Here is a 72,089-nt window from a genome sequence, read left to right as displayed (position 1 = left end):
CAGCTTTTGTGGAAGGGTCATCTTCATGGCCTAGGAAATGGGAATAAAGGAAATGCCACCCACTTTCTTCTAGTTATTTTCTCTTAAAGCAATTTGCAACTGTCCTTACAAGACAAATCTCATCTCCTTGTCTCTCATTTGTAGCCGTTCAACAATTCTATGTCACCACAGTGGTTTGAATTAATACCAACAATGCATCCTTTTATACCTTAGGCAGTCTAATACTTGAAATGACGGATCCATTTTCCTTCCTTTATGACGAACTGAACATAGTCCAAAAATAAACCCCCTGTTGTGCAGTTGATCAAGAGGTGATCGGAATGAAGTGTTTGGATTTTAAAATTATTATTATTGCAAAGACAATTATAGCATCTGCCTTCTACACCACCTGTAATATTTCCTTGTTCTTTCTGAGTTTAGAAACATAGAAACATAGAAGACTGATGGCAGAAAAAGACCTCATGGTCCATCTAGTCTGCCCTTATACTATTTCCTGTATTTTATCTTACAATGGATATATGTTTATCCCAGGCATGTTTAAATTCAGTTACTGTGGATTTACCAACCACGTCTGCTGGAAGTTTGTTCCAAGGATCTACTACTCTTTCAGTGAAATAATATTTTCTCACGTTGCTTTTGATCTTTCCCCCAACTAACTTCAGATTGTGTCCCCTTGTTCTTGTGTTCACTTTCCTATTAAAAACACTTCCCTCCTGAACCTTATTTAACCCTTTAACATATTTAAATGTTTTGATCATGTCTTCCCTTTTCCTTCTGTCCTCCAGACTATACAGATTGAGTTCATGAAGTCTTTCCTGAAACGTTTTATGCTTAAGACCTTCCACCATTCTTGTAGCCCGTCTTTGGACCCGTTCAATTTTGTCAATATCTTTTTGTAGGTGAGGTCTCCAGAACTGAACACAGTATTCCAAATGTGGTCTCACCAGCGCTCTATATAAGGGGATCACAATCTCCCTCTTCCTGCTTGTTATACCTCTAGCTATGCAGCCAAGCATCCTACTAGCTTTTCCTTTAGTTTAACACCAATCCTCCCCTCCCTCTTTCTTGGATTCCCCCACCCCCCCAATGTTCATAGAAATCAAAAAGTCTCCATTATGGTTCTGAAAAGAAAGAAACCTAAAATATATGAGACCTCTTTTTTTTTGGTCTACTACCAGTGATGGGCTCCTACGGGTACGGTCTGGTACAGTACCAGTAGTGCCTCATGCTTTACTAACAACCTCACTAAACTCCATCTAGACATTTGGATTGTGTGGTAGGCCAAGCTATTGTCTTAAGGCCAGACAGTATTTTCAAAAACAAGCAACAATCCACAGTGGACATAATTGGGCCAATAGTGGGCACCGAAACCCATTGCTACTGGGTTTTAGCAGAAGCGTCCTGGGTGGGTGGGCGGAGCTTTTTGCCACTGCTGCTACTGCTACTGGTTCACAGAACAGGGTCAAACCATGAGCAACCCACCACTGAATTGGGCTCTGGATGACAGGTATGCAGAACCGGTAGAAAAAAAATGATTTTTTTTTCTTTTTTTCCCTTCTGGGCTCTGGGTGTTTTTCCTATCGCAGTAAATGAGGTTGAATGTGTATAATTCTAGAAGAGCTGTGCGTGCGTGTGTGTACATACACTTTATATAGTAGATAAGGGGTGTGCTATCGCCCGGACAGGGGGTGGAACACAATGGGGTAGCGAAAATGGAGCTCTACCCCAGAGCACTCAAATTGCACTGAGAGATGTTGAAACAAAATGCATAAGCCACGCCTACAGTGTGGTAGTAAAAATGTTGGTAGCCCATCACTGTCTACTACTAACCTGTTTCCAAGTCTATGTGCTAGTTTCACACCACTAGCCCATTAATTTCATTGTTTCATGACCATTCAGGGAGGTTTAAGACATAGCCAGCTTCTATTATTTCTGTTTTTTTATACTATCAGTATATTAGATGTTAATTTAACAGTGACCTAACTTATAACACCACTCATATATTAGAACCAGTAGAAAGAAAGAGCTTTTCTCTGCAGCTTTGTACTCGTGGCCTTCGGTCATTGGATGGCCCTCCCAACACAGAGACATGGACATGTGTAATCAGAAATGAACTTAATATGGAAGAATGGACAAAATGGCAGAGCGCATGAAAAACACTCTAATACAGCTAGTCCTCGACAATTGAATAGCAATACCACTTCACATGCTTTTACAGCCCTCTCTAAGCGATTTACAGAAACAACCTATTGCCCCCAACAAAGCTCCTCATTTTACCTGCCTTGGAAGGATGGAAGTCTGACTCAACCTTGAGCCTGGTGAGATTCAAACTGCCTAATTGCAGTCAGACGGCAGTCGGCAGAAGTGTCCTGCAGAACTGCGTTCTAACCACTGTGCTACATTTGCTGAACCTGACATTTCCATTGCAAGGAGAGATGGTTAAGTGAGTTTTGCTCCCACTTTATGACCTTTCTAGCCACAGTTGTTAAATGAATTAAGTGCTAATTTAGTATTACAGTTGTTAGGTGAATCTGGCTCCCCCATTGATTTTGCTTGTCAAAGGGTTGCAAAAGGTGGTCGCACGACACTGGGACACTGCAACCATCATAAATATGAGCCCAGTTGGCCAGCATCTAGAACCGGGGTGGTGCAATGGTTAGAGTACAGCACAGCAGACTATTTCAGCTAGCTACAGTTCAGCAGTTCAAATCTCACCACTGGCTCAAGGTTGACTTAACCTTCCATCCTTCCAAGGTCGGTAAAATGAGGACCAAGATTGTTGGGGCAATATGCCGATTCTTTAAATCGCTTAGAGAGGGCTGCAAAAGCACTATGAAGTAGTCTATAAATGCTATTGCTATCTGAATTTGTATCATGTGATCATGGGGATGCTATCATAAGCATGAAAAACAGTCATAAGTCACTTTTTTCTATGCTGTCATAACTTTGAATAGTCACTAAGCGAAAGGTTGTAAGTAGAGGACTATCCGTATGCCACTTTTAAAAAGTCATAGGTTGCCTAATTGCAGAGCAAATGATGTTCAAGAGTGTGCTGTGGTATTCAAGGCTCTAAAAAGAATATCCTATGCTTTGTGGTCTTTGGAAAGACATGTGGTGGTGGGAAGACTTCTCCGATTTCAGTCTGAGATGTAGATTAGCACCAACTATTTTTTGTTTCCTATCCTTTTGAAAATCCTCCCCGGGGCTGTTATTCAGTTAACTGAAAATGAATGGCCACAGCATGCTTCCACAGGACATAAATTTTGTTTTCCGCAATGCTTGGTTGTATGGATGTCTTGTTCTGACAACTGCTTCTCTTCACCAAACGCTTTGAACGGTCCTGCAATCTACAAAGCAATTGAACAAATCCTTTCAGTCACAGTGAACCCGGAGGTGCAATCCAAAGGTTAGTCCACACTCTAAAACCACGGTCAAAGACTGAGGAAGCACAGTTTTTGTTAAGACTGGTATTATTCAAGAAACAGCAGTTAACAGAGACACATACCTAGCGCACTGCAGTAGCTCCCTCTGCTGGCCAAATGAAATGAAACAACCTCCTGCAGGAAAATGAGCAAGCCTGTCTGGATTTAAAATGAGGTTCCATCTCATTTCATGGAGTTGATTTGGCTATTTTTAAGATCTCTCTGCTTTTTATGTTCCGTGAAAATTTAATCTGTCGTGTGTGTCCAATCAGCCGGTGGGTGTGTGTGTTGCGGGTGGGAGGGAATCTCTTACCTCAAACAAAACAGCATCGGTATACCTTGGCATGAAGGGACTGCCATATGAGGATTTATTTAAATTGAACAGAAGTGCCTTGTAAATGGAGGAAAAATGGCTTCAGGTTTACTTTCCTATTCTTAAATTTTGAGAGGCTATTTGACAGTAAAATGTTTCTATTTAATGATGGTAAAAATATTTATATTTCAACAAGGAAGGATGCAATAATCATAAACAAGAGCTGGAAGGGATCACTTATTTTAGTCTAGGCTGGAGCTGAAATCCACACATCCTGAAGTTTCTGAGGTTAAGAAGCACTGAATTTTAGGTTCCTGAGTCCAATTCCCTGCTCAGTGTAAAAATCCAAAAATGGGCCAGGTACATAGTTGGTCAGCTTTGGCTTAAATAGAAGCTGAATCAATGAGTCTATGGCTGACTTGCTGTTCTGGAACCTCTGAACTAGAAACAAGTTTTGCAACTAGAAACTACTTTTGCAACTAGAAACACTTTTTGCAACTAGACACTTTTGCAAGTTTTGCCGTGGTAGGATTCAGACGGTTCGCACTGGTTCAGGCAAACTGGTTGTTAAATTATATTCTCTCCCTCCCGCTATTAAAGTCTATCCTGGGCGCTGCACTGCAATGGACAAATGGCCAGTGTGAGGGAAGGAGAAGACCGCTTTCCCTCTTTCTTCTCCCTGCTCCTCCTCCTCCCCTCATGCAGAGCCACTCCATTTCCCATTTCTCCATTGCAGTGCAGCACCCAGGGTCAATTGATGGGGTGTGTATGTAATTTAACAACTGGTTCACCCAGTGTCAGGTTGGCCATTGCAGGAGGCTCTTCCCACATGTGCAGCAGAGTTGAAGGATGGGGATGGGCCATGCCTCCCACACAGTCAACCTGACCCTGGGCAAACCAGTTGTTAAATTATTTGAATCTCACCACTGAATAAGGTCACCCTGAAACAGCAGAAAATAGGTCCTCTATGTTTTTCCTCTATGTGACACTCATTCAGGTATTTATTTGATTGGTCTTTTTTAAAAGGGGTTTCAAATCCACTTCATTTTAGTCTTAGCTTACATTTCAGCTTCCAGTCCTGTGAATTGATCACCTTCTCTTCATCACTTCCAATTTCTCCAAATGTTCCTTAAAACATGTATTTGCCATTTTTTAAACCAGCAGAGTGTGCAGTAGCATAGAGAACTAATGCAATGCCAGAATCAATGATTGACTTGTAAACAACCCAAAGCCGGGAATATAAAGCAAGACTCAAAATGTTATTTGAGATATGTATATATGTCTTTGTCTACCTGAGAGAGAGAAGAAGAGAGTGAGACAGCCAGAAAGAGTATAAATCTGATCGTGTAGTAAAAAGCTAAAATAATTAACAGGTCCTTGCCACCATGAACCAAATTATTCTTAGGTTCTTCATGTTAAAGAAAGGTGGTAGCCAACAATCTTCTGGTGTTAAAAGCCAGTGCTATTTTATGATCCAGGCCTTTATTTTAAAGAACCTATATCAAAAAGAATGAAATGAATAAAATAGGTTGGGGGTGTGGAGCAAGGAGTGGGAGGATGTAGAAAAAAAAGTCCAGTGTTGTTACCAAGGAGACAAGTGCATTTAGTCCCAGATTACAAAATCTATCCTGCTGTTTCCTTGTTTCCAAATATTGTTTCATTCGCAGAGTACTATGATTAGCATGTTACTCTCTGTATGCATGTCTTCATTAAACTACAGAAATTAGAAAATGTCATGACATTTTTCCTGTGGGAATAGTTCACCAAGCCTTCACTCACAAGACTTACTGTATATTAACTAGGTTGCATCCTGCATTGGGCATACAATAATTTAAAGATTAGTTTTTTTCCAAAGTCCAAATAGCAAAAAAGCTACAAATGTTATTATACCTGCAGGTACATGCACTTTTGAACTCTGAATCTAGAATTGAGCCCAATAATTCATTGATTAAATATATCAATTGTCTTGATTCTACATGTGATTTGGTTACATTTTCAGAAGATATTCAGTCAACACTGTAAGTGTAAAGAAGGATAATAAGGTGATAAAGACTAAAAACTCATATAAGAGATTAAAGGAACTTAATATATTTGGCCTTGATAAGGATGGAATAAGGATAGGGGGGAAAGCCTCAACTAGCTGAAGATTTTACTGAATCCTGAAAAGTTTTGAGGCTAAGATGATATCTCAGATTCCTTAAAGATATACTGTCTTTTCTGACAAAAGTGGTTTGGTAGTAATCCAATTGAAATTTCTTTGAGTTGTTTTCACTATACTGTTGTACATCCAAAACAACTTTCTATTTTGATGTGAGGATAATATCAATTCAAGCAAGATCCCAGATTTATGAAATTAATTATGGTTTCAAGTCAATCTTTCCTCAGGAATTGCTCGAGCAATGATGGCGAACCTATGGCACGGGTGCCACAAGTGGCACATGGAGCCATATATACTGGCACATGAGTTGTTGCCCTAGCTCAGCTCCAATGTGCCTGTGTGTGCTGACCAGCTTATTTTTGGCTCACAGAGAGGCTCTGGGAGGGCATTTATGGCTTCCAGAAAGCCCCGGGAAGTGTTTTTACCCTTCCCCAGCTCCAGGGAAGCCTTTGGAGCCTGGAGAGTATGAAGCACAAGCATACTGGGCCAACGAAAAGTTGGGAAACGGCCATTTCCAGCGTCCAAAGGGCCTCCAGGAGGCAGGGGAAGCTGTTTTTGCCCTCCACAGGCATTGAATTATGGGTGTGGGCACTCAGCCTTGTGTGATAGTGCATGCCCATGCTCTCACCATCACTGTGCTAGAGCATTTACCTCTTCTCAATAACTTACAGAAATTTCTAGATGAAAATAATTTAGTTTAATGTAGGTTTTCTTCTCAGCCCTTTCTTATTTGGATTGATAGTCCCAAATCCTGCTTGTGCAGTGATTTAGAGCTACAAAAAGATTAAAGTCTGGCTCTTGTTCTCCCTATCTGTCTTTAACGTTACTCAAATTATTGAGTAGCACAATATTTATCTTTAGCCACCTTGTTTCTAAAATGTATTTGGGTTGTTGCTGCTTATAGTTTTAAATTTTTCTTCTTTAGGATGAACTTAATCAAATGTTATTTTATCGATGAATCTTTGACAATCCTAAGTGGGATAGGAAGCAAAAGTATTATAGGGAGGCAGATTCTGACTCACTGTTAAGAAAACTTCCTAATGTTCAACAATGGAACCAATTATTAAAGAAGGGGATCAGTTCCTTTGATGAAGCTGTCCAGATCAGTGGTTCCCAACCTTTTTCTTGGCCATACCCCATCTAAGCATCTCTAAAATCCTGATGCCCCCACCTCCCGGGACATATAATTCTTACAATTCAAAAAATGAACTCCTTCTCACATGGAGGAATCCTAAAAGGCCATTAACTTGATTTAAACAAGGTACCAATTGCTCTAATTAAAAAACATATTGGCCCTCTGTGGGCGTGGGCCCCATGTTGGGAACCGCTGGTCCAAGTAAAAGCTGAACAGTCTTTTAAATCCATCAGAAATGCTTCAATCTGGATTCCTGAACTGAGAAAAGAATAGCATAATTAGCCTCTTCTTACCGGTTTTATGATAAATACACCCCAACACATTAAACATAAACTTTGACTTCATTTCATTGCTCTGTGACATGACATTGGGCTAGCTGAAACTTCGCAAAATGGATCATACCAGAGATTGTAATACTAATAAGGTTTCTGTTGTTTTCTTAACGACTATCTGCCGAATGTAATCAGACATTATTTTGAAGTTTAGTTTTACAATTATTATGGATGTTTGTTTATCACCTTGAAGGGTGGGGATTTAAATGAATGCAAATCTTTCCATCTGACCTTGAGTGCAAAATTATCTTTTTTTCCAGATCAGCAGTGCAGGAGCGCTGCTCATTTATTGCAATTAAAATATACAATAAAATTGTGAGAGATTAGAATTAATAGCGTATATCAGTAGCAAGCTGAGAGTTGGATTATGTTTTCAGATTTTCAAAAACATAAAGAATTGGGGAAAATGTCCATTAATATAATGAAATAGACTATAAAACCCCAGTATTGAGTTGAATGTTTAAGTGCAATGGCAGGTGGCTGGCAATTAATCTTGAGATCATACACCTGAACCTAATTGATAAACTCATCATATTATATGAGTCAATCCAACCTAACAAATTAAATCTCAAAGTCAGCATTAATGAAACATCAATGGGAAGAAACATGCAATTGATAGAATCTTTTAACATAGATTACAGTAAGATATGAATGAGAAAGTTATTTATTTAAAAAAACCATAAAACAATCCTGTTGTGTTGGAAGAAAATTTAAGGTTTAAGGTGCTCACATCTGTAAAAATAATGGAACGAAATCTAATATTTACTAAAACAAAACCAAATGTTACAAAAGTCTTCCAAAAGCTCTCAACTAGAATGTTTTCACATAAAAAAGCAAAATATATATTCGTGGTAAATCAATAAATATTAATAATTTTCATTGTTGACTGTGATTCAATTGACCCCTATAGTTGTTAAATAGCTCGAGAAAGTGCCCTTTGGAATTGATGCCATGATTTGTAAATATTTATAGTACTTATTTAATGTACTCTTAAGCTTAATAAAATTGTCCTAAGATTGTCTTCACTGACCCTCTATCAGTGGAAAGGATGTCTTTGAGAGAATGGATTCCATTGACTGATGCTCCGGGTATGTATCATGATGGATATGATGTCTACAAAGGAAAGCAAGCAAGAGTAAAATCTATTCTGTTTTTTAGTCATCCAGTCATGGTTGTCCCAAAGGTGTTTTTTTCAGGAGGCAACTGGACTTTCTTTCTTTTTTCCTTTTTAATCTGAAGACATTTTGCTTCTCATCCAAGAAGCTTCTTCAGCTCTGACAGGATAGTGGGGAACCTGAAGAAGCTTTTTGGATGAGAAGTGAAACATTGTCAAAGAAAAAACAGAAAAACAGAAAAAAAGCACCTCTGGGACTGTTCTTGAGGGTTACCTCTAACAATATTTCATGGGGCTAATGCCACAAGAATCCTTAATAGAAAGCTGTAATTGGCAGATAAAATATTTGATGAAATGGAGTTTAGTCAATTAACATTTATGACAATACAAACTTGTTCTTAGGATGTGGCAGTATCTCTTACCCTGCTGCGATTTTATGGGAACTGAAAACATTGGGTAATTTCCTTCTATTTATTGCTACTTCATATTTCCTCTCTTCTTGTCCCATGTGTCGACTTCTGCTTGAAGGCTCCTCGGGCCATCTGCCAATCCTTTTGTACTCTGTAAAATTCTGCATGCATGGAGGGTACCATTAAGAACAATACAACAGTGCTTAAGAGAGAAGAAAAGCCTTGGCCTCCCAACTCCTAGTATGGTAGTTTAACAACTAAACCATGCTGCCTCTTATATAGATATATATGTGTACACATCCACATAAACACTTCTCCACGAAATGTACATGATGTGTGTGTATGAGTGAGTGAATGTGTGTCTGCCTGCCTGTGCTTATCTGTCTCCCTCTCCTGTATCTCTAAGCATCCTTTAGTTTAGTAGTTATGATCAGTCTCTAATAATTTGGGATAGATATCATTGGTTTAGGGAAGAGAGTGAGAAACTGGCCCAAAATCACTTAGACACTTCTGTGTCTAAGGAAGGATTAGAACTTGGGTCTCTCACTCCTAGTCTAGGACTTTTAACCACCATATATTAATGGTTCATACTTCTAATATATAAACTTTAGGTATATCAATCTCATGGTTCCAAGTCGGTAAAAGACAAGGAATCTTCTCTTTTTAGGCTAATAGTAAAAAGTTGACATTTGATCATCTTTTAAATACATATCTAAACTTTAGTACTTTGTTTTTGTTCATTAAAAAGGGGCATGCATAAGCACACCAGGGTGCCTACCATCCCGGTCCTACTGCCTCATTTATTTACTTTGTTCATGTTTATGTTTATACCAATACCTGCTATCTTGTATATGTTCTGACAAAATAAAAAAATAAATTATTTTAAAGAGTATATTTGCAGATCGTTGTTCAGAACAGAACTTCCTATTTTATCTTTATAATTTAAAGAATTACTGGCAGCAGGAGCCAAGGAGGGAGGTCAAAATCAGTAAAGTGATGGATGGAATGTCACAATGCAAGTCCTGATTTTTGTATATGTGAATTAATATCATATGAATATTCAGATGGGCAAGCATGCATCACAGGGTTCTGTCTGCTCTTTTGCAGATTTTGATCCTCTCCTCAAGGACACTACTGATTATTGATTGGTAATTATATTTCCTAAATGAATTTATTACCGCGTTGGAGAAAATTTAAATTATCTTCAATTAAATTATTTCCCAAGATATGTGGGTCAGGAAATATAGCTCCAGAACCCTCAAGATCGCTAAGCTATACCTCTCAACTCTTGTAGTCTAATTTTTTTAGAAGCACAATCTATCTTAAATTTACCTTGTTAATGTTTTGCTAAATTACAAAATAATGAAAAAAAACCCTCCTTCCCCATTTTCACCTAGAGCAATGTTTCTCAACCCTGGCCATTTTAAGAGGTGTGGACTTCATTTCCCAGCATTCCTCAGCCAAAAAGAGCAGAGGTTTTGGGAGTTGAAATCCACACACCTTAAAATTGCCAAGGTTGAGAAATACCAATCTAGAGATATGGAATGTTAATTTCATGACGCACATCAATTTCAGTGCAAATTGAGCTCTTCTAAAGGCTTTTTTCAGTTGGGCTGGGGTTCTTGGATAAGAGAAAATTGAGTGAACTTCAAGAGTTTGCCAGAAATGTTGACTCCAGTTGACATAAACAGTATACAAACTGAGGCTAAATATGCTTCAAGATCTTCAATTATAGATGCTTCAAATGTGGTGTACCACAATGCACTATGAATTATTTGAGGAAGTATATGAACAATGTCTGTTAAAAGTGTTATGCAATCGTTTCCCAGTTTCAAGATATTTGCTTCTAGTGAATGGAGAAATAAGAGCTTGAAATGAGATGGCATTAAGCATTCAAGACATTTTTGTATGAAAACACAAACGAATCAGTTATGAAATTATGGGCCCAATTTGTTCCTGTAACAAATAGCTCCCAATATTATGAAGCTAAATGTTGAGGTTAATATTTGACCTAGAAGGCTAAGATATAAACATTCCTTTCCTTCTAAAAAGTTTAGAAGAAATACACCAGGTGCAGATCCATATTATTTAACATTATGTTCAGTTATAAATGTACTGTATCTATTACTACAGCATTTCTACAGATTGATTCCAGGGTGGTAAGGTTTAGGGCTCTTTCCTGATGCCTGCCTTTAGCCTATCCTGCAGAGGCCAGTTCCCTGATCCAGCTTCTACATAGCCAGAGTGGGATGGAAAATGAAATGCCAAGTCTCCTTCAATTGCCCCAGGTTTCTTTTCAAATTAATTAATCTACTTATTCCCAAATCAAAGTACAAGCATAAATACTCTCTCTTCCTACAGACAGACAGACAGATGGATGATGGATGGAGACAGATAGACAAAGCTAGATAGATATAACGTATTGCCCATAATGGACATAGTATTTGAAGTATGATAGAATTAAAACAAAGTTGAATGATTCTGTGATCAGTGAATTTATGACTAGACAGACAGTCAAGATCCCCCATCAGCAGTGGCATTGTGCCATGATTGCGCAATGAAACAAAGAAAGGAAATTGCAGAGAAAGCACAATACCTTATACCAGTGTGCCGTGGTCAGGTGTGCCGCGAAACTCAGAGAAAGAAAACAAGAGAGAGAGAAAGAAAGAGAGAGAGAGAGAGAAAACAAGAGAGAAAGAAAGCAAGAGAGAGAGAAAGCAAGAGAGAGAAAGAGAACAAGAGAGAAAGAAAGCAAGAGAGAGAGCAAGAGAGAGAAAGAAAGTAAGAAAGAAAGAGAAAGAGAGGGAGGGAAGGTGGGAGAAAGAAAGACATAGAAGGAGGTAGGGAGGGAGAGAGAGAGAGCAAAAAAGAGGAAAGAAGGAAGAGAGAAAGAAAGAGGGATGGAGAGAGAGAGAGAAAAAAAAGGAAGGGAGTGAAAGAGAGAGAAAGAGAGAAATAGAGCGAAAGGGAGGAAGAGAGTGAGAGAATTTTTTGTCCAAACTTTTTTAGCCCCACCCCCTCAATGTGCCCCATGGTTTTGTAAATGTAAAAAATGTGCCACAGCTCAAAAAAGGTTGAAAATCACTGCCTTATACTATTATGTGAAGAAATGGAGCAAGATGGTTAGTTTTAGAATTGTGTGGTGTTTGCGTAAACAAGCTGCCTGCTTTAGTCTACATGCAATTGCTATTAATCCTATTGATGATCTGTTTAAAATTGAAAGTAGATATAGTCTAGAGCTGCAGGAGGGAGGGGCTCTTTCTCAGGGAGGAGAGTGACAAAGCAGCTTGGAATCTTTGGTCTGCAGGAAGAGCAAAGGTGGACTCCCTCCTGGTAGTTCACAAAGTATATCTAACAGTTATGCAAATAAGTGCTTAAGTCTGTCTATAGACAGGTACCTCTGTCTACAGGCAAGCAGCAATAAAGAAACTATTCTGAAGTAACTCATGTCATTCTTGGCATCAAAGGAACTTGGGATCTGCTCTCCACAGCCAAAAGGGGATGAAGGGATGGGGGGAAAGTGTCCATGATCAGAGAGAAAGGAACAATCCACAGACCCAACTGTAGCCACATTATTGACATGGAACACGTCCTTTCAAGTCATTTCCCCCCCCAATTACTATACCTTCAGGGAGAATCTTGAGGCATGACAATAGGGAAAATTGTATTTGTATTTATTAGATTTGTATGCCGCCCTTCTCCGAAGACTCGGGGCAGCTAACAACAATATAAAAAGACAATGTAAACAAATCTAATATTAAAAATAATCTAAAAACCCCCAATTTAAATAACCACTCATACATACAAGCATACCATGTATAAATTCTATAAGCCTAGGGGGAAGGAAAATTTCAATTGCCCCATGCCTGACGACAGAGGTGGGTTTTAAGGAAATTCCTGTCAGATGCACAAGAAACTGTCTTTGAACTGCTCAATATGGATTGCTTTTGAAACCCAGATAGGGCCCTGGAATCAGTGGGTGGGTCACGCGTGCAGGGGCTAAGTGGAGTTTGTCTGAGTACAGGTTGAGCAAATTCATCTTTCTCAAGCAATTTAATCGTTTTATTGGGGGGGAAAATCTGTGCCTGTGAATGGCTGCAGTGTTATCAAGAGCCAATTATAATCAGTTTGAAAGGAATCGAAGGCACAGAAGCACTCGCCATGAACCTTCTGTCAGGTTTTTTTACACAAAGTAACACCTGTCTATTTCTTTTTAAAACTTGTGTTTGAAATCTGGGAAAAAAACACCAGTATGAGTTAAGACACATACACACACACACACACACACACACACACACGTATACTGTATATTGATTCTGAAAAATAATTGAAATAGATAAAATAAAATACAATCAAAAGGCTTCTTGAATTAACCTCTGGTTTTGGTTTATGCCCAAATGTTCCACTATATGCATTATCAGTCTCCATCTCAAATGTTTTTCCAATAAAGCCATTGGCTTTGATCCAAAAATACCTAGAAGAATAATTCTATTCATAGGAGGATTCCACTGGCAAAAGAATGGGCTAATTTTAGATTTCCCCCTTTACCTTAAAATATGTCTAGTACAATTGCAGAAAGTTTTGGTGCTCCCCCTTCAACCACTTGACTTGGACTCTCACTTTTTTCTTCACACTGTGGTCACATGAAGCCATCACTTAATTATCTAAACAGTCTTTAGGCTACAACGGCATCTTGGACAGGCAGGTTTGTTGTCATTAAGCAATGCAATTTTGTGGCATCACAACAGATGACTGCATCATTACCATTGGAAATTCTGGTTCCAACTGCCATCATAACTCGAGGTCATTACCTGTTTGGGGTTTTGTTGTTGTTAAACTGTTTCCTAAAAGTAATAAATCTGATTTACAAACGGGCTGGTAAATTCAAAATGTTTCTATCATTAAGTCATGGCATCTTGAAATATCCAATGTGCAAAAAGAATCAATATGCAGGAACCTGGTTCTAGATTTGACCTCTTTGCATTGAATCACACAATTTCAAGGCATAAATCATTAGCCCATATCCCCCGATGTAAACGGATCTATTTTATGGGCCATGGTGGTGCAGTGGTACTACTACAGGCTACTTCTGCTGACTGCAATTTGGCAGTTCAATTCTCAACAGGCTCAAGGTTGACCGAACCTTGTAGCCCTCCAAGGTGGATAAAATAAGGACCCAGACTGTTGGGGGCAATATGCTGACACTGTAAACCGCTTAGGGAGTGCATATACGTTTAAATGCTATTGCTATTTTGCATTCTAATTTAATAATTATACTTAAATACTTTATTAGACTTCTATGCCTCCCAATTCCATGGGACTCAGGGCAGCTAATCCCATGAGACTCAGGGCATTCTACCCAAAAATCTGTTGTTTTCAATGGAATACAGAATGATTTAATTTGAAAATGTGTAAAAAGCCTATGAAGCGAATAGTAATATATTATGAAATTTTATCTACAAAAGTGAGACTGTACTTGTAACTATCTTTGTACATTATTTTTTTAAATCTTGAATTTATTATGACATAATAGATATCACAAGGCACCCAAATGATTACCAACGCTTTCATATATATGAAGATATGTATAGTATTTGAAATCCACAATAACTTCTACAATAATAAAGTTATTCAATATTTTTTTCATTATTCAAGTAGAGTTTATACATCACAAAGTGATAATTCGTACCTATTACAGGTAAACTGGTGTTTTATCTTTTCATTTGAAAATTTTTACAAAATTATGACTTTTTACAGAAGATGAAAAGTATTTGTAAAAATATCCAGCACTCAACAAAAATATGAATGTTTTCTTTTTTTAAAAGAAAATCATTAGAACAGCATTCTCTTTGATTTGTCAAGTAATTTCACCAGCTGAGTTCTATAAGGCAAGCTGGTTTCGTAAAGGATTGGCATTTCCTCTAACTGGTTAAATACTGGAAACTGAAAAAGAATCGGTATATTTTTAAGTTTCAAAAGAACTGAAACATTTAAAGATTCAGAAGAGGTACTGAAACATGATTCCATAAGGACTTTCCAAGTGATTGTCTCTTCGCTGAGTTTCCATGACATCTTATGCTATTAAAAAAATAGGAAAATATAGCATTAATGCTCTTATATCACAGTGTACTTTTCTTTGATGTTAATCTATATTAATTAAACTTCTTACTGACGATTACATGATTCCAAGCATACAATCATCTACCATCTTTCTCAGTATTTTAGCCCATAAAGAGAACTATGGATTATGAAAATGAGAGGCACTTTTTCCTCATCTGATTTTACCTGTACCATGGGGATTAACATATTTGGCATGCTTACTTAGCACTGTAATGAGCAATTATTTCCATTTATTTGTATTTAATTATCAAATTATTTTGTAATAAGATTCTCACCAAGGTTAAAGATATTGTTTATGAGTTCTCTAAAATGGAGCTGAGGAATACTGTCCTTCAGCTAGGCTTGAATTAATGGGAGAGCCTTATTCCAGTTCTATATATTAGTGTGTTTATCTATAAGCACCAGATGAAGTTAATTTACAATTACATACCTGTTGCCTAAGAACAACCACATTCTCCATCTTCTTGGGAAACATTATGAACTGCAATGAGACTTTCACATTGCTCACTTTCTTCAGATGTTCTATAAGACATTACAGACTTATAAGGCTTTTAAAAATTATTCATATTATGTTATAAAGAACATAACGATAGCAATGGGATGAATATTACTTTACATATAGCCTGTAAAAAATTGTTAAGGTCAACAATACTGGATTAAAAGTTCTCTAGCAACTGGAGTAATATTGAATTTCAGTTATTCAAGCAAGTTCTTTTGAGCAACTAAAATCGGAACTCTGCAGAATGATGTCAAGTAAAGAATGTTTTTTATAACAACACATAAAAAATACTACTGAAAATAAACTATGATAATAGGATATTCAGTGTTCAAATATTTAGGTCAAAGTAGAAGGAAAGCATATCATTCAGACTGTTAAAACCAGATCCTGCAAAGTTCTCTACAAGTTTCATTCAATTAAGGGAAGAAAGATGAAGTGGATAGGAAAGAAGCAAATAAATAACCCTACCTCTGAATACGATGTTTTCGGCAGATGAATACAAAAACTCTTCTAATTCCCACCATCACTGGATCCCAGTTGTTGTAGTGACATAAAAGTGTTGCAATGAAAAAGGAAAAAAATACAGGGATTGCCCCTGCAAAAAATAACCAAGAAAACTGGACCTGAAATTAAAAGAAAAATTTGATATTTTATCAAGAGTAAAAGTAGGTTAGTGGAAAGACACATGTCCCATAAGTTTGGATCAGAAAAGAAATATCTGGAGGGCAGTAAGGAACTGCAGAAAAAGAAAAGGGAATATGAGAGGAACATTTAGCCAGAATCTTAAGTAAATCTTGGTTATAGTAATATCTACCAAATCTGGACTCTTAAACTCTATGACATCAACCTTGGCTATGGTTGATGCTTGTTAGTCACATGCGTCCCACTCCTCATGCCCCATTGTATTGAATTCACCAAATAATGTTTTTTCTCTACTTTTCGCAGTTGTATCAGAAAAGGTGAAAGAAAGAGTATAGAAGTATATGGTTCCCTGGGGTGTTTCTCTAATGTTGAAATACGGTGTTCGTTCAAATGAAATCAAATGCAGAAAAGGATGAGGCTACTTTCCACAAAGGGGGTTATACTACTTTGATGGTTTTTCTGAATTAGTGACAAATTTCAAGTTCCTGAAGCAGCTACACGGATCTTTAGAGTTAGAAATGTTTGATCTGTTTTGGCAACGGGTGAACTTTGGAAGGGAAAAGAAAAGTGGAAGAAGAGAATAAAGCCCACAAGATAAAATGATCTCATATTTGGGATGAAGAAATTTCAGAAATGGACACCAGATAAAGTGTGAATGCTTTAATTTAAGAGGCAGAACTGTGTGAGTAACATAGACATCAATCAATGCTACAGCTGACAGTTAAAAACTGACAGCTGCATTAAATGCTAATTTCACACTATCTATGAAATATCTCACTTTACAATGAAAGTGTCACACTGAGGGCAAATTTTACGAAGCTTAGAAATAAATATGTAGAACAGATGATATTTCTACTGTAGCTAGTAAGATATTTCAGTGATCTGAAGACTGAGACTTTGCTTCTTTAGTTTTCCTGGAACAATGATACAGAATTGTTCTTCTTGAAAAATACATTCCTATCTAATCATAACTTTTATATGAAAAGTACAATCTAAATTCAGTAAATTCCCACATACTCTATACTGTACGTATGTTTTAAATTTGGGTTCATGATGTAACAATTACTGCTTAAATGAAACCTAACTGGGTGACTTTGGGCCAGTCATTCACTCTCAGCCCAAAGCACCTCATAGGGTTGTTATGGGGGAAATAGGAGGAGGAAGGTGTGTCTTCGCTACCATGAGTTATTTATATAAATAATAGACAGGATAAAAATAATTGCAGGCCTTCCAAAAGGTCTGTGAAGACCTGGCTTTACTGGCTGACCTGGCAGGTGTGAATATTTACATCTGTCACTGACAAATTGTGTTTGAGTGGTATGCATGTGTGTTGATTGGATTATTTGTGCTGTGGGTTTTATACCAGGGATTGTATAGTTTTAATATTTATATTTTACTTATTTTATTATTGTAATTGTATTTTTTATATTGTTGTAAGCCGCCCTAAGTCCCATTGGGATTGGGCGGCATAGAAGACAGACAGACAGACAAACAAACAAATACTGTAAATGAATGAATGGCAGTTCATATTAGCACACAATAGACTGCAGCTACCATTACATCCTGCCTTGTTCTGATTCTTGAAGCAAAACACCACAAGAGGGAGATAATACTCTATTTAGAAAAAAATATTTCACTTGGAAAACTTACAATGAACACCAAGGACATCTATTTGAGGGTTTTTTTTGAAACAGTGGATTTGTTTGCACTGCTTTTGTTACTGGTAAACAAACCCTTGTACTTTATGAAGGGAAAGCCAGTTTATTGTAATGGTTGATATGCTAGCCTGGAAAATGGGAGACTGTGAGTTCTAGGCCTCTTTTAAATATGAAAACTGATTGAATCACTTTTGGCCAACAACTCACTCATAACCCAAATCACTTTACAAGGCTGTTATGGGGAAAACAGGAGGCAGGATTATTGAATACGTTCACTGCCTCAAATTATATATGAAAAGATAGGATAAATTAATAGCAAGAACAGCAAGAAGAATATTAAAAGCCATTCATGGACAAGCAAATCCTATTACCTACAATTAAATACATTTATTTTTGCAATAGCATTAGAACTGTTTTTTGTTCATGAAGATTCCATTAGGAATTTTTAACATTTTCTAAAATTTAAAATATGAGAAGGTGAACTTGGTTTTTAGTTTTAAAAAATTGAATTTAAACATTTCTCTTGGAATTTTCTGTAGTATTTGCCACTGGCTTCAATGTAATTTACATTACCTTTTGCATGCATATGTCAGCAATTATGGACAGAGGTATTGTAAGGCTCAGGGCAAGCGTTCCTATTAGTGATGAGGTAAGAAAGCAGCCCCTGGAAAAACATTAAAATATTTTTTTTAAAAATTAATTTTTTTTTAAATTTTTCTTTAAAAAAAATTAGAGGCACAGGAACTAATGTCACAATTGTATACCAGAGTTTTGCAGAATTTGTAGATACCGGTACTTTGACCTAGTTATATTGATTAACCCAAGATACTTAGGAAACTCATAATTTTCCTCTTAATTTATTGATCAGATCTTTCTAATGCTACCATATATTTCTGTTATACACCTTTATTTGCGTATCATGTATGCTAATTTGCATATCAGAATTTAGTGTAACCTATCAAAAAAGTAAAAAGATAACTACCTCCTTCACTAAGCCTCAAGATTTTCAGGTACAGTTAATGAAATCTAATGTTACACATCTAGAAAAACTGATTCCAAAAAGTGTACAGTATTTGCTTTCTATAACTGCTACTAACATACACTGCCATGTTTCAACAGAAGACCTTCTTGTTTAGGAACCACGATTGGAACTAGCAACTTAGTTCTTAAGTAAAATGGTTGCTAAGCGAAACCATAACTGTGCTTATGACCTTATTTCAGCCTTCCTTTGATTTACAGATCTGCAAGGGTCATAAATGAAAGGATTGGCTGCAAAGTTATCCATTATCTCTCTATCTATGTCTCTATGTCTCTATGTCTCTATCTATCTATCTATCTATCTATCTATCTATCTATCTATCTACCTACCTACCTACCTACCTACCTACCTACCTCTCATTTGACTCTGAAAAATTTATTCAGACTCAATCTAAAATATTATGCCAAAGATATATTGCTCTTGTCTTTATAACAATTCATATATGAATATTTTCACCATTTACTGATAAAAGAAAAAACTAAGTCATCTACATGCACAGATAGCAATACTTACACAGCCTTATCCCTCAAGCATGAATATCCATAATTTGATTATAAGGAATCAATTCAAACTAATTAGAAAATGTTTGTAAGATACAGTATGTCTAGACATAATGGTTCTGATTAAAAACCATGCACATGAAGACAGAACTTTGCTCTTTCAATTATAGATAAAGTTCTCCTCTTCTATTGCCATTCATTTATGACCAGCTATCTTCTCCAAGCAAAGAATTGGCAATAAAGTTGCATCTGCTATTAAGTTGATGTAAGTTGACTTCAATAAATCTAGAGCCTTATGTTTATTGGGAAATGCACAAATTTCATAATTGTACACTAGCATTTTAGGGTCAAGCCCAAACAATCACCTGATATTAATATCCACTATGTCTAGACAAGCAGCCATATGCCATATAATGTCATATGTTGTGATGGCTACTAAAAGCATTACAATACACACGGGTTTAAGCAGTACATTAATACAGTTTGATGTGTGAACTTAGCCTTATGGCTTGTTAACCAAATTATGGCCGTAATTTGTGGGTCCAACTTTAAAGGCTTTTTAAAATATCATTTATGTACAATGAGATGTAAAACCACACTCTAGCTTTTAATATTTAATAAGCAACATTTGTCTGAGAAGATGACAACAGAGGACGAAGGAAATGATGCTTTTCAATGCATGGTATTGTATCAAAATCAATACTTGGTAAAGACAGCAATTTCCAAAACATACATTATGGAAAAGCAATTTCATTTGTTGTTAAGAAACCTAATAATCGAAGCAACAAACATACCACAACCAGAGGAATTCAGACAGAACAGTTCCAACAAGGCCATTAATGACTATGCACATTAGGGTTAATTTATTGGGAAATTCAAAGACCTCAAATCCAGTATAATGAAGTAGGAAGAAACCTGGCCAAAGCAACAGCAAGTTAAACAAGCCAACAAAACCTGCAGGAACAGAATAAACAAACAGAACACATAACAAAGAGTTAGTCTTACTTCACAAAGTATACTTTGCAGAACTTAAATCAAGTTCAAGATTCAGTCCTAAATTGAAAAACAATGTCTTAAAACGTATTCTTACCAAAAAACATTGGAATATCGAGTTTATCTTCTCTGTCAACTTTTCGTTTTATCATAACTATATAGATTGCATACAGCATAGCTCCCATCAGAGACCACAGAGACCCTGTGAATAAGAAAACAAAGTGTTGCCACTGGATTAATTAAATGTAATCTTTTTGTTTAACAGACTATTAAAGGTGTTCTATTTTTTAAAACATAGAAAATTTATGGCAGAAAAAGACCTCATGGTCCATCTAGTCTGCCCTTATACTATTTCCTATATTTTATCTTAGGATGGATATGTTTATCCCAGGCATGTTTAAATTCAGTTACTGTGGATTTACCAACTACATAGGGATATCGACCTTATTGCACACTTGAGAGTCATCAGCAAATAGGCAAACCTTCTCTACCAAATCTTCCCCTATGTCACTCACAAACATATTAAAAAGATTAGGACCCAGAACAGGCCCTTGTGGCACACTGCTTGTAATCAGTCTCTGCTCAGAATACTCGCCACTAACAACAACCCTCTGATATCTACGCTTCAGCCAGCTGCAAATCCAATGAATTATCCAGGGATTAAGTCCAATCTTCACTAATTTATCTATGTGGAACCATATCAAAGCCTTTCCTGAAGTCAAGATAGGCAATATCTAGGGCATCACCTTCATCCAACAAACTTTTTTGACATAGTCAAATAAATCAATGAGATTAGTCTGACATGTTTTGCCTTTAGTAAAGCCATGCTGGTTTGGGTCCAATAAGTTATTGGTTTTTAGGTGCTGATTTATCCTCTTTTTGATGTCAAAGCTAACTGGCCTGTAGTTACCAGCTTCTTCTCTACTGCCCTTCTTATGGATAGGCACAACACTGGCCATTCTCCAATCAAATTTATTCAAATAAATAATTTATGCAAAATTAGAAAATTGGTAGGATCCTGTAAATTATTTCACATTTTTTTCAAAAAACCCCCGATTCCTTCAAAATGAATACTTTTCTATAATACATTTATTTGTTCAGAGGCATGCTGCTTCTTACTCCTCATAATTTATTTATTTATTTATTTATTACTTGGATTTGTATGCCGCCCCTCTCCGAAGACTCGGGGTGGCTCACAGCATGTAAAACAAACCATAGTAATCAGACAGATTTAAGATATTTAAATATTTAAAAAAAACCAGATACTAACAGACACACACACATAATGGCATACAAATACTACTACAAATTCAGCTATTAAAATGGACTTTCCACCCTCTATATATTTTTGTCACTTTTTAAATAAAAAAATATAAAGCAATATAAAACACTTCAATTTATTGTGAAGAATTAAAAAAAAATACCTATTGTATCTCTTCCTGCGGATTTCTCAGATCCAGACAAATTCACCATAACAACACCTCCAATGCTATTTTAGAAATAAAGCATTATATTCCAGTTAATTTAGTCAAACAGTTTGTATTGAAAGAGTTAACAATAGTGCTTACATTTGCCTTAATACCACGCATTGATATATTTCAATGGTCCTCAAAATTATATATAATTTATAAAGACTAAATAATAGCAAATTTTCTTAAAATTACAGGAAAAAGGGAATTTTAAAGGAAAATGAACATTTCTTTGTAAGTATAATCACCTGGAGAACTAGAAAGAAATGATTATAGATTAGCAGAAGCCATTCCCAAGATCATCACGTCAGGAGAAGAAGAAGGGTGGGGATTTGAGATGAATATTTCTCTATAAATAAGAAATAGGCTTTTCATGGGGTAAATTCATACACCATGTGAAACTAGTTGTGGTTTATTTGAATAGACCCTTAATCCACATACTATAAGTGATAAACCATGGGTTTGCAAACCAAAATAACTATAAATTTAAGAGTTGAAGTCTGAGCTTGGCTGCTTTGGTTCTGCTTCCATGTGCCACAGAGGACACAGGACTAGTATTTATATTGGGACAGGGTCTCCCCCCTCCTTTTGAGAGAAAATAAAGTAGAAAATATAAATCTTACAGAAGCACAATGGGTGCACCTCATTAGTAAGGCTATCACTTTTCCCATAGCTGCTCTATCGGAGAGATCAAACACACACAAAGCAAGCTGTAAACTTTTGAAAAAGTGTCTCCCTTCCATGAAGGTCTAAAGACCACAGTAGCAACTGGAACCTGCTTTGCACATGAATGTGGTCCTCTGCATTTTAAAACATAGAAACATAGAAGTCTGACGGCAGAAAAAGACCTCATGGTCCATCTAGTCTGCCCTTATACTATTTTCTGTGTTTTATCTTAGGATGGATATATGTTTATCCCAGGCATGTTTAAATTCAGTTACTGTGGATTTATCTACCACGTCTGCTGGAAGTTTGTTCCAAGGATCTACTACTCTTTCAGTAAAATAATATTTTCTCATGTTGCTTTTGATCTTTCCCCCAACTAACTTCAGATTGTGTCCCCTTGTTCTTGTGTTCACTTTCCTATTAAAAACACTTCCCTCCTGGACCTTATTTAACCCTTTAACATATTTAAATGTTAATCATGTCCCCCCCCCCCCTTTTCCTTTTGTCCTCCAGACTATACAGATTGAGTTCATTAAGTCTTTCCTGATACGTTTTATGCTTAAGACCTTCCACCATTCTTGTAGCCCGTCTTTGGCTGGTTTTAAAAACCAATTTAAAAAACCCCCTACTATATTGCTTCCCCCTGCTCTGCTTTATGGATTTGTCTCACTGCAGTATTTGCAGAGGTGATTTCTCCAGCTTTGAACAGCCTTTTCAAAGCTGGAAGAGTCATACAGCAAAGAAGAAAACACCACGTCACACACCAAGAACCTCACAGAAGGAAACTGCAGAGTCATTTTGCTTCCATGAATAGAATCGCATCATCTGTATGGCAGGAAGTTCTCCACGGAACTTTGCCCATCTTAATCTAGAATAAAGTATAACAAACATATCTTTTCCCTCATCACTTCTGATAGGCGTCTATCAGGAGACTTAGTGCAAATATGAGTGAAACAGAGGAAGGTGGAAGATTCATGCTCACAAAGTTTCAAATTCCTGCATGATTTCAACTCCTTTGTTTTGATTGTGATTACTGTCCACAATAAATGAATGCCCGGGATGATTTGTAGGAGGGGATAACACTGAACTATGTGAATGTGTATGCTGCACAAACAAGCCTAGGATTATGCACTCTGCTCTTCTACATTCCTTTTCTGATGAGATCACGTCACTTTTGCTCCCTGGTTCTGGATTTGCACCTCATTTTAAATAATTTTAAATCAATTCAATGGGGAGTAGATCGATGTTTCACCGGGAGGCCCCTGACTTCCGGCCACAACTGAGTCAAAAATTTCCACTCCTAAGCAAGGCAATTGTTAAGTGCGCTTTGACCCATTTGATGACCTTCTTTACTACAGTTGTTAAGCGAATAGCTGCAGTTGGTAACTGAACCATGCGGTTACTAACCGAACCTGGCTTCCCTCATTGACTTTGCTTGTCAGAAGCCCGTTGGGAAAGTTACAAAGGGTGATTACATGACCCTGGGTATTGGAACTATTTTAAATGCTTGCTGGCTGCCAAGTGCCTGAATTTGGATCATGAGGGCATTGAGGACAGTTATATGTGTGAAAACCACTCATAAGTCACTATTTCAGTGCCACTGTAACTTCGAGCAATCACTAAGTGAATGGTTATAAGTCAAAGACTACCTGTACAGTTTAGCATTGTTGAAATTAGGTCGCTCTTGCTTGTCCAACAAGTTTTTCATGTTAAATCAACACTGACAAGCAAGGTGTGAGTTCCTAGCCATTATAGTTTGCTTAAAACAAACCACAATAAGGGTGATGTGTATGAATATGATACTGAACACTTCCAACTATCAAAAATTCACATAGATATCCAAATCATGGCCTTGTTTGCACATAATACCAAGCCATATTGTGGTTTACAGATAATCCTTGCTTATTGTCTTCTCATTCAACAACTGTTCAAATTTATGATGGTACTAAATAAGTTTTACAAGAGTTCCTTGAAATTGTGGCCATATAGTGTCCCCATAATTCTCAATTGAAATTCGGGCACTTGGCAATTGGTGTGCATTTACAACTATCAGATCTCCATGGTCATATAATGGCTGTTTGTAACCTTCAAGGGCAGCATCTGAAAAGCAAAATCATTGGGGAAGCTGCCAGGAACTCATGGTCATGTGACATCATTCTTAACAACTGTGGGTGACTTGCTTAAAAGTCATAGCTGGAACTGACATAAATTGGCATGATTATGTGATTTTTCACTTTACATCCCAATCACTTAGCAATGGAGTTGCCACTCCCAACTTTGGTCAGTAAGTGAAGATTACTTGTACAGTGGTACCTCGTGATACGAACCCCTCGTGCTACGGGGTTTGGAAATTTTTTGCCTCTTCTTACAAACTTTTTTCGGCTTACGAACCCACCGCAGATTGCAAGATGGTGCTCCGCTGGGCGCCGCCGCCCGGCTGTCACCTTTTAAAACAGCCGGGGGGCTTCTCGGCGTTCTCCCGAACCCGAACTTTTCAGGTTCGGGTTCGGGAGGTCGCGGAGAAGCGCTGGCGGCAGCTGTCACCTTCTGAAACTGCCGGGGGGCTTCTTGGCATTCTCCCGAATGCCGAACCCGTAAGTTTGGGTCTGGGTTCCGGAGGCCGCCGAGAAGCGCCCGGCTGTTTCAGAAGGTTACAGCTGGGCGCCGCCACCCAGCGGAGCACCGTTTTTGCAATCGGCGGCGTCATTTTCGGCCAATCTGGAAGCTGGAAAGGAGGTGGAGAATCCCAATAGGGAATTCCATGGGCAGAGCTTTGACGTCACAAAGACGTCCTTTTTGGAGGCCATGTTAATCACTTTTACATTGTTTCCTATGGGAAACAATGTTTCATCTTACGAACTTTTCGCCTTATGAACTTACTTCCAGAACCAATTAAGTTCGTAAGACAAGGTATTACTGTATTTGGTTTTAATTTATGTATTGTATGAATCCAGCCATCATTATTTATTCCATAAATCATGGTTAGTAAACGTTTAATATCACATGTGAATTTAATCTTCAATGATGCCACAGAGTTAGCTGATTTAAAAAGGTTCACTTGGTGATATTAATCTAACAAAACCCAGATGGATCATAATGCAGCTGAGAAATGGCCCCATTAGTAGGGCAGTGGCAATAGAGAAGCAGTACTTCTAGCACACATTCCGTAAAGTACTTTGAATGATTTTTTCATGTAGCTGTATATAACTTGCTGCATCTAAAAATAGTAATGAAATCTCCACTACTAAATCCAACTATCTAGAAGAACATAAGAAAACTCAAGCCTGTTGGGGAGAAGAAAATGGAAGATTAAGGAGTCTATATTCCTACCTTAAAATGACAGCTAACAATTTTGAGAGGGTAAATCTATCTCCACTATTACTTGGAAACACTGCAGCAAGGATTAAGGTAAATAATCCTGTGAAAAGAACAAAAGAATATGCTATGCATGATCAAATAAAAAAATGAAAGACTGAAAACATAATAATCAAAATATAATGGTTTTCATTAATCTTGGGACTAAAGTAAATTAATATGCAAACATATTTTATTGGATTTCTTAGACTTTAAAAACATTGCACTATATATAACTTTATTGATTAAAAATACTAACAGAAATTATTTAAACAAACTTAAAATATTATCAGAATCCTGTTTTAAAAATGGAATTTCAGATTCATATATACATTGGTTTCAAAAAGAAATGAAATGAGGTTAATTTTTATTTAACAAAGCTTTTATTATTTTTATTTATTTATTCACATCATTTACAAATGAATGATGCTGGCTTTTGGAAAAGTATGAAAACTATACTCCTTAAGAATACCTTTTGGCAACTGAGTGACACCTGGAATAGGATTTTATTAATTAATCAAATAAATGATTTGATTTGTTAATTTGACTTTATTTTGATCTGCTGTTATTGTACTACTTTGACTTTATTTTGTTGTATATCACCAGATTATGCTTTGGGAAGATGGGTGGCCAATAATACTGCAGAAATTGTAACAATCATACACATGCTATTTTACTATTACTGCTATCACAATATGGTAGTCAATGCTCAGTAATCAGTGTAGTTTTTAAACAATTCCACTGATGAGGCTGCTGAATAAACCTCTACAGGTCTGCTTGTTGAACCTGAACTCTTAATGACATGTGATACCTCACTCCATAGCTGCCTGTTGTTGTTGTTTTAAAAAGAAACACTTCAATGTCACACGCTCTCTCATTAGAAGTAATACAAAATAGATAACTGTATTTTTCTTAAATATGCAAAGAGGCCATTTGAATGAAGAGGGACAACAGTTTTAGAATATATCTTCATTTCTTACCAGAGGTTGATGACAGAATGTTAACTATTGCCACTTGAGTGTCTGAAAGTGCTTCTTGATAAGAAAAATTTGCCAAGAACCACTAGAACATGAAACAGTAGATATTAGCATAACATGAAATTTCTTGTTTGAGTAACAACTGCTTTGAAAGTCAGAAAAAAGTCTTGTAAAACATTTAAAAAATTGTTTAAACGATCTATATTTAGAGCATAGCACAATAAAATTGACCTGTGTTAAGAAAAATGAGAAGTTGAATTTACTGTAAACTACTGTTCTGATCCCAGAAAGGAAGTCTATAGAAAGATTAACTCTATCTAATATGATAAGACTTCTTCCTGTTCCAAGAAGAACACTCTCCTTCTGTCACTTCAGAGTAGGGGTATCAAACTTGCAGCATCATGTAATGTATCATATTTTTTTCCTCTTCGCTAAACTGGGCATGGGCGTGGCCAGTGCAATGCATGAGTTTGGGCCACGAGTTTGACAGTCCTGCTTTCGAGCATTGGCCTCAACTGTTTACAATAAACCTTTTTTTTTTACTACATAATTCCTGCATTGGCAGAATTGTTTGCAACTAACAATAGGAATGTAAAATGTAGGAAAAAGTAATATCCATCATTATCACATCCTGATAGTAAACACTGAGGAATCTGACTTTTGGTTGCTTGTACTGATTCCTACTAATGATTGAAAAGTGGGAAGGCTGAATCCATTTTTTAGGGCTCAGAAGAATAATTTGCAATTAAGCTCCACAACACTTTCAGCCCTCCCAAAACAGAGTGGAGACCAAAAGAATATTCTGCAGTAGTATTCTTATGGAGGGACAGTAAAAATTAAAGCACTTTCTGTAGAAGCATGTGACCAAAAGTAGTATCTGCTGAGGCAAACTGGTGTATCAGGTAATATTGAATGAATGTAGACAATTTCATGCATGCAGTATGCTTACACAAGTCTATTAGCAGGAGTACTTTGATGGTATAGTTGCAATGCTAGAAGTAAGCTGTTTCTTGCTGGCAGAATATTTTGACATAATGTATTCAACTAACCCTCTCAGGTGACAGTCAATTGTGTAATTCTCATATTATATGTTTTGTGAGAAATGAAAAGATTACTGGCCTCTTGAACTCCAAGGTAGTATTTGAAATATATTATTAACACTCTTGATTGATACAATGCCATCACGTTGGTGTCAATTCATGACTATACTGGTTGGTGACTAAGTTTTCTCCAAGAACTGTTCCCAGCTTTTGGGACTCCCAATGGTGTACTCAATGCTGTCATAATCAACTCCACACACTTTGCTGCTGTCATCTTCTCTTTCTCTCCCCAGCATTATACCCTTATCAAACAAAACAATGACAATTCCTATCAATATCCCAATAAAGGATAAACACAGGGTAGGCTTAGGTAGGCTTGCATCTCTGAAGAATGTGGCAAGACAGAGATGCATTTGCTGATCAGAACATGAGGCAAATGCTTGTCTATACAATACATTGGTATTTTTCTGTATAAACTCCAGAATCTCATCATTCAAGAATGCCCCAAATCACTTGGTCGATGTAGATGGAGCCTGAGCATCTGATTATTAAGATGGATTCCACTGCGAAAGTTGAAAAACTGGAACTCAGATCTTCCCACTCAATTTCTAGGTGTAAATCCAGATAATGAATTGGGACTTGACACATTTGGTGTCCTTTGTATTTCAAGTAAAATATCTGGCACCCATAGACACAGTCCTTTGCTTTGCTTTAGTGTTTTGTACTTTCTGTGTTCCATTGGATCCATCAGTGCTTCATTTTCCTCTTCTTGGGAAAGAATAGAAAACATTTGATGACCTTGTAGAATTCAGGTTGCCAGGCCACTCTTGCTTCCAGATTCTCTGAAGAGATGTCATAAGCATATTTGGTGCTGTGTAAAATCACCCATGAGAATGTTGGCATTGGCCACTTCTGCATGGATATATTGAACCCAATAGAAATCTGTCTTCATCTGACTCTAAAAACTGGTTTGTTTCTCCTTTGATCTATCAGGGTTCATGTCATATTCCCCTGACATACTGTCTAAAGATTCTCAACTCTTCTATCATTATTGTTAGTATTATGTACAAACAGTTGAGTTGGCAATATATAAACAAGCTTACAATTAATGTTTGTATGTACTGAAATACTATAGTTTTAAGAGGTGGTGTGGCAAATTGCCATGAGAGGGCGCCAGAAAGAATGATTCTCTCTCTCTACTCTTTCTGTTCTTTTGCTGATTCACTGTGACTGATGTTGTAAACTCTGTGTGTTCAATGGTAGTTTAATGTATTTGTAAGCTGTAATGTACAGCTTGAAAAATTAGAATACAGTGAACCCTCGATCATCGCGAGGGTTCCGTTCCAGGACCCCACGCGATGATCGATTTTTAGCGAAGTAGCGGTGCGGAAGTAAAAACACCATCTGCGCTTGCGCAGATGGTGTTTTTGCTTCCACTGCCGCCCGCCCTTCGCCCGCCCACCCCGTTGCTCGCGCCCGCCCACCCCATTGCTCACGCTGTTGCTGGGGCCGCTTCCCAGCTGGGGAGCCGAGCTAGGGAGTCCCGACCGCGCCGCGCGTTGCTGGGGAAAGCGCGCGCGCGCTTGGGGAATCCCTAGCTCCGCTCCCCAGCTGGGGAGCCGAGCTAGGGAGTCCGGACCGCGCGCGCGTTGCTGGGGAAAGCGCGCGCGCTTGGGGAATCCCTAGCTCCGCTCCCCAGCTGGGGAGCCGAGCTAGGGATTCCCCAAGCGCGCGCGCTTTCCCCAGCAACGCGCGCGCGGTCCGGACTCCCTAGCTCGGCTCCCCAGCTGGGGAGCGAGCTGCGATGTCCCCAAGCGCGCGGGCACCGCCCCGCCCGCCCTCGCTGTTGCTGGGGCCGCTTCCCAGCTGGGGAGCCGAGCTAGGGAGTCCGGACCGCGCGCGGGCGTTGCTGGGGAAAGCGCGCCGCGCTTGGGGAATCCCTAGCTCCGCTCCCCAGCTGGGGAGCCGAGCTAGGGATTCCCCAAGCCAGCGCGCGCTTTCCCCAGCAACGCGCGGCGCGCGGTCCGGACTCCCTAGCTCGGCTCCCCAGCTGGGGAGCGAGCTGCGATGTCCCCAAGCGCGCGGGCACCGCCCCGCCCGCCCACGCTGTTGCTGGGGCCGCTTCCCAGCTGGGGAGCCGAGCTGGGGTGTCCCCGCGCGTGCCGCCCGCCCGCCCACGCCGTTGCTCGCGCCGCCGCTGGGGTCTTACGGGGGCAAGAGGGGGAAGACCCAGGGAAGCCTCTGCCCGGCGGGGAAACTCCACCATCTACGCATGCGTGGAAGGGCACGCATGCGTAGATGGTGGAGTTTACTTCCGGGTTGAAAACTCGCGAAATAGCCCTTTCGCGATCCTTGAGGACGCGAAACTCGAGGGTTCACTGTATTGTGAAAAAGTTCATTTATTTCAGTAATGCAACTTAAAAGATGAAAACTAATATATGAGAGGGACTCATTACATGCAAAGCAAGATAGTTCAAGCCATGATTTGTTATAATTGTGATGATTATGAAGTACAGCTCATGAAAACCACAAATCCACAATCTCAGAAAATTAGAATATTGTGTAAAGGTGCAATATTTCAGGCTCAAAGTGTCTCAGTCTAATCAGTTAATGAAGCCATAACACCTGCAAAGAATTCCTTTAAATGGTCTCTCAGTCTGGTTCAGTAGGAATCACAATTATGGGAAAGACTGCTGACCTGACAGTTATGCAGAAAACCATCATTGACACCCTTCATAAGGAGGGAAAGCCTCAAATGTTAATTGCAAACAAAGTTGGATGTTCCCAAAGTGCTGTATCAAAGCACACTAATAGAAAGTTATGTGGAAGAAAAAGGTGCACAAGCAGCAGGGACGATCGCAGCCTAGAGAGCATTGTCAGGAAAAGGCCATTCAAAAGTGTTGGGGGACTGTCACAAGGAGTGGACTGAGGCTGGAGTCAGTGCAAGAGGCAGAAAATCATAAAATACATATGTATATCTTTTCTCACAATGACTAGAAGGTTTTGCTCATTAAAATTGTCAGTTCCATTAAATTGGAAATTTAAACCAATTAGGGAATAAACTGAAATTATGTGATTCCCTAAATGATACAAACGAGGTTAAACAGCTGATACCCTAAATCATTTGTCTTCTATTAAGCAAATATACCAGAGTTAAAAGACTCAATTTATACCCTGCAACAATTAAAAACATATGACGTACCACAAAGCAAAAGAAAAAACTGATTTTGGCTACTTGAGGTGCAGTCAGCTTCCCTACAGCTTTTAATATGGAATCCTGCTCTTTAACTGTTGGGTAAGACATACGAGACAGCTTTGCTTCCAGTGCATGACTTGCTGGGAGTTGTCGAATCTCCATAATGTTACTGAATCTTACACGAGGTTTTTTGGGAGCTTTAGGTGGAGAAAAAAATGATGCAGGTCATTTTGCGTATTAGACTGGAACATAAAAACAATCAGCAAAATAAATTTCCTCTCCATGCTTGAACTGTTTATATCAGCAGCATGAATTAGCTAGTATAGAGAAAATTTAAGCTGGGACTGCAGATTTTACTCCAAGAGGTTTTGATTAGTACTGATTGCATTAAAGAACAAGCTAGAATTCCTTAATTTTTAGAGTAATTGATTTGCTTTCCAACAGGAATGTATTTTTCATGAATTTGGTCTTTAAAACCTGATTCATGCATTTAACATTATACCTTTGATTTTACGTATGGCATGACTTTCACACCATCTTGTGGTTAATTCAACCAAAGGCCTACATAACTAAGTGTACCAAATAGGAGTAGGACACAAAACATCTCTTACCTTGATGTATATATTCAAATTTATTTTTTCTAAGACAGATAAATAAAAATAAGCATCAAAGGTGTCTAATCCCTAGTGCAAATGTATTGTTATTTAATGGCGCTAATGTGTTTGTATTATTTTCTCAAGCACTTTGTAATAAATAGAAATTGAATTAAAGTACATAAATGATTATTTTGAATGGCTAGCATTGTAAGATACACTACACTATGGTATTCTCAGTATTAAGTAATTTTATTGTAGTCCAAAACAGTCTGTCAATGAAAATAGCTCATTTGAATTTAAACCTTTATTTCAACTCATCATGTTTGATTTCGAATATTTTACATACTCTAGTCTTAAACGACTTCTGAATTTACTGTTTTTTTATGATTTCATTGAAACTTGAGAAGTTCAATTTAGGAATTATTTTGAATAGTTCCTATTTAATGAATGGGATTATCAATCACAATTTCATTATCTGCCTTGTGCAAAACTAATGTGGTTTGACTATTTGATTAACACGTCTATTTCTTTATTAAAACCATCAATTTATTTTTGAATTTATAAAAGATATATATACATATATCTATATACTTACTTTTTTCAGCATCATTGTTAATGCTGCTACTTTTTTCACTTGGCAAATCATGAAACTTTACAGGAACATACAAAGGTTCACTCTGAAATGCAACATAACGATTTCCCAGTCATGTAACACAGTTACCAAAATCAAGAGGTTTGAGCAATGTGATAAACAAAAAGATACTCAACACTACAGAATTAAATAGAATTGAAATCCCACTGCTTAGATCAGCTGTTTATTTGGCATACCCAGAATTTCAAGTGTAACTTTCTCATTTCTATAGGAAGCCCTTAGGTGATCCACCGCCAAGTACAAACTACAGTGGTCCCTCGATTATCGCGAGGGTTCCGTTCCAGGACCCCTCGCGATAATCGATTTTTCGCGAAGTAGCGGCGCGGAAGTAAAAACATCATTTGCGCATGCGCGCCATTTTTTTTCATGCAGATGGTGGGGTTTGCGTGTGGGAGGTGGGGAAGACCCTGGGAAGGTTCCTTCGGCCGCCTAGCAGCTGATCTGCTCGGTAGCGCAGCAGCAGCGAGGAGCCGAAGATTGGAGTTTCCCAGCCGCCCACGCAAAGGGGAAACCCCATCTTCGGCTCCTTGCGCTACGGAGCAGATCAGCTGCTAGGCGGCCGAAGGAACCTTCCCTGGGTCTTCCCCGCGGCCTCGGATCCTCGCTGATGCCCGCCCGCCGTTTGCCGCTCGCCTCGTTGGCTCGCCTCGTTCCCCCCGCCTTGTTCACCCCCCCCCCCGCTCCATTCGCCCGCCTCGTTCACCCCCCCGCTCGCCTCGTTCGCCCCCCCCGCTTGCCTCGTTCACCCCCCCGCTCGCCTCGTTCGCCCCCCCGCTTGCCTCGTTCACCCCCCGCTCGCCTCGTTCGCCCCCCCCGCTTGCCTCGTTCACCCCCCCGCTCGCCTCGTTCGCCCCCCCGCTTGCCTCGTTCGCCCCCCGCTCGCCTCGTTCGCCCCCCGCTCGCCTCGTTCGCCCCCCCGCTTGCCTCGTTCACCCCCCCGCTCGCCTCGTTCGCCCCCCCCGCTTGCCTCGTTCGCCCGCCTCGTTCGCCCGCCTCGTTCACCCCCCCCGCTCCATTCGCCCGCCTCGTTCACCCCCCGCTCGCCTCGTTCACCCCCCCGCTTGCCTCGTTCACCCGCCTCGTTCGCCCGCCTTGTTCACCCCCCCGCTCGCCCTCGTTCGCCCCCCCGCTCGCCTCGTTCGCCCCCCCGCTTGCCTCGTTCGCCCGCCTCGTTCACCCCCCCCCCGAGGTGAGCGGGGGGGTGAACGAGGCAAGCGGGGGGGCGAACGAGGCGAGCGGGGGGTGAACAAGGCGGGCGAACGAGGCGGAGTGAACGAGGCAAGCGGGGGGGGCGAACGAGGCGAGCGGGGGGTGTGAACGAGGCAAGCGGGGGGGCGAACGAGGCGAGCGGGGGGTGAACGAGGCAAGCGGGGGGGCGAACGAGGCGAGCGGGGGGGTGAACGAGGCAAGCGGGGGGGCGAACGAGGCGAGCGGGGGTGTGAACGAGGCAAGCGGGGGGGTGCGAACGAGGCGAGCGGGGGGTGAACGAGGCGGGCGAATGGAGCGGGGGGGGGTGAACAAGGCGGGGGAACGAGGCGAGCCAACGAGGCGAGCGGCAAACGGCGGGCGGGCATCAGCGAGGATCCGAGGCCGCGGGGAAGACCCAGGGAAGGTTCCTTCGGCCGCCTAGCAGCTGATCTGCTCCGTAGCGCAAGGAGCCGAAGATGGGGTTTCCCCTTTGCGTGGGCGGCTGGGAAACTCCAATCTTCGGCTCCTCGCTGCTGCTGCGCTGCCGAGCAGATCAGCTGCTAGGCGGCCGCTCGAGAGCAAGAGGGGGAGAGATAGAGAAAGAGAGAGAAGGAAAGAAAGAGATGAGAGAGGGAGGAAGAGAGTGTGAGAGAGGAAGAAGCAACATAGAGAAAGAGGGGGAAGACCCAGGGAAGCCTCTGCCCGGCGGGGAAACTCCACCATCTACGCATGCGTGGAAGGGCACGCATGCACAGATGGTGGAGTTTACTTCCGGGTTGAAAACTCGCGATATAGCGTTTCGCGAAACTCGAGATCGCGAAACTCGAGGGATCACTGTATAACCTCATATTCTTCATGTAAATTGATGGATTTCCCTGCATGCATAAATCTATTTTATGATCAAGGAAAAATGACTATCCAATACCGATATGAATTTATCTTTTGGTACAATAATATCAAATTAGTCTTTAATTATAAAGACACTTGTATTCACTTGTGCATAGGTCACTTAATGATCCTTAGATTCCGACTGGTTTTGCATCCCTACAAACATAGACCCTTTCTGGATTTTCAGACATAGTTCAACAAAAATGTAACAATTAGCATGGATTTCAGTGCAAGACAATCCTAAAACAAATTATCAAAAAAGAAAACAAAACCCTCCTGATTGAATTAATTTTTACTTTGATGGTTTCATGGTGTTGGTTGAGAGAGCTACAGCTAACTATATAAAAACTTCTATTTTGCATTATAAGATGGAATTTTGGCCCTTCACATTTTTTTCCCCTGCCATTAAATGAAGGCCCTGTAATCATCCCACAAGGTTTTTCAGAAGTGATTTGCCATTGCCTCCTTCCTAGAACTGTGATGAAGTGACTGGCCCAAGGTTACCCTGATGCCTTTGTGCCCTGGTGGAACTAGAACTCAGAAAATCCAGGTTTCTAGCCTGGTGTCTTAAACACTACACAATAACCAAAATAGCTTTATGCAAACAAATGACTGAAGTAATCTTGAACCATAAGACCTATTTCCCCAAACGAAATATAAAATGTATTTGCAAATCAGAAATATTTGTTACTATGGTTCTCTTTATCATGTTTAATAAACTGTTGTTTAAAACTACAAGATGTCTTTTTTGGCTCTATTTTTACTTTAGTATTAATTTGAAAATAAAAGAAATGAATAAATATTGCTATATGGCAATACAATGCTTAAATGAGAAAACTTACCAAAGAACTATTCACAGTATTGTCAGTTGTACAAGTCGCAAAATAACTTTCAGCATCTGCAAACTAAGCAGAAATTTGACACCTCAGATTCTATTAATCTAGAGCTTTTGATTTTAAAAAGTGCGTTTAAGTCAGAGAATATTATCAATATCTTTGACTGAGAGACAAATTGAGAAAAAATGGCCCACTGACAGCCACATTCCAATTCTTCCTCCTTCTTGCTCCTGAACTGGTATCAGTTTCAAAGCCAAAACTTGCCATTGCTTAAAAACTATTCCCAGGGAAGAATAAGAGACAATAAACAGCATCACTGCAATAAAACCAAACCAAATGTGATCAGGGGCATATGGCAAGCTGACTATAAAATAAATTAGTATTTTGATGTTCTTCCCAATTATCCAGCTGTTAGCAATAAGATGAATACTAGTCTAGAAATCAGCCAAAAATAAACAAACAAAATGCAGACTATGATATATTCCTCTTAACACATTTTATTAAATAGTTTATAATTTTTCCTTCCACAGTAAGAAATTATCTAAATGGTTTTCAAGCATCAGCATTTACAAACATCTACATTCCCCAGATCTAGTTTGCAACTTCTATTAGCAATGATCACTGTCTATGTCATTTGGGAATTATGATCATTGTTGTCCATTCTCTAGCTAAACACTTAAGTTAAAAATGCTAATCTAAGCACTCAACCTTAATATCATTTGCAAGTAATCACAGATCTCAAAAGGGATATTTGGTAACTAAAAACAAGAACTGAGGAGTCATTCTTAAATCACTGTTAAGCTATAAACTACTCTATTATTTAGGTTGTGTGGTACTTAGATTCCAATCTAACAACAACAACAACAACAACAACAACAACAACAACAATGAAGCATCTCTTTAGGGCATCTATACTTTTTCCTCAGGATCATGCAGTCTCTGCAAAGGGCACTTGTATGATCCCAGCAAAAGCCACAGCTGCTTTATAGCTCCAACATACCACAAAGAACCAATTTTGTATACCTTTCCTGCTTATCTCCAGTTATTTGGCTGCCAGGACACTCCATGGCAAATTATAATCTGAATAAAATATCATTTATTTAAGATAAAAAAATAGAGAAACTAAGGAGAAAGTGAAATGTTGCATAAAATTCTATGCAATACATGGAAATCTACCTATATTTCTAATTGAGTTCATGAGCTAATAGTTCATCCACCATCCTAGAAGCCCAGAGATGGTGAGTTCTAATCCCATTTTACGCATGAAAACCAGCTGGGTGACTATGGGCCAGTCACTCTCTCTCAACCCACCTGTTACAGTTGTTATTGTGGGGGAAATGGGAAGAGGAAAGAGTATATGATCACCACCATAAGATATTTATAAAAATAATAAGGGTGAAATATAAACAAACAGATGAATATAGTTACAGAACTCTTCATTTTCATATATAAACAAGATTTGTCAAGAATCTAAAGTATTTTCTAACTGTGAGAGTTCAGAAAGAGGAAAACAACTGAATGAATTAGTCAGTTCTCATTTTCTTATGGGATATTGTGAGAAACACAATGACTGGTTTTACTGCATTTTATCAATAGAAAAACTACAGACATCTTAATAAAGAAATCAACTTTGATAACACAGTTTTTCTTAAAACAACAGTTAGTGTGATATCTTTGTAATGAACTAATAACACTTCAGCTAGAAGAGTATCACAAACAATATAAACCACAAGCTAACTATGGATTTCAAGGACAGAGAGCTTGCTCTTCATATCAGTTCCCCAAGAAACATTACTGCTATTTTTCATTTATGTAAAGATTCACTTTGAAATGCTAGACTTATGGAAACATTCCTGTACACTCTGACTATTTGGAAGTGACCTTATATTAGTTTATGTGGACTTTTGTCTCTATTTTACACTTCGATATTGTGTATAAAAAATCCACACTACTGATAAAAATCAATAAACAGAACAATACTTACAAAAGCTGCATGCCTTCCACGAAACCCACGTGTACACTGTTGCCTCCATGGTTTCCAAATGATGAATCCCAAGAGGTAAAGAAGAAACATGGATGTTTTCGCAAATGTACTGAAAAATGGTTTTTTATACATGGTAAAAACATACTGCGGAGAAAAGGGGAAAAAAACTATCACTCATAAATACATTAAGGTGTATGTACTTTCAGACATGGAAATACAGAATTCCTGGATTTGTATTCAGTCAAGACCAGGATATGTATTAGTTACTGTTCTCCATACCATAAATTATTAGTATATTTCTGGGCTAGCAAAAATAAATGTACTGATTTGTTAAAGATTTTAACATATCCTTTGCAAAGTTATCTGTCGCAGCTGAAATTCCAAGAGCGTGGATAAGCCCGATGGACCACATTTTAGGATAATTTTTTGGGACACCAAATTCCTAGTAGATGGATTTGAGAAGAAATAGCATTTAGACTTATATATCACTTCACAGAGCTTTTACAGCCCTCTAAGCGGTTTACAAAATCAGCATATTGCCCCCAACAATCTGGGTCCTCATTATACCCACCTCGGAAGGATGGAAGACTGAGTCAACCTTGAGCTGGTGGTGAGATTTGAACTGCTGAACTACAGCTAGCAGTTAACTGAAGTAGCCTGCAGTGCTGCACTCTAACTACTGCACCACCCCTGCTCTGGATGCACTATCCACAAATGATTGTGGATAACTTGATTATCTATGTGGTCGCTCAGAGTTGACAATGACTTGATGGTAATAATCAATCACTCGATCAATCAAGAGGTAAACAGAGAAAAATTGTATCTAGCTATCAAAATGTGATGTGTAGTCCTCAACTTACAACCACAATTGAGCCCAACATTTCTGTTGCTAACCAAGGCAGTTCTTAAATGAGTTTTGTCCCATTTTATGACTTTTGTTGGCACAGTTAAGTGAATCACTGTAGTTGTTAAGTTAGTAACATGGTTGTTAAGTAAATCTGGTTTTCCCATTGATTTTCTTGGCAGAAAGTCACAAAAGATAATCAGATGACCCTAGGACATTGCATTTGTCATAAATATAAGCCAACTCCCTCACATCTGAATTTTGACTAAGTGACATGGGGATATTGCAATGGTCAAAACTCAATTTTATCAGTGTGGTTGTAATTTTGAATGTTCATTACATGAATGGTTATAAGTTGAGGACTTCCAGTATTCACTTGGAATATTTTCCCCATCTTGGAAGAGATAAGCATAACTTTTTTGGGGGGGGGGCAGGGGGCACTTACAAAACTTCCATATATCTAATGGTGGTACACAAGATGCACCAGTTACATTTAATTCTAGAAAAATTATTTATTTATTTATTTGATTTTTATGCCGCCCTTCTCCTTAGACTCAGGGCAGCTTACAACATGTTAGTAATAGCACTTTTTAACAGAGCCAGCATATTGCCCCCACAATCCAGGTCCTCATTTTACCCACCTCGGAAGGATGGAAGGCTGAGTCAACCTTGAGCCGGTGATGAGAGATTTGAACCCCTGACCTACAGATCTACAGTCAGCTTCAGTGGCCTGCAGTACAGCACTCTACCTGCTGCGCCACCCTAGCTCTTATGTTATGTTATTTGTTGTACAGTATATGTGTGTACTTCAATAAATTGAAATATTTCAGTAGGGTGTATTTGCTTATAGAAATGACTGAATGACCACTTATTCACATGACTGAATAATCTAAAACTAGTTCTAAAATCCTACAGAATTTTTATTTAAATTCTTTCATTCATTCATTCAATTTCTATGCTGCCCAACATCCTAAGGACTCTAGGCAGCTCACAGCAAAAATATAAAACATCAATAATAGTACTAAAACCTCTAAAAACAGTTTAAAAACAATTTACAATATAACAATTATACCACTGTATACCATTTATAATTTTGAATAATTAGTTTAGCAAACATTTTTAACCTAATTAGTTTAGCAAACAATGAGATGGGTGGTATTCCATGTTGTCCTAAATACTACTAGTTTCACTTAGGTTAAAAAAAAAACCTAATATTACAATATTGTTGCATTATAGCATAATACTTACCGATGTGAGTTCGGAAGAAGCAACCCATATGACATCAACCAGAAGAAGAATGACAATGCCAAGAGCCATTCGCTTACGCTGAGTCAGAGAACTGCTTTGCGGGTTCATCCGATTCATGATAAAAATCCAAACCATTTGTAACTTGTCAAACAACAGCAGTGACAATGAGTTTTTAAAATGAACTGAAACAGGCTTTATCCTCCAGGAACTGGGTGGGACAGGCATTCAAATATTAAAGTATAGCAAAATCTAAGCCAATGATCAATCTGTATGGTATGAAAGAAAATTGGACACTGTTTATCTTATTTCATAAGCAAAATATTAAAATTCATTTCCCCCTCAACTACTATCTATACTGGCAGAAAAATCCTTGAAATATTGTTTTGTACTGACATTGCTACCATCAGCATCCAATATTGTTTTCCTGCCAGCTCTGTTGCAGATAAATCTATTTTGGTGGCCCTGATCTCTCTGAACACTGGTTGTACTGTATAAAGATAGTGTTTGCTCTGCTAGTATGAGCTTGGAAAATATGGCTGTCCAATGGAGAAAAGGAGGGGAAGGAGTTGGGTGTTTAGTTGTCAAGATTTGTCTCCCATGCAAAGCATATGAAAAACAATAAGTTAGTAATGTATTTCTACTAGGCAAACCAAGTAATAATGAGAAAGAAAAGCAATGAGAAAAAGAAGAGCGGTGGAAATAAAAATAATTTGAGCAGCTCCTATTGATTAGGGTTTTTTTAGATTACTGTAGATATGATCATGAAAACATATTAGATTCCAATCCAGTAAGCAGGGTGACGTACCAAAAGACAAGGTTATTATCAGGAAAATACTAGAATGTGCAAAGCTAGATAAATTAACATTTGAGTTAAATCAAAAAAGAAGACTCGGAGTACTTCGAGGTCTGGAATATGTTCTACAAATGGATAGAAAGAAAGAAAACAGAGGGAAAAGAGGATGTATAAATGTATATAGTTATGAAAACATAGAAGATTGACGGCAGAAAAAGACCTCGTGGTCCATCTAGTCTGCCCTTATACTATCTCCTGTATTTTATCTTAGGATGGATATATGTTTATCCCAGGCATGTTTAAATTCAGTTACTGTGGATTTACCAACAGTAACTGAATTATAATTATAAGTGTAGAGGAAAATAAGCCACTTAATTAATGAATGTATAAGTAAGCATATATAATGAACAAAAATATTTTATATAATAACATATAGCATTGATTACCAGTTAAATAAATTGACAGATAAAAACTATAAAGAAATACAGTTTAACATGCCTGTATATATTTGGAAATACGACATCAATGCAATTTACCATAAAAAGTATTACAAAAGTTGTTATATGTGTTTGTACATCTTAATGTTTTGTTTGTACTGTATTGTCTAATGTTTGTATTTTAATGTTCTAAATGTTGTTTTTAATATTTATATTCAATAAAAATATTTTTTAAATAGATTCCGATCCAGTAATAAAGCCAATTATTGCATTTTGATGAAAAAAAAACCCCTATCCAGCAATTAAGCCTGAATGAAATGATTGTTTAGATGTTTCATAAGCTTCTGTTTTATAATAAAAAAAAATAACTAATACATTTAAGAGTGCATTGTGATATTTGTTTTTCACTTCCCACTTAGTAAAAACCTCTGTGCCACTGCATTAACATATTTCAATGCTTCAAACCTTAGGTTAATAAATAGTCTTCATGGGGTTATTATGAGGTGACCTTTGCAACAGTCTGAATTTGAGACCTTTGGATTAAAATATAGATAACTAAGGTAAAATCTGATTTCTCTCTAAACGCCCTCCCCCTGCCGCCACCCACACTTGACAAAAGATGAAACTGATAGAAAGCATTACTAAAATGCAAATTGCTGCTTTAAAGGTAGTATAAACCTATTCCCTTTATATCTGGCAAGTGCCTTATCATAATAAGCTTTAATTTGTTCCTCTTCATTCACATAAAGCCAGAACTGAGACCACTAGTGGTTTGATGATTCAAATATGAAAGGAAAAGAAAAATCAGAGTGCCATCTGCATGTTGATGGCCCCCATATCTCTGGATATAACAAACATTATTTGATACCTCATCAGAACAGAATACAAATACAAACCTTTTGTGAATCTCCATGCTAGACAATTGCTAACACAATTCTGTGAGACTGTAAAACCCTTACAATCTGTCCCGTCCTAATGCCTCTCCTATAATTCTCTATATCTCTCTCTCCTATTCCTATATCTTTTCTTCTACCCTTTCATTGATATATTTTACTACGAGAACATCCTCTGTAACCTTCATCATTTTTGGATAAAATAAATAAATAAATAAAATGTTCATGCTTGCAGCCCAAATACATACAGTCTTTTTAAGTAGCTGACATGCAGATTAAATATGAATAGTGGAAATGTGCAGTATAAAGGGTCTAAACAGATTATCCTGAATTTAATTGGGGAAAAGGTTAAATACCACACTACTTATGTCCAGATTAAAATTGCAGCGCATAAAACAAAAGAAATACATTGTGCGCATGTTTGGAACTGCATCTATTTTCATCTAAACTCAATATTTTATTTACTTATACTTTATCCCAGGGGTCTCTAAACCTGACTACTTTAAGATTCATGGACTTCAACTCCCAGAAAACTTCACAGCTGGTATGGCTGGCTGAGGAATTCTTGGAATTGAAGTCCACAAGACTTAAAAGCTGTCAAATTTGGAGACCCCTGCTTTATTCTTGTATGCCTTGTATTTTGGATAAACAAACTATAGAATGCCAATTATTTCCCATGGTTTTTTCATACCTGTTCTCTAACCTTTTAAGAATAAAATGATGACTGGACTTCAACGAGCTTCATGGCATCATGTAAAGATGAAGAGTATCTCCTAAAAACAAACAAACAAAGTTAACAGCTTACAGGATAATAGGCTTTTCCAACTTTTCATCAGAACTTAAATCTGCCATTTCACCAATTTTGCCATCCGAGAGTCCCACTTTGAAAACAAGGACATGATTATGCACAACGCATATGCAAAGATAGGGTGTGGCGGTGTAATTGACAAAATATGTGTTGTGACATCTTGATGCAATTCTGTCTGTTATATATTTGCAAGCAATGTTATGATACAGGAAGGGAAGAGATTGTGTTATAAAGGTTTCTTTATTTTGGCAAACTAGTTAGCTGTGGATGCCCATAGGTATGTAAAATAGTAATATGATAACAGCCTCCTTCCCAGCTGAATTTGGATGTTAATGAAAAACTACAGTTTGGATAAAGCGGTAGAATAAATATCAACATTAAATATGTGATTTTAGACAGAGATATACCGCAGTAGAGTATCAACTACAGACACCCGGTATGCAGTAGAGTTATTAGAAGGCATACAATCAATTCCCACCCCCCTTTTTTCTCAGAAGCATGCCAAAAATGAACATAGTTTCCATGGAAACATGCCAAATTTGTAAGGTCAAACTCATAGGTAAAACTCACAGGGCAGAATTCAAGCCAAGATCTAGCATGACAAGACAATTCTGGTTACAGCAGGTAATCCTGCATCTATTTCAAAGCTCAGCTGTGAAGGGTTTTTTAAGTCAATTTAAGGAATGTAAATTGTAGTTGGAAACCAATCAACAACCAGTACAGGACCCACAGTCCCATAAGTACAGTAAGATACCATAGATGATGATATTAAAGCCACGCAGAAATTCAAAAGTATGAGGAAAAGTTCACTACATCTATCCAGTTCTTGACTAATATCATCATGAAAAGTGACTAATGCTATTATTGTCCTATGCCCAGGAAAGAAACTCAAATGAAAAAGGCCCAGATAATCCATTTTTTCTGTCATCACTGTCTCAACAATTTTATCTCAAAGGGAGGCTGGACACCTGACAGTTGTTACTTCCAACTCCTGAATTCAAGAATAGTTTTTTCAGAAGTGTACAAATCACAACCTACTTCAAAACTTCTGATAATTCCTCTTCCAACTAGGAGACATCGACAATCCCCAGGTCCAGGTGGTTGCTTCTACATCCAAATTACTTTTAGCATGATCTTCATTATATTTTTCCAAATATGGGACCTCTACATTCTGATAAAAATAGTGAATTTGTTTTCAGGCCAATAAGCATGGCATATCAACAAACTCAATTTCTAGAGAACTCCAAAAGCAGTTACAAAATTTTCATTTATGACGTAACACAATGATGCAATTATTAAATTTATGACTGGACAGTCATCTTTCTTTTGTTCCTTTCTTTTTAACTGCTTTTTAGACTGCTGACACTAGCATGCCAAATGTGTTCCTTAGTTGTTGTTTTTTAAAGATGTGTTATGTGCCATATATGGACATTATTTTATTAGTTGTACAAGATAATAACTCTTTAGAGTACATAGGAAGAAGTCCTAAAATGGCTAGAATTAGAAGCATTGCTTTCAGTATTGGTTTTATTTTTATCAAAGCCCACAAATTATATCTACAAGCAAAATACTATTTTCATAGTCCCTACAAGTGCAAAGAGAATAAAGGATCTCCTTCCTCTTGTTATCCCTTATTCGACTATAAAATATATTACCGTATATACTCGAGTATAAGTCGCTCCGACTATAAGTCGAGGCCCCTACTTTTGCCACAAAATTGGGGTAAATTTATTGACCCGTGTATAAGTCGAGGATGGAAAATGCAGCGGCTACTGGTAACTTATTAAAATGGAAACCAATAAAATTACATCAATTGAGGCATCAGTAGAGTAAATGTTTTAGAATATTTATTTCAAAGAAAACCAGTAAACTAGCTCTGTAAGTTTAAAAGAGGGTAAAAAGGTATATGTACCCCAAGGCAGTATAGGCAAAAAAATTGCAAGTACTGTACTTACCTCAAGCCCCCACTGCTCCTGCTGGTTTGGGTTAGGGTTATGATATTTGGCCTCTCCTTGCCTCAAAGAGATACAATTTCCCTCTCTATTTACTATTACTGAACATCCAAAATATACTACCGTATTTAATTCTATGTATATATGCCATATGTATACATACATATTACACACAGGCACACAAAAATATACCATACATTGTTTACTATATAAACTGTATATGTACGGTATATTTACAGAGAGAGAGAGAGAGGGAGGGAGCTCTTGTAAAATTACCGGTATACTGTATACGGTACATTCAACCTCACTTACTGTAATAGGAAAAACAAACCCAGAGTCCACTTTCTGCCACACATTTAACCATAACTAGAACATTACACATATGGTACCTTCAGATGTACCAGTACTTCCCTAGCTTGCACATCATTGTTAGAGCTAGGAAATGCCATGGATTGAGTAAAATGTGGTGATTCTCACTGAACAACGCTTTTGTTTAACAACCACAATTTTGGGCTCAATTGTGGTCATAGGTCTTTCTTTCTTTCTGTCTGTCTGTCTGTCTCTCCTTCCTTCCTTTCTTCCTTCTTCCCCCCCTTTCTTTTTCTGTCTGCCTATCTTCTTTCCTTTTTCTTTCCTTCTTCAGTCCCTTCCCTCCCTCCCTTTCCTTTTTTGTCTTTTTTCCTTCCTACCATCTTTCTTTGTCTCTCTTCCTTTCTACCATCTTTTTTTTCTTTCTTTCTGTCTTCCTTCTTTCCTAACTCCTTCCTTACTTCCCTCTCTCCCTCCCTCTTTCCTTGCCACCCAACTCCAACAGGACTCTGGGTAGCTCACAACAATCACAACAACTAAAAAGCAATATAAAATGTAACAACAATACAACAGCATATAGCATAAAATGCATAAATAACCCTTAAAATGCCTTGACACTGGCAATGAGTAAAATGCCAACTGTATAAGACTGGGACTTTAAGACAGAGGAGGGGGGCACCCCTGCTCAGGTGCAGAGCACAAAGCAGGGCTAAGTCTCCAAATGAAAGATGCAGAGAACTACCGTAATTTTCCTGGAAGGCTTGAGCACCGGTGCTTTTCATTCTAGAAAAACAACTCAGCCTGGCATCCCCCTCCCCCCTTCTCACCACGGAAATACCCATTGACAGAACGCCTGCCGGTGTCTCTTTCGGCTGCATCCACAGTTTACGTCACGCTCCCTTTAGCCTTCTGGGAGCCGTAGTGTCTCTTTGGGCAGAGCGGCTGAGCCCGCCTCCTCGAAAAGACTACAACTCCCAAGAGGCACCGGGAGGGAAGTGTGGGCGAAGGGGGCGGGCGCCCGCGGAGTTGGTCGTGGGAATAGAATGAAAAGGCAGTCAAGTCAGCAAAATAAAGGCGAGTGAGTGAGGGAAGGGAATATCGGGAGGGAATGGCTCACTGCTTTTCCACCCAGCCAGCCCCTTCCCACTGAGACGAGGGGGATCATGCAGTCTGGCAAACGTTTTTCACCTGGCAGGAGCCTTGGTGCGGGGCAGGCAGAAAGTGAAGTCCCGGCAAATGGATAGCTGGCTAGGACCACACGCTCCCATCCGCCCCTTGCCCTGGCCATTTCAGAGGACAACCTCCCTCCATCGGCCACTCCGGTAATTTTCTATTGGAAAAATCCATTGCTGCAATCCCAAACGGTCATTTTTTTAAAAAGCTGAGAAGCTGGGATTGCAGCAAGGAATCCCAGGGCGGGCGGGGGAGGTGCCTCCGTGGATATAATCACCTTTTTTTGGTGATTGCTGCCTGCTTGGAACCCCCATCACCGTCAGGTCGCGATTTCCTTTCCTACAACGAAAAGAGGCGGCACCTTCCTGAAGCGCTCGGTTAAGCGGCTGGAGGAAGGCGGGGAAATTGCCGCCTCTTTCGAGCTGAAGGAAAGGCAGACCACCACCTTTCTCTCAGCCACTTCCTGGAGACCGCTAAGGATAGCGCTCTGGGAGAGGGGGCAACTGCCCGGTTAAGAAAGAAAAATCCACCCCCTAGCCAAATGGCTTTTTTCCTGTTTAGCGCGGCGTTCGAGTGGTTGGCAGGTTCCTTTGCTTGCACGCAAGAGCCAACCACTCGAACGCCGCGCTAAACAAGAAAAAAGCCGTTTCGCTAGGGGTTGGATTCTTGCTTCTTAACCGGGCAGTTGCCCCCTCTCCCAGAGCGCTATCCTTAGTGGTCTCCAGGAAGCGGCTGAGGGAAAGACAGCCGTCTTTCAGCTTGAAAGAAGCAGCAACTGCCCGGTTAAGAAGGGAGATTCCACCCCCTAGCCAAACGGCTTTTTTCCTGTTTAGCGCTCGAACGCTGCGGTAACAGTAAAAAAGCCGTTTGGCTAGGGGATGGATTCTCCCTTCTTAACCGGGCAGCTGCAGCTTCTTTCTGTTTAGCGTAGCGTTCGAGCGCTAAACAGAAAGAAACGGCAACTGCCCGGTTAAGAAGGGAGAATCCACCCACTAGCCAAACGTCTTTTTTACTGTTACCGCAGCGTTCGAGCGCTAAACAGGAAAAAAGTCGTTTGGCTAGTGGGTGGATTCTCCCTTCTTAAGCGGGCAGTTGCCGTTTCTTTCTGTTTAGCGCTCGAACGCTACGCTAAACAGAAAGAAGCTGCAGCTGCCCGGTTAAGAAGGGAGAATCCATCCCCTAGCCAAACGGCTTTTTTACTGTTACCGCAGCGTTCGAGCGCTAAACAGGAAAAAAGCCATTTGGCTAGTGGGTGGATTCTCCCTTCTTAAACGGGCAGTTGCCGCTTCTTTCAAGCTGAAAGACGGCTGTCTTTCCCTAAGCCGCTTGCGCCCTCTTGTGGTGACCCGTCAGTCACCCGAGTATAAGTCGAGGTCGGGTTTTTCAGCCCATTTTTGGGCTGAAAAAACCCGACTTATACTCGAGTATATACGGTACTCAGTATCATTAACATTTGCATTCATCAGTAAGTTATCACATAAACTTAGAGATATTAATATTCTTTATTAAAAAATTTGTAGATGCCTATTTATTTTCCTCATGCTTGTTGCAAATTGTTTTTTTGGAAATGGAATTAAGGCCCTGAAAAGTTGAGGTAGAATTTAATGAAACACGTAGAACAGGACTAACTGGCTGTGTGTGTTTTCTAAAGAATTATCACCCTGCCCAAATCAGTTGGTTCAGTTTCAATAAGAACATCAACCTAAATGATTTCTTGCTGTCAAAAAAATGCACATTATAGATAACTGATGAATATTTGTGACGCTCAAGTAAAATAGGAAGAATTAATAGTTATTTGGATGAAAAGAGAAATTAATTACTATACTCTATTTTTTAGCTAAGTGCTTTACAATTTCATTATTCAAGAAATATAAATACATGGTAAAAGCAGATATACATATATATACAGTATATATATAAATGGCCCTGGGTTGGGTCGAGAGGCAGAAAAGGAGCTGTGATGTTCCTTCAATATACCAGGGTGATTCAACACAAAAAGCATATAACCCTTCCCTGGAACAGAGCTGAAGGGATTGGATACTGTAGGTTAACTTTTGCCTTTAAGGCAGGTTAATTCTCTGCCTTAAAGGCAAAAGTTGCAAGTTCAAGTCCCAGTGAGGGTATGGCTAGCTGATGACGCCAAAATAGATTTATCCTAATCTCCCTTAATTTTCAAATTCAGCAAAAACATGTGATTATATATATATGTGTGTGTGTGTGTGTGTGTGTGTGTTTTCGTAGATTTTCACGGGTACAGGTATGACGGTCTTGGTATATTCAGGTTTGTTCCCGTGTAGGATTTGGAAATTTCTGGCGACGTTTTGACGAGGTCCCACTCGTCATCTTCAGGCTGGTGTTTCTGTCCTTGTTCTAGGGCGAACACTGCGAGACCTGAGCTGCCTTCCTTCTATAAATACTGGTGACTGGGTGTGGTTTGATGGCTCAGCAACTGCCTGCTGTGTAGAAACTTCCTGGTGAGTCAGTGGGGTAACATCTGGGGTCGTTGATGTAGCTGAGGGATGCTGATTAGTTAATGGTTGTAGATTAGGCATGATGGGTGGGACCTCGTCGAAACGTCGCCAGAAATTTCCAGATCCTACACGGGAAGAAACCCGAATATACCAAGACCGTCATATATATATATATATATATATATATATATATATATATATATATATATATATATATAGTTATTCATAGCGTTGGGCGAACCCGTTGAAGTTCGGGTTCGGCGGGTTCGAACGAATTTGACATTGGAGTTCGGGTAAGTTCGCACACCTCTGGCCCGGCAGGAGGTGAAGCGCTGGGGGGGAAGGCAGTGATGAGCTACGAGCTAGAAAGCTAAATTGCACTCGCCACCACAGCTCATAAGTTCTTGCGGCAGAACCTGCCTCCCAAGCCCTCTTGCCCAGTGGGAGGCGAAGCGCTGGAAGGGTGTGTGTCAGACTCCATCAAATGGGTGATGGCCAGGAGCTGCCGAAATGAAAGAGAACTAGGGGCAGGGATTTTCGGCAGCTCCTGGCCATCGCCCATTTGATGGAGCCTGACACACGCACACTGCCAGTGCTTTGCCTCCCACTGGACACCTCTACGGGATGGGCAAGCCGGAGCGTGCTGGCTCTGCGTCACTTGAGCACTGGGCCTTTGCTTCGACTGCCTCCGCTCCGTCCTGGGCCTCCGGTTCCCCGGCCCCACGGATTGATATTTTCTCCTCCTCTGTGGGCCGTTCCCGTGGGGCTGACTACACGGGTGACAGCTCCTTTTTGGCAGAGGTGGATGGAAAGGCAACTGACGGGCTGACCACGCCCGCTCTCGCCTCCCCAGCCAGCAACGCCGGCCTCAGCCCAGCCAAGCCGGCCTCTGGACTCAGCCCGCTCAGTGTCCTCAAGGAAGAAAAAGAGCAGCAGTTGCAGCAGCAGCTTGGCTGGATCCACGCTCGCTCCACCAGGGAAAAGCATTGCCCTTACACCAAATTCCAGACTCTGGAACTGGAAAAGGAATTCCTCTTTAACATGTACCTCACCTGAGAAAGGCGCTGCGAGGTGGCGGGGATTTTAAACCTCACGGAGAGGCAGGTTAAGATCTGGTTTCAGAACCGAAGGATGAAAATGAAAAAAACGAATAAAGGGAAAAGGGACATAAAGGAGACTTAAGGCTTCCGGGGGGAGCTGGGCGGAGAGAAGGTCTTGGTGAAAATATTGTAGCGTGGGGATTTTGTTTTCTTGTTTTAAGGAAGCAAACAAACACACGTGTATGTGCAGGGGGGGGGGGGTCAGGCTCCATCAAACAGGCGATGGCCAGGAGCCTGACACACACCCCTCCCGGCCATCGCCCATTCTTTAATTTTTTTTAAAAAAAATTCAAACCTCTCCGTGAGGTTTAAAATCCCCGCCACCTCGCCCGCCACCTCGCCGCGCCGCTGCATGAAGGTTTTGTCTGACAGGTGCCCACCGCGGTGTTCAAGCGAACGCCAAACCTGAACACAGACTTTTAAAAAGTCCGGGTTCGGTATGCCAAACACCGCAAAGTTCTGCACGGACCCGAACTATGCAAGTTCGGTTCACCCAACACTAGTTATTTATATTAATTATATATGGTATGAGAGTTTTTCTTACCTTCTAGATTTTTGCATGACACAGAGATATCCCATGGAACTTTTTTTATCTATATTCTTGAGCATTTTCTGCAAAAATTCAAGAAGAAATAAATCCTTTACTTTTTCAACCATTTATCAATGGTCATTGTTCTGTCTTAGCGTAGATAAATTCTATACAGATAGATGCACATCAATAGATGGCTTTCATATACTTATTCAAATATATAAATATATTTCAGATGATAAAAATTCCATTTTTAAATAAAAATACATTACTTAAACAATATTACTTTAAATGAAAATCTTTAACTTCTGCAAACATTTTTCTTTTTCTTTCTTCAGATTGTCATAAATCACACTCACCATAAACTAGGAAGAATGTAAACAACACCTTTGATTGTACCAACTAAAGGTAGATGTTAACTTCAAGTATTGATAGAGTTGGCACACAATCTTGAAATTGTGCAGAAATGGACGAAGTTCCGAAGCTTTCTGCATATGGTACACTAGCTGAATGGTACACATGTTCTGCTATGAAATTATGTGATCCGGCTTGATAAATCCATGCTTACAACTTGAAAATTATTGAGTGGTTAGGATCATCCTCTCCTCTCCCCTTCTCTCCCTCAGCCTTCCCCCATAGAAGCCTCCTCTATCCTATCCCCTTCTGTCTCTCAGCCTTGCCATACTGAAGCTTCCCCTATCCTATCCTCTTCTCTCCTTCAAGCTTTCTAGCCCCTTCTCACTTTCTTTTTCTCAAAGTATAATTTCTCAAGATTAAATCAAGAATGAAAGCCACTTTATTTTAATGAGAAATCCAAGAAAATAAACTTTGTTCAAAGATAAAAATTTGAAGGATTAACCTGAAGAACTAAGTAATAGGATTGTATTGTATTGTAGAATGGCCAATGGCAATTCTGCCTTTTTCCGACTGACAGTGGAGACAACATTTGTAACTGATGATTATCTTTCTAATTAAGAGACATACAGATATATAAAAGCACCCACTACTGGAACACAAATCTTTCATCTGCATTTTATTAAAGTTTTTTAAAAATTCTCATGAGCTGTAAATCTTGTCATAATTGCCCAGATTAAAAATCAGAAAACACAGTGCATTGATTAAAAATGTAATGCATCTTTTAAAATCACTAATTCATTCTTACCAAGATACTTTGTTGCCATGGTAGCGGCAATTTTGCAGTACTGTTTGGTAGAGTTATTTTCAAATGTCTATTTTAAAAAAAAGAAGATAAAAACTATTATTTCTGAAATTATCAGTACTCAAATTTAATTTCTCATTTTTAAAATTTTTAATACCTATTACATGCCTGAATTATCTTATAGTTGACATTATAATATAATTAAATAAAATACGGTCTTTTCAATATAAATCATGACATATACACTTTATCAAAGGTAACTCAGAGCATGTTGTATTACCCTGAAGATTAATAAGCAAGTTTTTACTTATTGGCTAACTTCTAATTATAGTGACATCTCATTCTCCCAAAGTACAACTTTCAGATTCCAGTAAGTAAATATACTATGGCTGAATCAGAATGTTCCCTTTTGTAAACTTGATATGAATATTTAAAAATATTGTTTTATTTCTTCTACACTTTGATATAACTTAGAAGTGGATTCAAACCTGATACAAAAGTACTACAATCTAACCTACCAAATAGGTTTTGCTGCTGTCATCATGTTGTTGTGATATACTAGTACCTTTTTTTACAGAGGTATGAAACTATTCAATTATACAGAATAAAATGTTTTATTAGGCACCATATAGCATGCGATACCCCATAGTATGTAGCTTGGAAACTAAGCAACTAATATAGTACCGTACTTGGGAGAATTTGAAAAACATAAAGGACACACACTAGGCTTGGAACTGGAAAAAAAAATACATTCTAGAATAAGGCAATGGCAAACTACAGCTGAGCTGCAAAGAAAACTACATGACGACATCTATACTGTATAATCTAAATAAAAAGTCAAGCGTAACTTGAAGAAGACTTTATTTTTATAATTATAGATACAGCTGGGGTTACAACTAAGCTTAAAAATTGCAGTCAATAAACATTAAAACATATATCTATTGTCTCATTCTGGAATTTAACAAATATGAACTCAAGTTTTGGAAATTGGCTTTGCTTCCAGTACCAATAAGTAATATGTTCTAAAGCAGAGAACACTTATAATAGGTATACAGTATGTTTGAATTCCCAGGGAGGAGATTAGATTTTAAGTCTGATTTGTCTGCAATCCATGTTATTTTTTGATACATCAATAGGACTTCCAATTTTCAAACTGTTTAACATCTGCAAAAACAAATGCAAGAAAAAAATCCCTTTCCATGACTGAAATTCTTTGTTATTTCCAATTATTCAAACTGTAGTTTTTAACACATCTGGAAGCATTAGCTAAGACTAAATTGGCCTAAATCTTGGTGTAATTATATTAGTCAGTTCAATGTCAGGTTAGAATTCCAAATCCTCAATAATGTTGGACACTTTATCAGGGCCATACTAATCCACATTCTTCCAGTCTTTGAGATGGTACAAAAGTATGTTAACATAACTACACTGACACAAGGCTGAAACACAACAATACATTTGAAGCTTTGATGTGGGATAAGCTAAGTGATTGGTGGATTATCCAGGTAGCTCCCCCCCCCCCATCATCACCGAAATATGTGAAAATTAGTAATTGTTTTCCTTACTATATGATAAGGTAGGGTTGAGTGAATCAGTAAAATGGAGTTGAGTGATGGAGGTTTATCATTTTCAAGCTGCTCAAATGACAGGCCAATAGACTATAAGTGCTCTGCATTGGTACCTGTCAGTTAGTTTATTTCTGAACAAAGGTTTGGTGGTCTCCTGGAAGAATGCTAGATAATTTTGTTTAAATACATCTCTACCATAATTTATTATTTTTGTTCAAAAATATTTGGTTTATATTTAACAGAAAGATTCTACAGAACATTAGAATAACTTTCCTCCATGTCAATCCCTCCTTAGCTACACCCATCACCTATTTGGTTAAAATGGAGAACAAATCTCTTGTCAATTCAACCCACATCTCATATATTCCAAATCTTTAAAAGAATGCTAATATCAGCAATGAGCAGCCAAGCCACACAGCACCTGAAAGTACAAGTAGTCCTCACTTAGTGAATGTATTTAGGGCTGGCAAGTTCATTACTGTCATAAAGTATGAAATCAGGTGACCATGCTGTCTTCCAAGAGTAGCAGTAGTAATCATTAGGTGAATCCCTTATGGACCCACAGTCATGTGATCACCATTTGTGACTTCATCCAGGCTTCTCTGTTGACTTTACTGGTTGGAACTGGCAGTGAAGGTGGCAAATGGCAATCGTGTGACTTGAAAAATGCAGCAATATACCGTAATTGTGAATTGGTTGCTAAATGCCCAAATTGTGAGTACCTGAACGTGGACACATTATAATAACTGTAAGTACAAGTAATGGTAGTAAATCCCCTAGTTCAGCACTGTTGTTAAACTCTAATAGCCACTGAATGGTCAATGAATGAGGTCTACCTGCATGCAAAATGGCAGTTGACTTGGCCATGTGAAGTTTATATTTTTTGTAGAAGCAGCAGAAAACCTGTGTATACCAACAAAAATCAGTTGGCAGAAAAGACCGATCTCACACTCTTTTTAAGGATTGTTGAATAAGAGCTTTAAGGAAACAGTTCCTGTGTTCTTGTAAGACTTGACATCTATTTTAGCAAGGAGCCCATTTAAAATATAACAAATGCTTTTAAATTGGCATAAGGCATAATGTTGAAGCTAGATGCCTAGTCTCTCTTTCAGCTCAAGCTAAAATAGCCATTGAATGCAATATCAAGCTACCAGACAGAAATGCCCACAGCAACTGGGGAAATCCCAGCCCATAACTGTATTATTACCAACGCTGTTAGTGAGCTAGTGCAGATCATTCATACAAAAAGGTAATCAGAAGAATTAATACAAGAAGGAACTGTAATCAGAAAAACTATAACTGCTTCTGCCTCTGGTGATGGGATAAAAGTGACATGTCCTTTAAAAATGGCTAGCAAAATATTTTCATACAGTAGTCAAGATGCAAGGATGAGTTTTTAGATGTACCCAAATGTCACACTCTTTTCCCTTCCTCTTGTGCTTGTCCTCACCATCCGCATCATGGTGGGAAGTATTCTCCGGGACCGCCTTCTGCCGCACGAATCCCAGCGACCGGTTAGGTCCCACAGAGTTGGCCTTCTCTGGGTCCCGACGACGAAACAATGTCATCTGGTGGGGCTCAGGGGAAGAGCCTTCTCTGTGCTGGTCCCAACCTTCTGGAATCAACTCCCCCAGAGATTAGGATTTCCCCTACCCTCCTTGTCTTTCACAAACTCCTTAAAACCCACCTCTGCCGTCAGGCATGGGGAAATTGATTCTCCTGGGCCGTTTTCGTTTTATGTATGGTTTGTCTGAGATGTATGACTGTTTTTTTATATTAAAGGGTTTTAAATTGTTTTTAACTATTGGATTTGTACTTTTTTTCTTGTTGTGAGCCGCTCTGAGTCTACAGAGAGGAGAGGCATACAAATCTAAATAATAATAATAATAATAATAACAATAATAATAATAACAACAATAACAATAACAATAACGATGACGATGACGATGACGATAATAATAATAATAATAATAATAATAATAATAATAATAATAATAATAATAATAATTTTCAGGAAGGATAGGCAAATAAATTTAGAAGTACAGTATATATATTTCCAGCAGGGTCACCCAAGATGGGAGGTTATCCCAGCTGTTCTGCTAAACCAAATGTGCACCTATATTGGGTAACAATGATACAGGAAAATGCTGGAGGTAAGTGATCACCAGTAACCAGAAAAGCCAATAGTAAATAATCCCTGTACTTTTTGTAAGAAAACAACATCTTTTGTGGTAAAAGTAAACATAAAATTGCTAAACGAAAACATAAAATTGATTTTGAGTATTGGACTTTGGAGCCCTCAGGTTAGATGACACGACTGAGGAAGAGCTGAGTTCTAATTGTGTTTATGATGTGTCTAAATTAAAGTCTTTGGGATGTCTATTTCCTGAAGTTGTCATACAGGATAATACCAAGCTGCAAAGACAGGATTATACTTGGATCACGAAACATAAGATATATGAACCCAGGAAACTTAAACACAAGCTTGAAATAAAACAAATGGACATCTAAGACATCAGTGAATCAAGATAGATTAGGATTGGACAATTTCGCTCAGAAGATTATATTGTTTTCTGCTTAGTATACGAAACACAAAGACGGAACAGCACTGTTTTATAGTTAAAAAGGGTGTAGCAAGAAAAATATTTGGCTACAATGCGATCAATGACTGAATAATATCAGAGTTCATGGACAAGATGAATTTCACATGCTAGCAAAATAATGCGTAGGATCATCCAAAGCAGATTAGAGCCTTACATGGAAAAGGAGATGCCAGATGTTCAAGATGAGTTTAGAAAAGGCTGAGGAAAATAAGACATTATTGCTGATGTACCCTGTATAACCCAGAAAGCTAAAAAATACCAATAAATCATTATATGTTCACTGATTATAGAAATATCTTAGAGGATGCCAATCATATCAAGCTGTGGAACATGCTTATGAAAACAGAAACTTCAAAATAGCTTGTTTTCCTCATGCAAAACCTATTTACTACACAGATTGGGTAGCCAAAGTATGGCTATATAACATGGTGAAACAGATTGACTTCAAGTTAGCAAATGAGAGAAGGCTGCACATTCTTCCCTTCTATACTCAACCTACATGCTCAATATATATTAAGGAAAGATGTATTGAAGGAAAATCAGTATGGTTTTAAAACTGAAGAAAAAAACATGAATAACCTGTGGTTATTCATGTTATACCGTGGTACAGTATGCTGAAGATACTATTGTACTCAGACAAAAAAACTTTAGCACAAAGTCAAGGAGCAAAGTGTAAAATGAGATTCAAATTAAACAAAGAAGATTAAACTAATGACAACAAGTATAACAACAAGCTTTATCAATGAAGCTATGGCAGTGGGAAATATCTTCTGTCTTTTAGGATCTTTTACCAGCAGTAAAAGAACAAGCAGCAAGAAATACACCATAGACAACCATGTAGTAGAGTAGCCAAGAAGTCTTTGGAAAAATATTCGGATGCTATGATGTGTCTATAGTATACCCACAAAGATCAGAATTGTGTGAGCACTCCATGGTATTTCCCATGATACTCTATGGAAGCCAAGAGGATGGAAAAAGCAGGATAGAAAAAGTATTGATGCTCCTGAAATCTGATATTGAACAATGCTCTGAATACTGTGGGTGGCCAAGAAAACAAGCTAATTGAACATGTCAATCCAGAGTTCTCATTCAAAATACAAATGACCATGTTCAAATTATCCTACAATTGAGTTAAAATTTTGCAAGATGTTTTTTAGAATATCTTGGAACTGCACCGTGAATGGTTTTAACGTTTAAAGTAATCTGAATTGGGCCCAGAAGCCCAGTGGCAATCCGTAGAATAATTACAAAATAAGTGTTATCCCGTCTTGACAGAACAGTCCAGTCAGGAGTCTAAGAACTGTAGGTTCTCCAAAGGTAGCCCCACTGGTGAGAACTGGTGAGAAAGAGTTGGATTACCATCACCAAGACAGCAATAAAAACTGCACCAGCCAGATTTGGGCAAAGGCTTGCCTGGTTTCCACTTACGGTACTTTCAAACCAGGAACCAAGAAGCCAGACAAACTCCCCAAATTAAAAAACGATCTCCCAATATTGAGCGGTCAACCAGATTTTTGTAGCCTAGATACCGGACGCTCTTATTCAGAGGAACCAAACTTGCAACATGTGCCCCTTTCCTTCAAAACCAACAGACTGCTTTTAACGAATTGGGGTTTAAGATCATATTTTTCAGTTTAGATTCATTATATATTCTATTTTTGTATTTATCTTTGTGATAAGCCACCCTGAGTCTGTGGAGAAGGGCAGCGTAGGAATCTAATAAATAAATAAATAAAAATTTGTAAACTACCTTTTGTTACATTGCCTTTACTTTCTACTGATATAAGTTAGCAGATGTTGAGCCTGTTATTCTCCCCCCAAAAATAAATAAAAATAATCCACCTTGCCAAAAGTCTGCTGTCCACCTCTGCTTTGACACATTGAACACTTAAGAACGAGCTTTGAAACTTCTCCCAACCACACGCTCTTCGCGGCCAAAGAGGAAGTAGAGACAGCCTTTTACACACACACTAAACACACACACACACACACACATACACACACACGGATACACAAAACGTCAAACCAAGCTAGTATCTGACACCTCCGCGGGACGGCTTGAAATTCGCAAGGAGAAATCCAGACCCAGCGCGGTGGGGCGTACATTATTTTTTTTGACAGGACGTTAAGGATAATAATATTGGCGCTGGAGAGGGGATCCACGCGGGGTCGGGGGGGGGGGCAGAGCTGGTGGCGTGTTTAAAAAGAAAAAAAAGTTCTTTTGCTCAGCTCCCTTGAGGTTAGCGGAGATGGTCCCGCCGCCTTTCCTAACTTGTCCCCCTCCCCTTCCACCCTCTTTGCTTCAGCCCCGCTGTGGCAGGCGCAGCTCCCAAGCTCTTTCGAAGGCGGGCGCCTTTCCTACCAAAATCCTGGCGGGGAGCTTGACAGGAAAGCGGCTGGGAAGACCTCCAGCGTTCTTCACCCGACGCTCCGGGTACCTCAGCCAAATACACAGCCCGCGGCTTAACCCAAACGGAGTACCTCTGTCCGACCTGTGCGTCCGCTCGCTGGCCTGGAGCCCCGTTTCCCAAAGATGGTGGCCAAACCCCTCTCCTCTGCCCCGCTCTCGCCGTCCCAGCTGACTTGGCCGAGGACTCGGCTGGTTGCCTGGGCCGAAGTCAATCGACGGCCGAAAGGAGGAGCCACTCGCTCAGGCTGTTCATCCGGTCGCTCGGAGCTCCATTGGCGGCCCTGTATCGTCTTTTCTCCGCCCTCGGCCGTCTCGAGCCTCTTGGGCGCGCGCTGCCGCCTCGCTTACTTGCTTGCTTTGCCTCGCCTGTGGAGAGCAATGGATAGGGCGTTAAGGACGGAGAGAGGCGAGGCGAGGGAGGGAGAGGGTGGCTGATACACGGGAGAGTAGTAACGAAGGGCGGGGGGGGGGGAGGAGCGGCCTTTTGGAGGAATCTTTTTTTTTTTAAAAAAAGGGAATGACGGACGTGGGGAAAATGGGAGCTATGAGAGCTGCCAACAAACCCCAAACGGTGCTAGGCTGTATTAACAGAGGGGTACAATCAAGATCAGGTGAAGTGTTAATACCATTTTATCATGCCACATTGAGACTGCAGAGAAGAACAACGGAGAGGAGAGGGGAACGGGAGGGTAAAACGTGAATATATCTTTTCATGCCTTGGTAAGACCAGCAAAACTGGGTGAATTATTATATCCAGTTTGGTCGCCACCATATGTAAAAAAAGAGGTTGAGACTGTAGAAAAGAGCAACGGAAGAGGATTGGGGAACTGGAGGCTAAAGGATGTGAAGAATCTTTTTGGCTGTTAAAATTGGGTATGTTGAGTGAAGGGCCACAAAAAATTTTATGACCACACTGGTGTGGTTTATTTTGTGGGTGTGGCTTGATGGTCATGTGACCGGGTGGGAGTGGCTTGCTGGCCATGTGACCAGGTGGGAGGTGGCTTAAAGGTCATGTGACTGGCTTAAAGTTGGCCAGGTTGAGGTCACTCACATCAAGGGTTTGGGTTAGGGTGCCTCACCTCAAAGAGATACAAGATATTTACTATTACTGAACATCCAAAATATACTATTTAATCCTATATGTATATGTGCCATATGTGTACACACATATTATACACAATCATTCAAAAATATACATTCTCTACTATAGGTAAGCTCCATTTTTGCTACCCCCACTGTAGATTTTTGCTGGACAGGTTTCCTAGTCCTGCACTAAATAGTTTAGGGCTGCAATCATATATGGATTAGAGTACTGGGAGTCCCTTCATTGGAGCTGATCAGTTCATTAGACCAGCAAGCATACACAGAATCTAGGCTGGAATTCACACAAAGCTTGATGCTACAATGGGATTGGCTTAGTGTGTTTTGCACACAGTCATTGGAAGGCAGTTGTATTTATTACAATTAGAGGAGCCTTAGGAAGGTGCACAAAGCTTCAGAAGGATGTTTTGCTTTAATAATATCTTGAATTAAAATTTGCAGTTGTTTTTACAATGCCCCTTAACATGCTAAAGAACAAAGTACAACTGCCAGGTTGTTTTGCTTCCTGTCAGATATATTGCTGAAGTCAAGGTGCACTATTGTGTATCTACTATATTTCCATGACCAATGAAACTGGTTATGGTGTCACAAAAGGGATTTTGGTTGGTTTGGCAAGACTTTTCCTGGACAATTCCATGCTGATTTTTGCCAGGCAGTGATTTTTCCCCCAAGTGATCACAAACATTATTTATCAGTAATCATTTGTCTTACACTGTCTTCTGTTATCTTTTTAGGATGTATTAGAATTTTTCTCCATTTTGTTTCTTCTGCATAGAACTCCACACTGCATTATTTGCACTGCTTTTCAAAGTACATATTTGAGTACAGTTGTCTTTAGTTTCCTTTATAATCAACTAATCTAAACTTTGAACCATATCCACCATTTACTAAAGCTTACCTAGTTGAAGTAAAGTCAGAATCTTCCTGTGCCATCTACTACTCTGTGAAGGAGAAAGTTATCAATAAGGCAGCAAAGTCTTGGAGGAAACACGCTTGACAAATGTTGGATTTCAATAAATGTTAAAGAAATAAGTTGGTCTAATCTTTTCTTTAAAAGCCTAACTTTCTATATCAGTGTTTTTCAACCAGTGTTCCACGGCATACTAGTGTGCCGCGGAACATGGTCAGGTATGCCGCGAGGCCGGCCCGGCTGGAGCTTCCCTGGCAGTGATGGCAAGTGAGCTTTCGGGGCCCGGTGGGAGGGCGCCGGCCACTGTTGCTTCTAAGCTGCGTGGGCGTGCACCCGCACAGCCATTAGGAAACACACACACCCCGCAGAAACTTTTGAAGTGGCGCAAAGCCATGCAGTCCTTAATTGCTCTCTTTTCCGGCTAGCAAAGCTGGCTGCCCAGGAAAGGGCCGCGTTTGAAAAGCGTGTGTTTAAAAAGCACGCTGCTTTCCCAGGCAGCCGGCTTGCTGGCCGGAGAAGCGAGCGATCCAGGTCTGTGTGGCTTTGCGCCGTGACAACAACGGCGCCGTGGCGCCCCACCACCCGTTCCTGCAGGTAGAAGTTGGGTGCATTACCGGGAGGCGGAGGTGGCACATGGCCGGGCGCTGAGCGCCATGGATGCCTAGGAGGGTGAAGGGGTGGATGTGGCTGCTGCCTCTTAGCTGCAGAGCCGGACGGGGGTGGAGGCAACGGCAGAGTCCGCGCTGGGGCCATGCGGGGCCGCTGATCCAGGGGGCCGCAGACCAGCAAGCCGCCCTCCACTCTCTCTCCGCTCTTTCTCTCTTTCTCTGTTGCCGGCGTGGTGTACGAGAGAGAGAGAGAAAAAGGAGGAGAGAGAGAAAGCAAGAGAGAAAGAGAGAAAGCAAGTAAGAGAGAGAAAGAAAGAAAGAGAAAGAAGGAAAGCAAGAGAGAGAAAGAGAAAGCAAGGGAAAGAGAAAGAGTGTGTGTGAGAAAGCAAGAGAGAGAAAGAAAGCAAGAAATAGAGAAAGAGGAAGAGAAAGAAAGAAAGCAAGAGAGAGCGAAAGAAAGCAAGAGTGAGAAAGAAAAAGCAAGGGAGAGAGAAAGTGTGTGTGAGAGAAAGCAAGAGAGAATAAAAGATAGCAAGAGAGACAGAGGAAGAATGCAGGAGAGAGAGAGAAGGGGACGGAGGGAGAAGGAAAGACATGGAAGGAAGGAGGGAGAGAGAGCAAAAAAGAGAGGAAGGAAGAAAGAGGGATGGAGAGAGAGGGAGAGAGAAATAGGGCAAAAGGGAGGAAGAGGGGTTTTTTGTCCAAACTTTTTTTAGCCCTCCCCCCCCTGCCCCCCTGCTCAGTGTTCCCCAGAATTTTGTAAATGTGAATAATGCGCCACGGCTCAAAAAAGGTTGGGAAACACTGTTCTATATTATGCAATTTGCATAATATAACTTTCTATATTATGCAATTTGCATAATATAACTTTCTATATTATGCAATTTGCTGCCATGGTGCTCCTCCATTGTAAAAACGCTTTTTACATGAGTTGTTGCCTGCATTCTTCATTTGAAAGAATTTTTTAAAAACCACAGTATTGCAAAAATTACCAAAACCTTTTAATATTGCTAGTGAGTTGTACTCTATTTCAAGCATTAGAAATTATCAGTCATGGAATTTAAAAGCAATAAAATGAAAAGTGTCAGAAAAAATGCACACCTTGTGTTTATAAACTTGTGAAGCAATAAGAAATACAATCAATTTCATTTATCATCACTAGAGCTGTCAATGCAAAGTAATTTGCATAATTTCAAAAGCATTTTAGGCATAATTCCTGTTGAGAAAATTTATAACTATTGTAAATTATTTTGAGAATGGAAAGCCACTTGTGGATTACTATAGAATAATAGAATCAAATATTGTATTTTTAAACATTTTTGAGTTTGGGTTTTCTAATCCCTACCAATTAAAAGTTATTGTCAGACTCAGTTATTTATCTTTATTATTTATTATTAATTTTTCTTATTTACTTGGTTTTACCCTGCATTGATTGATTGGTTGATTTGGGTCAATTCCAGGGAGCTTACATATTTAATGCTCCCACTCATATTTTTCCTACAACAACAGTATAAGATTTGATGTTCTAGGTCTTGGATGTTTTATAAAATATGTATTATAGTCTATAGCTTGTCATAAAAATATCATGGTTAAAAAAAGGGAGGGGAAGGATGGTACCTGGAATGTCAGGGATCACGTGACAAATGCTGGTAAGAGACCTAGAATCATAAAACCAAGTGGGTAGGATATGTATGCAGTGCCTTTAAGTACCAGTCTTGAGTGAAGCATACAGAAGCATACACCAGCTTTGTCCTACTACCTCATAAAATCTCTCGAGTTTTTCCAGATTTTTTTTATCCGAAGCCCAAAGTACTGAAGCATCCAGATTTGAAACAGTGCATTCTTTGTTTTGTGTGTACTCCATGTTTTGGGGTTAATCTTAAACTTCTATTAAGATTTTATTCTATCTTGAATAAAATGTAAACAAAAGCTGTACTTTTCACATGAATTTATCTGCACTTACAGCTTGAAAATGCAGGTCAGAATATCTTTTTGAGAAAGCAGCGGAGAAGTTAATGTAAATTGAATGAAATTTAGTAATGCAGCTTTTAAAAACGATAGTTTGACCACACTGCTAGGATTTCTGTTCTTTTTTCAAAGGCTAAAGTGAGTCACTGAACAGTTGCATATGTGAGAAGCCAAACTTCAGTAGCAAGTTAAACAGCAAAGAGAAGCATATGACTCACCCATCCCATGATTCTCTTCTTTAGTAGCTTGTGTTTTCCCAGTTTCTGACAGATGACAGACTTTGTTCCAGGTTGAAAATGGAGACAGATGTCATCCTTACCTCCAGAAGGTTATGAAAAGAAAAAAAGTTAGAGATCAAAGCCAAGTTAGGAAATTTATCTTTATTGTTGCATATTTTTTCCTAGGCTAAAGGTCACACTGCTTTTGAAAATCAAAGTGCTCCTAAAACTGGATGGGCCAGAATCAAAACTGGTTTAAAATTTCACTTCATTTGAATGCAGTATAGTTAGTCAGAGTTAATATAGTTGATATCAACCATGCATTTAATGATTTTCCTCATCTATTTTATTACAATTTGGTGAGAACTTCAGGAGTACCTGAGGGCATAGACGCAAAATGCATGGGGTGGATGGTGAGAAAACTGTCCTGCATATGCTTATATTTGAACTCAGGTTCATGCAGGAAAACCAATAGTGGCTCATCTCATTAACAAGAAAATGGCACTTAAATGTGTTATTTTAAAATATTGTTTTTACCACTATATTTAATGGATACTACCTTAAAAAAAAGGTGGTTAAAGATTCCTTAAACAAAATGTAACTGTACAGATTAAATGACAATGCACTGTGAACTGATGGGGGGAGTGAAGAAGACCACACTTGTGTTGCAGCATCAATCTAACAATGAGGTCATGATGATGATAATATGTATTCAGTCGTGTCTGATTCTTGGTGATTGTATGGACTCTGTTTCTTCCAATTTTGCGTTACTTCTTTACGTTTTTGTACATTCTGGCTGGTGTCAGTTTTGATGGAGCCCAGCCACCATGTTTTTTGACAGCCTGATTTCCTACTAATGACAGCATGAGACAATTGTATTACTGGATCATTGATATGATCTAGTCATATGACATCATTGTGATTTGTTGCTGATGCCTGTGTGGCCTGAATCATTTTGCAGCCCTTAAACTTAAAAAAAAAAAAAAGTGCTGCCCAAGTGCTACTCTTGGGTACTAAGACAATTTACGCATGATGTGTCTGTATGTATGTTTGGTTTTTATAAGAAGGTTTTTTTTAGTTATTTTAGTATTGGATTGAATTGTTACATGCTGTTTTTATGATTGTTGTTAGCCGCCCCGAGTCTACGAAGAGGGACAGCATACAAATCCAATAAATAAATAAATAAATAAATAAATAAATAAATAAATAACCCACCACTTCCGTTTTCACAAACCAGAGTGCAAGGATTAAAACCTATTATGACTGATCTTGCTCTACATGCTGGGATAGATGTCACATAAAGTAACTATAATTTGCTTTTTGCAGTCATCCCCAACAGCAGAAATTATTTTTCTCACAATAATTTGACATCCTGAAAACAGTGGAGATTATCATGTATAATGCCCAATTTTCATCTTCCCTAGGATGAGATATTAAAATGTGATTATGATGTCTGAAGGAAATGGCTCAGTGAGATAATAACTTTTAAGTGGATGGTTTTAGAAGAAACATCCTATAAAGTACAAGATTGGAACTGTCTTTTGGGCTACATTGACTTTTCCTGCCAAAGTAGTTAGGTGAATCACTTCAGTTGTTCAGTGAATAACAGTTGTTAAATAAATCTGACTTCTCCATTGAGTCTACAACCATCATGAATACATGCCAGTTGGCAAGAGTCTGAATTTTGACTACATGATCATGAGGATTCTGTAACAGTCTTAAGTGTGGAAAATGATTGTAAGTCAGTTTTTTCTGTATTGCTGTAATTTTGGACACTAAATACACTGTTGTAAGTCAAGGGCTCCCTGTGCAAACCATAGCACGTTTTTTTTCTGAAATTAAATAAAATTAATCAATATGGCTCATGCAGTTTATTAGAACAAAAAATCTATTGGAATGCAAAGAACAAACAAGTAAATGGATACTGGTCAGATTTCCTGAAAGTAATATATAGAGCACTTGTGATCTCTTGTAGGTATTAGGAGGAAAAAAAATTCTAGTACAGTACTTGCTAAGTATTCATCAAAGCACAATCTTTTATATTTTTAGCTGTTCTATCGTAAGAGGTATGATGTAAGGCTATAATAAAATAAACATTTTCTAATTTCCAAAAGATAAGGATAGATTTTTTTTCCTAGCAAAGGTTAGCAATTTAGAATAGATGAACTTTTACTTGTCTCCACTAGTATCCTTGAAAAAAAATCAAGGTGTGTTAATTTCTTAATATTTCAGAGCATTAGGGACAAGAGGACCTATCATAATCTAGTTTGTCTGGCTTTGAATTATCTTAGAGAAAATTAATTCCCATCCCATTTTCCGAGAACTGCGTGAGCCTTCTCTTTTTTTATTGACACATTTTGGAGTGCAGCATGACCTGTAGCAACCAGTCCTTATGCATGTTTACTCAAAAACTATGTCAAGGTGTGTTCAGCTGCAGTGACTGCACCCTGTAAATGAATCTCTCCGATTCCAGTGGGTCTTTTGAGAAACTATGTTTTGTCATGTCCTAAAGTTGCAAATATGTGCACACTTGCAACAATGAGACTTACCTAAATAAACAGGTAGAATTATATTGGCTGATCTATGTTGCAAACACAAGAGCACACAACAGATTTAAACTTAATATTAACCGCTCCAAACTTGACTGTAAAAAATATGACTTCAGTAACCGAGTTGTCGAAGCGTGGAACTCATTACCGGACTCCATAGTGTCATCCCCAAACCCCCAACACTTTACCCTTAGATTATCTACGGTTGACCTATCCAGATTCCTAAGAGGTCAGTAAGGGGCGAGTACAAGTGCACTAGAGTGCCTTCCGTCCCCTGTCCTATTGCTCTCCTATATCTCCTATACCTTTCCTCTATTCCTATATCTCTTCTTCTATTCTTTCATTGATATATTCTATTCCTATATCTTCTTTTCTATTATTTCTTAGATATATTTTACTATGAGTATCTCCTCTATAACCTTCATCATGTATTTTACTATGTGTATATTGATATATACCCACTAAAACCCTCATTGTGTATTGGACTAAATAAATAAATAAATAAATAAATAAATAAATACAGGGATATTGATGGAAGCACATTGTGTGAAACGCTTTGTTTACCACATTGTGGTCATTCTGAATTTGGATAGCCAGATCTGGTAGTTCAGGCTATCAGAAACAAGGACAAATCTAGCATCTTATTTTTCACTCTTGACTTTTTGTTTGAATAATTGTATTATCTCAAGTGGCAACTATTGTATATCCCAGCAGCTATATAAAAGGGGTTAATTACAAGTTCCAAGTACACAACTCAGGAGGAAATACTTTGGTTACTTTGTGACTTTTTTGTTATAGCTGATGTTGGCCTTTATTTCTGTACTACTTATGGTAGTTAACTAATATTTCTGACATTATTTTCACATATTGCATTAATAAACAAACATTTCAAATATCTTTTCCAGAATTTGTATTCATACAATTTTAAAGTATTTTTTCCAAGATTTAGTGCAAAAATACTTTGAGAGCAGCTTACAAAACTCAACCCTATATATAACCTCTGGGGTGTAGTGGTTAGAGTGCAATAGTTCAAGCTACTTCTGCTGATCACTGGCTGCCAGGTCGAATCTCAGTACGCTCAAGGTTGACTCAGCATTCCATCCTTCCAAGGTCGGTAAAATGAGGACCCAGATTGTTGGAGGCAATATGCTTACTACTTAGAGAGGGATGCAAAGTATTGTGAAACGGTATATAAGTCGAAATAAGTCTAAGAGCTGGGGTGGCACTGAAGCTGACTGTAGATCTGTAGATCAGCCGGTCAAATCTCACCACCAGCTCAAGGTTGACTCAGCCTTCCATCCTTCCGAGGTGGGTAAAATGAGGACCCGGATTGTGGGGATAATATGCTGACTCTGTTAAAAAGCGTTATTGCTTACATGTTGTAAGCCGCCCTGAGTCTAAGGAGAAGGGCGGCATAAAAATCGAATAAATAAATAATAAATAAATACGTGCTGTTGCTATATAACCTTGTAGTTTAAAAGACATGACATGGGGAAAAGGAGTAGGGAGAAAAGAGTGGGAGGAGGGGAGAGTCAATGCTTTCAACATTAAACTAGATATTTACATGACGGCTAGAAACAAGTGAGATTGCAATTGAGAAAGAGTCTACAGTACTGACTTTTCAACCCTGTTGTTGGAATGATTCTTGCTTCTCATTCCCAGTTGATCTTCTGAATCTCATTCATACAATAAATGAATCACACTCATCCCACGAGTTCCTGCATAATCAATATGTCTGGGGCCACACCTTGTGCTAAGTGGCATCTTTTAGTTTAGCACAAATTCATGAAGCTGTTCTTTAACTTCATCTTATCCTGAACCAGACATATTGGCTTATTTTTACATTTCTGGCTAACAATACCTGGATCCAGCTGTTGACACTCATTGCAGCTAGAAAGACTTGACAGACTGAATGCCTCTTTGCAGGTACTAACTTATTTGGATTTTGAGCAGTCCTTGGATTATTGGAGAGAAAGGCCAGGCAAAGACCAGGAGTCTTTTCTGGAGAAGATAAAAGGCACACACAACTGAATAAGGAATATGAAAAAGGAACTTATTTGGGATCAATCATCAATGACACCTGGATACCAAATCAACCAAATTGGATTCACCAGCTGAACCAAGATGTCTCCAAATCAAGTGTACTCTCTTTCTCCTCCAATCTTTCTCCTTATATGGAGGAGCTGTCAGTCAGTTGTCTGACACCTAAAAGATATTTTACTCCTCTGAGAACCTTCATTGTTTCTCTGTCCCATCATTCTTACCTTGCCAGGTTATATTAATAGTTATGACTACTGTAATGGTTATGCCCTTCTACTGAAGAGGCAGGAGATGGTTTAGTGATTTCAGCTCTTTATTGGTCAAAGCAAGCAAACATCAGCAAGGTCCTACTATAGGCAGGGGTTTAAATGGGGAGCCCTTCAACTCAGGAGCCAATCAGATTTTACCTCCTTGAGTTCCTGGCAGGACTATCAAAAACAACAGGAAGTGAATAACAACACTGGAAGATGGTTTACACAGGTGCTTTAGTTGAGCCATTTCCCCTTGGCTTTCATATTTTATCTTTCAAATCTACCATATTTTTAATAGTATATTGTATGTACATGACTGATTATGTAAACATCTCTATAATTAACAGGATTAGTTAATGATTAACTTTCTTTTCATATTTTACCTTTGCATTTTGTATTTAGGATAAGGTGTTTATTTATTATTATCCTTGCCACATTGGACCTAATGCTCACAAACAGAGAAGAGTCGATAGGAGTCGGAACTGAAGGGACGTTTGATGAGAGACCACATCATTCTAAAGTTTAACATAATGCAAACACAAACAATTAGACCCAATAACACAAAAGTCCCAGATTTTAGGAAAGCTGACTTCAACAAACTCAGAAAAAACCTGAGAGAGATCCCTTGGATGAAAGCTCTAAGGGTAAAATTACACAAGGAGCTTGGGAGACTTTGGAAAGCACAATCATAAAAGCACAGAACAATACTACTTCGTCGCAAATATGTGCCTTCATCATAGCGAGATATGTATATGTATGTGTGTTTATATGTATATGTGTGTATATATATATATACTGTATACATATATATATATATATTTATATATATATATATATGTTTTCGTAGATTTTGTATGTATGTATATATGTGTGTGTGTATGTGTATGTGTGTGTATATGTATGTATGTGTGTGTATATGTGTGTATAATAATAATAATAATTATTATTATTATTATTATTATTTATTAGATTTGTATGCTGCCCCTCTCCAAAGACTCGGGGTGGCTCATAACAATAATAAACAGTATACAGTAAACAAATCTAATATTTAAAAAGAGATATCTAAAAAACCCATTATATAAAACCATATAACACAAGCGTACCATACATAGACTCAAGCTCAACCCGGATAAGATGGAGTGGCTGTGGGTTCTCCCTCCCAAGGACAATTCCATCTGTCCGTCCATAACCCTGGGGAGGGAATTACCCACCCCCTCAGAGAGGGTCCGCAACTTGGGCGTCCTCCTCGACCCACAGCTCACATTAGAGAAACATCTTTCAGCTGTGGCGAGGGGGGCGTTTGCCCAGGTTTTCCTGGTGCACCAGTTGCGGCCCTATCTGGACCGGGACTCACTGCTCACAGTCACTCATGTCCTCATCACCTCAAGGTTTGACTACTGTAATGCTCTCTACATGGGGCTACCTTTGAAAAGTGTTCAGAAACTTCAGATCGTGCAGAATGCAGCTGCAAGAGCAATCATGGGCTTCCCAAGGCATGCCCATGTTACACCAACACTCCGCAGTCTGCATTAGTTGGGGGAATTGAAATTTTCCCTTCTTCCAAGGCTTATATAATTTATACATGGTATGCTTGTTTGTATGATTGGTCTCTTAAATTGGGGTTTTTTAGATTGCTTTTTAATATTGGATTTGTTACATTGTTTTGTTTATTGTTGTTAGCCACCCCGAGTCTTCGGAGAGGGGCGGCATACAAATCTAATTAAATAAATAAATAAATAAATAAATAAATAAATAAATAAATAAATAAATAAATAAATAAATAAATAAATAAATAAATAAATAAATAAATAAATAAAATAGAACTATATAAGCCTGGGGGAAATGTTTCAATTCTCCCATGACTGGCGGCATAGGTGGGTCTTAAGCAATTTATGAAAGACAAGGAGGGTGGGGGAAGTTCTAATCTCTGGGGGGAGTTGATTCCAGACGGCCGGGGCCACCACAGAGAAGGCTCTTCCCCTGGGGCCCACCAGAAGACATTGTTTAGTCGACGAGACCTGGAGAAGACCAACTCTGTGGTCAAGAAGCACCAGGACAGAGGATAAACCCCTGTCCTGGGCCCGCCAGAGATCATCCATTAACGTGACCAAAGCAGTTTCCCTGCTGTAACCGGACATGAAACCCGACTGTTGAGGGCCTAGATAATCGGCTTCTTCCAAGGACCGCTGGAACTGGAGTGCCACCACATTCTCAACAACCTTCCCCATAAAGGGAAGGTTGGAGCCTGGACGATAGTTATTAAGTACGGCTGGGTCCAAGGAAGGCTTCTTGAGGAGGGGGCACACAAGTGCCTCCTTGTACGGAGCCGGAAAGGATCCCCTCCCCAAAGAAGCATTGACAATCTCCTGGACCCAGCTCTGTGTCACCTCCCTGCTGGCCGAGACCAGCCAGGAGGGACACAGATCCAGTAAGCAGGTGGCAGAACTCACAGTTCCAATGACCTTGTCCACTTCATCAGGTGTCACCAGATCAAACTCTTCCCAAACAGGTGGACAAATACGAACCCCAGTCACCTCGACTGACTCATTGTCAGTCGACTCTGTTATCCAATTGGAGTCGAGGTCCGCCGGGATCCGAGCGATTTTATCATGTATGTATGTATGTATGTATGTATGTATGTATGTATGTATGTGTATATGTATGTATATGTGTGTGTGTGTGTGTACGTATGTATGTATGTATGTATGTATACCATTTGTGGCCAGCTTTTAAGTGCTTAATACACCTTATCTAATTTATACGACAAATGTGGCAACCTTGTTTATTCCTTTCCTTAATAGTATCAAATAGTATCAAACTAAATATAGACCTCACAGTTTATGGATTGTAATTTTAGTAGTATTGACAATGCATAATTGATAGACTGGATTTTATCATGGAGTCCTCGGAGAGGGTCGACATACAATTATTATTATTATTATTATTATTATTATTATTATTATTTGTTATTTATCATTTTATCCTACAACTTTTGATTGTGTATTCACTAAGTATTTTTATTTGTTTTGGTCTATGACTGTAATAATAAATTTGAATTTGAAAAGCACAGAACAATACTATTTTGATGAAAAAGAAAAAAAATGAAATGCAAAAAGAAACCAGCATGGCTACACAAAGACCTCACATACAAACTAAATGGGGAAAAAAAGACAAATACAAAAAATTGAAAGAAGGACACATAACTAAGGCAGAGTACTAACAGACAGCCAGAATCTGCAAAGAAAAAAATCAGGACAGCAAAGGCCCAATACAAACAAAACCTAACAACAAAAGTCAAAGACAATTTAAAAAAAGCTTCTTCCAACACAAACAAGAAAAAAAAGTAAAAGAAACAGTTGGTCCATTAAATAGTGAAGATGGCAAAGAAGTAACAGACAACAGAGACAAAGCAGAACCACTCAACACGTTCTTCACATCAGTCTTCACTCAAAAAACTCTTTGCAAATGAACAAACCTATAACACAGCTGCAAAAAACAAAACTGACACAAAACTCAACATTAACAAAAACTCAGTAAGAGACCGCCTGTTGGAACTTAATGAGTACAAATCACCAGAACCAGATGCACTATACCCCAGAGTCCAAAAGGAACTAGCAGATGTCATCACAGAACCATTGTATCACATCTTCCAAAAATCCTGGATCACAGGAGAACTACCGGATAATTGGAAAGGAACCAACAAGGTTTCCATCTACAAAAAAAGGCAAAAAAACCAGACCCAGGAAAATACTGACCAATCAGCTTAATGTCAATACCTGGGGGGAAAACTAGAAAAACTAATCAAGAAATAGATCTGCCACTACTTAGAGACTAACAACATAACAGGCAACAGGCAACATGGGTTTGCAAAACTAATCTCATTTCATTCTTCAACACCGTGACCAAATCAATCGACTAGTGAAACGCAGTAGACTTCATTTACCTGGACTTCAGTAAAGCATTCGTCAAAGTGGACCACAATCTCTTACTCTGCAAGCTACAGAAAAGAGGGATAGACAGCAACACAACCAGATGAATTGGCAACTGGCTGACCAACCACACCCAATGAGTAGTCCCCAATGGGTCCAAGCCTACATGGAAAGAAGTAAGCAGTGATACCACAAGGATCAGTCCTAAGCCCAGTACTCTTTAACATATTCATTAATGACCTAGATGAAGGAATAGAGGGGGAACTAATTAAATTTGCAGACGACACCAAGCTGGTGGGAGTAGCCAATACTTCAGAGGATAGGCTCAAAATACAGATGGATCTTGACAGACTTGTCCAGTGGACCCAAACAAAATGAAGCTCAATGCTGAGAAAAGTAAAATCCTACACCTAGGTAAGAAAAACCCAATACACACATACAAACTGGGTGAAACCACACTCAACAGCAGTGACTGCGAGAGAGATCTTGGAGTCTTGGTGGACAACCAACTAAATACGAGCCAGCAATGTTCAGTGGCAGCCAAAAAAAGCCAATACAATCCTAAGTTGCATCAACAGAGGGATACATTCTAAGACTAGGGAGGTACTGATACTATTTTATAAAGCCCTAGTTAGACCACACTTAAGAGTATTGCATTCAGTTTTGGTCACCACAGTACAAAAAGACATTGAAATTCTAGAGAAAGTGCAGAAAAGAGCAACCAGGATGATAAACGAAAACATATGAAAAGAGGTTGCAGGAACTGGCATGGATAGTCTAGTGAAGAGAAGGACCAGGGGAGACATCATAGAGTCTTCAAACATTTGAGGGGCTGCCACAGAGAGGAAGGGGTCGTGCTATTTTCCAAAGTACCAGAAAGCCAGACAAGGAACAACGGATGGAAGCTGGCCAAGGAGAGATTCAACCTGGAAATAAGGAAGAACTTTCTGACAGTGAGAGCAATTAACCAGTGGAATGGCTTGCCTGCGGAAGTTATGAATGCTCCAACACTAGAGTCTTTCAAGAGGAGATTGGAC

At 39.0% G+C, this 72,089-nt stretch overlaps 1 protein-coding gene across 11 annotated transcripts; it reads right to left on the bottom strand.

The window, feature by feature from the left end:
• Nucleotides 1-14,319: 14,319 nt before the first annotated feature.
• SLC35F5 (solute carrier family 35 member F5) lies at nt 14,320-57,844 on the bottom strand. Of its 11 annotated transcripts, none has more exons than XM_070731062.1 (19): nt 57,550-57,688; nt 50,901-50,967; nt 49,754-49,821; nt 43,243-43,375; nt 42,088-42,169; nt 39,274-39,539; nt 37,182-37,325; nt 35,204-35,266; nt 32,229-32,310; nt 31,044-31,234; nt 26,805-26,886; nt 25,801-25,888; nt 21,760-21,824; nt 20,433-20,537; nt 20,137-20,296; nt 18,377-18,467; nt 15,972-16,126; nt 15,435-15,526; nt 14,320-14,962 (listed from the first exon to the last, which is right to left on the bottom strand). In XM_070731062.1, exons 6-18 carry the CDS (start codon nt 39,496-39,498, stop codon nt 15,442-15,444), a joined length of 1,536 nt encoding a protein of 511 aa, XP_070587163.1. In that variant the 5' UTR covers nt 39,499-39,539; nt 42,088-42,169; nt 43,243-43,375; nt 49,754-49,821; nt 50,901-50,967; nt 57,550-57,688; the 3' UTR covers nt 14,320-14,962; nt 15,435-15,441. The 11 variants fall into 11 exon arrangements, with proteins under 11 accessions (XP_070587163.1, XP_070587186.1, XP_070587146.1 ...); XM_070731085.1 differs by having other exon boundaries at nt 42,100-42,169; nt 57,550-57,637; XM_070731045.1 differs by lacking the exon at nt 43,243-43,375 and having other exon boundaries at nt 57,550-57,844.
• Nucleotides 57,845-72,089: the final 14,245 nt, after the last annotated feature.

Source organism: Erythrolamprus reginae, chromosome 1 (assembly GCF_031021105.1).
Source record: "Erythrolamprus reginae isolate rEryReg1 chromosome 1, rEryReg1.hap1, whole genome shotgun sequence".
Lineage (NCBI taxonomy): Eukaryota > Metazoa > Chordata > Lepidosauria > Squamata > Dipsadidae > Erythrolamprus > Erythrolamprus reginae.
Note: the sequence above shows the minus strand (reverse complement) of the source record. Positions and strands in the feature narration are given on the sequence as shown.

Excerpts from the sequence above, each read along its gene's own strand:
- SLC35F5 (XM_070731045.1), bottom strand. The coding sequence starts at position 39,498 with ATGCCTGTCCCACCCAGTTCCTGGAGGATAAAGCCTGTTTCAGTTCAT. Across the intron at positions 25,889-26,804 it reads CATTCTGTCATCAACCTCTG|GATTATTTACCTTAATCCTT; the intron begins GTAAGAAATGAA and ends TTCTTTTCACAG. Across the intron at positions 20,538-21,759 it reads CGCAGGAAGAGATACAATAG|GGTCTCTGTGGTCTCTGATG; the intron begins GTATTTTTTTTT and ends TCTTATTCACAG.